Source organism: Hylaeus anthracinus, unplaced genomic scaffold (assembly GCF_026225885.1).
Source record: "Hylaeus anthracinus isolate JK02 unplaced genomic scaffold, UHH_iyHylAnth1.0_haploid 11982, whole genome shotgun sequence".
Taxonomy (NCBI): domain Eukaryota; kingdom Metazoa; phylum Arthropoda; class Insecta; order Hymenoptera; family Colletidae; genus Hylaeus; species Hylaeus anthracinus.
The window spans coordinates 2,670,557-2,738,191 of NW_026534330.1; the positions used below are offsets into that span (position 1 = coordinate 2,670,557).

Below are 67,635 nucleotides of genomic sequence, written 5' to 3' on the forward strand. Positions count from 1 at the left end.
AAGGTGAAATTGGCATCCAGGTATCAAGGTATCGACACAAGGGGATGAACTCGCCATCGAAGGAATGTCAATCGTGTCAGATTTACGCAGATTCCAGTTCCCGAAACTCGCAACGCCGCATCGCGCTGCAAATGGAGCAGAAAGAAACGGAGACACGTTTTCGTGATCCGACGAAATGCCACGAAATTTCCACCAGCGAGGGCTTTCGAGTCAAAGACCAGGTACCAGTACGGCTGGTTCTTTTTCACCTTCGTGAATCCACTTGACCGGGGCGGCAAACCTTCCTCGTCGTCCTATTCGCGGTGCAGACTTTCCCAGCATCGGGAAGCTTAATCTTCCGTAACGTTGCTGACTTGGCCGCCTTCGGAAGTTGCCGAATCTCGAGGGTGCGCTCGCATCCTGTCGCAGGTAGCGAGAGCAACACGCTCCTGAACCATTCTCCGGAGTGCCATTATTCGGAACACCTTGCAAACCTTTTGAATTTTTCTCTGGAATCCGTCGATTGCTCCAAAACGTACAATTTGCGATTGAGAAAAGGTTCTCGTTCATAAAACATCTACCTCAATTAAGTTTATACTTACATCATAAATTACACCCTAACGTTGTAATACGTTAACTACCCAACCCAACCAGACACGACATGTTTTCCCATACCGCATGACTTGGTCCCCTCAACGTGTTCAAACGTTATCCCGCAAATAATTAGTGACGTATAAAAACCACTCTATTCTCGTTACAAAGTGTAACGTTCATTATCAGTTCGTACAATTTCCCAACAAGTTTCGAAACAGCCCTTTGCACATTACGCTACCGCGGTAAACGCGATAAACTGAATGCTGCGCGTTTCGTCGCCAGCGTTCGTTTACGAGCATGGACAGAAAAGTTTCCCGTCCACGTAAACGCTGGAGAGGACAAATTGATACGAGCCAATAAAAGAACCCTGAGCATACATTCGTCCCTCTCCCTCGTTCCAGTCTCGTACGCCGTTCTCTGATATGACGCGTATCCGAGCAGCGTGTTGCAAACGGGAGTCGTGCTGTCGAGAAAACCAACCGAGAAATTAAACAAGAGAACGCTCGCAATAACGGACCAAAGTGTCCTCTTGAAGCGATAGCGTGTTATTGGGGATCGCAGTTGGGTCCAATAGGAACCGAAAGAATGGATCGATCGATGTGTCGGTGTGTACGCATCACCGACGTTTTTGTTTAGAAAAAAAAAGGGCGGAAGGCACCGATACCCCTGCTGAAATTCGTATCCAGATCAATTTTTCTAACGACGGAGAAAAAGAAAAACTAAGTTTCATTTGTTGCTCGTTAAATGTAAATTATAGTTTCGAGTGAAATATTGAGCAAAAATAAGAATTTCGATTCTGAATGAAATTAGAACTATGCTGTAATCCTCCGTATAAATAGTGCTTCCTTTCGCTACAAGTTGGAAAGTAAAAACTGCAAGAAATAAAAGTGCCATGATTCCCGCGAGGACTTCTCCCCAGCTGGTTTTCCCAGCGACGCTATCACGAGCAAAGTCGCCAGCTGGTACGGTTACAAAATTTATAAATTATATTTCCAGCGAAGAAGAAATTCAGACACAAGGGAGGAACGAGGGCGCACGGACGTGCAAATAAGAAAATAAGGGAGAGACGAACGTTCTGCAAGTTTTCGAGTGCTCGTACGTTATCCGGTTTGCGTTGTCCGATTGGCTAGCGTCTGCGCCGCGGGTAGCCACGGTCGACTTTCTTTCAAACGATAACTTCACCGCTTTCGAGGATATCCGCAGTCGAGATCAATGGTATACTCGCTACTCTGCAGGCTACGAGGACGCGATCCGATCGTTTCCACTTTGTATGCGAGCTTCCTTTTATCGCAACAATCTGATTCGCCTCTATCTACTCCGAAGTTACGATTTTTATACCACAAGGAATAAAAACTCTTGACTCTTGACGGCCAGTTTGATGCGTTGCGCGCGCTGCGAATAAAATTCGACGGAAGTAGAATAGGACATCGATGGCCAGACAGGCTCGGAAACTTCCACGAGCAATTATTCTTTGCCTAATCGATCTAGTCCATCAGGGGGTGATTGTAATTGGTCGTACTCTTAGTTGTCTAGCACAAGTCAAAGCTTTTGCTAATGTCAACAAAAATGGAATAATAACGAATGGTTTAGCAAACAGTAAAGTGAATAATGATATTTAGATCACACCTAAGAGGTTGTGTACGCTACTTCATGATTGATAGGATAGAATTAATTTCTGACGCAACACGTCTGACTAAACACCTATCAGTCCATCTCTACTGGCACGTCTGTTCCCTGATATATGAGCCGTTCATTATGAAAGTGGTCTGAGTCCATTTATCTTCCAACGCAGAGATCGCTGATAGTTCCTTATACAAATGAATAATGCGCTGTCAGAAAGCATTATTGTTACTTAACGATAAATCAAAATTAAGGATGTAGGTTAGTTCTGTAAACTCCTCAGTTTAGCGCTCCGCACCGTGTAATTTGATTAACGATCGAATTCGCGCGAATCGAGGATCCTACAATAAGTTCGTGGAATGTAAGTTAATCCAGCATCGTATAATCCAGCGATTACGCGACGGTGAGCACTCGCTGGACGACTGCAGCGAATAGCCAGCTTTCCTGGCTGTTTGCGATCCTCTTACATAATTATAAATCACACCCTGGTCCGATGAAATCAGAAGTTCGTTACGTAAACGCGACTTTGTCCGCGGCAGTTACAGAGACCGAGCGGCGTCACGCGAGCACCGGGGGTAAGAGAGGGCGAGATGGAATAGAATTTTCGAAAGTTTCTTCTCCGTCGACCCACTTTCTACCTCGAAAGTTTCGGGCGGCCGTCTCAGACCATCGTCCCGCGGCAAGCTTCCCGAGCGCGAGGATATTTTTCTTCCCTTGATTCCCGGAGAAATTATTACTGGCTCGCTGGCGGCCTCCCCTATATCTATACATCGGATCCCCCAAAAAGTAATTTATGGATTCGGAACAATAGCGGGGCGTCCGCGGTGAAATATACACGGAGCAGTCCACGCTCCCGTGAAATTCGCTACGTCGTTAAACCCCCTGTCGCTATCTTATCCCGAAAAACAATTCGTTCGACGCGGATTCCTCACGCACCCCCTCCAGCGATTACATCCAATTATACAGGCTTATTCACGAAAAACGGGAGACCTAGGGGAGGCTCCCCCAAACGGGAACCGTAACTCCCAACGGTACAAAGTACCTTGTCCTTATTTCGTAAATTGAAGTGTGTAGGGTATTGCGTGCAAAGCAAGAAAAGAATATACCAGAATTATACCAGAATATTCTCAGAATATACCATCTACGAATCTAAAATAAATCTACAGTAAGTAGTAAGAGCAGTCTCGCATTTGTACATCCTGCTCAGATGATCTTTAACCGCCCAAGTCGTGTCTCCCCATTAGATCGGATAATGGAGATTCTGGCGCAGTTCGTTACGCGCCCGTCTTCACAAATCCTGGCCGGAAGATCTCGCGAATCTCAACAAATCCTCCAGCTAGGAGCTCTCCGAACGACTTCCAGCGGTTGATAACACGAAGGTAGAAAATTAGCCAGGATCGAGCGTATCGCGAGGACACCGTCGTATCGCGTTACCTATCGTATTGAAACGGAACCCACTTAAGAACGCGATTGAATTTCCGCCGCGAATCATCAGGATAGCAAACGGAACTGGTTGTTTCCTCTTCTGTATAGATCCGCCGTCATGCTCGCAACAATCGGAACAGGATACACTCGTTCATCGGTCCGACGCCGCCACCGGCTGCGCTGACTGGAACGAAGCGAGCGGAGAAATAGAGACGACGAGCGTGGGTGGAAAAGAGCACGTCGCAGCTGGTCGTCGCAGTTCTGTCGAAATAATACCAGGCGTCGGATAGAGGTGCTGATTGCGCTCGAAGAAATTGAATTTCGTTCTGGCGCCGTGAAGAGCCACTGCCAGAGCGGACCAATAATGCCGGGCCACGGCTGATCGGACGATCAAACGAGTGTGTATCTTCATGATTTCCCTCGGTGGTAACGATGCACGCCCAGCCTAGGTATCGGGCGCGTCGCAAAGAGAGGAGAAAAAAATGCAACGGGAAATCGGATTTTCCAGCTGCGCCGAGAGACGCGGAATAGAGACCCTACGCGGCGCGAACAGAATGAAATTCGCTGGTAATTAATACTCTCCCTGTCCGGCTGTGCGGGCCAGGCTTCGCTCTCACGCTACCCTCGACAATTTTTAAATAACTCGCAGTAAAAACACTTGTAAAAGTTTCTTCTTTTAAGATGAATTCATTTTTCGCTCGATCGAAATGGATTTTATTCCCTCCTCCCAGAGTACTTTAACGCAATAGTTTTCGATAACACTGGTTAATATGATGGAGATGGACCAGGAGATTAGGTAGTTTCTTATTGTTAAAAGATCTTGTCAGAATTATATGTAGATTATTATTTTTGGCTAACTCGGCTCGCGTTATCCCTGGTGCTTGATTAAATTGTAAGCCGACTGTTTAATCGGAGCTCGCGAGAAACGACGGGTGGAATAGAACTCGCGGTTTAATTAAAGTTGGGTAGAACGCAATCTTTATGCGTGCTCGGTTATTAGTTTGATTACCATGAAAATATCACGGCACACGAGCATAATGGAGAATATTAAGCTTGGAGGAGCGTAGACGCGTGTGCGGATACATCGTGTTGCGGTTTTGCGAAACGGGTCAACCGTTCATTTTTTCAACGACGTCACTAATTACTCTCCCTTCATTATTTAAAAATTCTATTAAACTACACGAGCGCGGAAATTAGGTAAACGTTTTAATTTTTCGCAAAATTGCGAAAGTTATAACAGGTGTGCGTGCATCCCGTTTTTGTGATTCAAATACAGGACGTGGATGTCCAGAAATGTATATCGTATGATATCATGCAAAATTTAATTTCAAGAGCAATATCATACAGTGATACATCTTCAAGACTTCATTCGTTCAAGCGTAACTTCATTTTCCATATCAGACTTTAATTATCATCGAACGAATAACGGTTGCAGAGCTGTTTATCGTTAATTCCTTTGTCAATTTTTATTTCAATAAGCCCTTCTCTGTCTCCGAGGGCGTTATCTTCATCTTCGTGAAAAAAATCCGTGCCCTATCTCTCCGAGAATAGAGGCCGGGGGTATGTGGGTCGCGACACCACTTATATCCCGAGAACCTTTCAGCCCTCGATATTCCCTTTACGCTTTATTGCGGTATAACAGCGTATTATCGCAAAGTTCATTTCCGCCCGAGAGATACGGTCAATTGCCATTCCCCTGGGCGAGTCCGTCGTAAGTCATAAATTTTCAAGCTCGGACAAGACTTCTCTGAAATTCCGTGGAGACGCTTCTGTAACTTAAAAGACGTCGACCCTGGGCGAAAGTTTACGAACAATGTCGTGAGTTGCGGGTAAAAGGGGGTGGGAAAGGGGCGAACGTACACACCTGTGTGTTCCCCGATACTGGGAGGCCATGTAGAATATACGAGGCTTCCAAGAGGGTATCGTTCGTGCAACGAATAGATACGTGCGTCGATATTATGGGACATATTCGTTTTATCGCGACATGGCTCGTCGAGGAACCTGGCGTTTATAGGATTTTTAGAACGTAATTTAGTCGCACTAGATAAAAAATATAGCGTATCCTTCAGTAGCACTTGATCCCTCCTTATTAATATCATCCGAGCAGTAAAGTATTACTATGTCAAACAATTCTACTAGATTTCATAGCTATTATTAATTGTGTTCTATTCAACTCAGATAAATACCCTGATAATCTTATAATTCGAGTGTTAATGCAGTCAGCAAAGGAAATCTTCCAACCAGTCTTCTTATCTCCGAGCCAGTCCGATGGCTAAATATTTAATGTAGGCTTTTCAGCAGCTAAAGGGTCAAGGGGTAACTGTCTTCTCTTAAAGTCGAGTGGCGGTGCAGGAAACAGCCACAGAGGAAATTTTACTCTCTGGTCGTGGTACCGAAATTGTCTCATCCGAAACAGTGCTGGGTCCGTTGCTCCCTTTTCTAGGAAAATTGTCCCAAGCTTGCAACGCGAGCTCGATTCAGCGCGGAGCAACATACTTGCATTACTCACAACATTCACAGAGAACACTTCGACAGAAGCAATCAGGTTTCGCATTAATCTAAAAGCACTCAGTCCTCATATTAGTACCGAAGCAATCAGACTTCACTGATTTAATAGCAATACGCAGTCCTCCAAGCAATTAAACTTCATCGGCTTCAAGGAAAGTCAGAATCATCGATTGTATTAGTCTGTAAATTTTGGTACTCAAAGACCATTGTTGCAACAATGAAACTGTATTCCGTACCTCGGTGGGCTTTGTAGTTAAGTAGTCCGTTAACACCAATCAAAAATAAAGAAAGGAAAGCAATTCACAATTGAATTACAAATTTGGAATTGAAATCGCCCAGTTTCCGATACACCGCGAAATAGGATTGCCACCTTTCCGGATTACCGAGACACCGTAGCGCGCGTGTTCGAAATAGCTCATAAATTATGCCTCAAAACCAATATTCGATCATCGGCCGAAAGTCATGCTCGTCCAATTACGCGATTAACAGGCTGAAAACGGAATTACTCTCGTGAGGCCGAGCGTTCCCGGTGAAATTCGGCGCGTGGGCATGGGTCGGAAATCCATCGAACGTCCCCCATCCGAGTTCCCATCGATATCGTTATCGATAACCATCGTTGGAAAAATCATTCGCTGGATCGGTCGGCGTGAAACGGTAAGCGTGCGAGAGCGGCCGGCTGTCACTGATTACAGTTCTTTGTATGCGCTATAAATCTGCACGGTCGATCTATCGCTGTTTACTCAAATTTCGGTTCTCGATTTAAATTGAGCCTGGGTCACCCGTACAGATGGACGACCGTAAATCGTGGAAATCACGCGCCAGTAAAATAACGCTCGTGGAGATCACATCAAAACAGGGTTACCACTTTTCGAAACCATTCCATTTAAATACTCGTTTAAAGATCGCTACATTTCAAGTGAAAGCATCGGCCGACAGGAAATCAACTAAATTAGAGAAATCAACTAAATTTCTTCCTTCGTCGCAAAATATGCGAACAATGGCGATATATCGAATAGAGCGCGTCGTACACAATGTGTTAAGTCGGTCGCAGGAGCGATGGATCTAGAAATACCTCGGCACCGAGTGAGCTACGGCCCCATAAATCCGAAACCCGTACGATAAAACGCGCTGACACGGTAGCGACTGTAATTGCACCGAGTGCCTCGTAAACTGTGCATTTACATGGGACGCGTGCACACCCTGTAAACAGCATATCCGATGGAATGTTGCCCCATGTTACGCTCGGTGAACAAACTTTTCCGTTAAAGTCGTTGGCACATGCACACTCACCGTCGAACTTCGCTGCTACGCCGATAGCGAGACCCATCCTCTGCCTCGGTGTCCTGTTTACGCGCTGAAGCATCTGCTCTTCGTATAGCCCAGTCTCTGTGTTCTCACTTAAACCATCTCCTCCCTGGAAGCACCTTCTAGGCTTTGGTTTCTGTGGTACACTTTCTCCAACCGCTCTTAGACTTTCGCGAGTGTACTAATAGTTAGACCAACGGATGGCAATTGTGGCCAGTCAGGTTACAGTTGACTGTAAAAGGAGACCAAACTTCTCGACGTACAATAGAGTCTTCAAATTCAAGTGAGAGGAAGAAGGATTAATCGTTGAAGGAATTACGAACACTGAAAATCGATTTTGGACGAGAGCAGCCTTTGTTCGGGATTGATATTTCTTTTTACCGACATCTGATGGCTCTGACAATCCTTCAACGCCATCCAACAATTACGTGGTAGCCAGTCGACTGCTCGAGGATGCATGACAGTGCAGCGAGTCTCGAATCCCAATCGACTGACCGTGCGAATTGCCGACAAGCTGTCAAAACAATGCCATTTCTCACGGCGTTATGCTCGGCCCATTTAAGGGGCCACACCAACGGCGCGCTCGCTGCCTCGCTTCATTTCATCTCCAACGAAGCCTTTATCTCACGCCCAGCGCGATTCGATCAAATAATTCACGCTCGCTCGCCTGCTGCGGATACGCCAAGTTTCTGTTACCGAATTAGCGACGTCGCTCCGCGCCAGGGATCACAGCTCGCTTCTCAGCGCCGATCTCGATGGATCAGCTCGCTCTAGGCTCTTGTTAGAATTGCGGCACGTGTAATTGCTATCAGAAGAGACGTACGAGCATTGCTCCCTCGCACGCTTGAGACACTTCGACGTAGTGTGCTCGTCAGGATAAGCTGAGAAATGTTAACGAACAATGGTTCGTAGGTCTGGTGTTCCAGATTTCAACGCAGCAGATGTCCAACATGTTCTTTGTTTAGTTTCTTCCATTCCTCCATAGAAAGACTATAGAAAATAGTACAACCTTACATTTTCTAACAACAAACAGAGCAATTTTAGCGATTACAAGGTCAGCAATCAAATGTTAAGCTCTTTGCAGGGAACGATTTCCGCGTCGACTCGCATAAAACTAACTTTGGTTATTATAGCTGCGCATGCAGTGCCCGCATTCCTCTCAGAGATGCTTTCAGCGACGTAGATACACACGGATACGGGCAACTACGTCATACTCGCGTTCATTTAGCCTCAGGGTTTGCGTGCTCTCTCGATATTGTCATGTATTTTAAATAACATTTGTATGCCAAAGGGTGTTATTCGCGCGTCAAGACAAAAGCGAATATAGCAAAGATGTAGCCAATACAGTACGAAATTTTGTGAGAACAAACACGGCTATCAAATATTTGTATTCTGATGGGAGTGTACATATAGATAGTATCCCGCAATTTAGCCGTCAAACTGCGACAATATTTTTGTAGCACTCTCGAAATATAAAGAAAATAGCAGATGAATCGCGACAGAGTAAGGTGTTTTATTGGGAGTTTGCAGAGAATATATGGATATATATTTTGATTGGTCTCACGTTCGTCGATGAACGTGCACGCGAAACAAAACTAATACGTCCGATAAATGGTTCAAATTGCAAAAATCGTTCTCGATTCGAGGAGAAGTGAACGTGCCGCTTGATTTCCTTTCGAAATTTTAGCATGCTGAATTTATAATATAATGAACATTTTTTAATTGCATCGTTATTCTGGGAGCGCGAGCGCGCGCTTTAATTAGAAACATCCCAAATACAAAGCATTAATTTACGGCGGAATAATATAATGCTGATGAACCCAAATTTCCCTGTTGCGTCGATGATGATGACGATGACAAAGTGGGACAGGGCGGTTCCCAATGATTGGTAATGCATTTTTGATCGCGATTAAGGATCGTTTCTTCAGGGATGCGATTAGATGAAAATATTATCATTCGAACACATGCAATTTAGTCGTGGGAACAAAATTATCCGCATTAATCGAACGGGGAAATTTCATTAGTCGATAAGCGGATGATTCGTTTTCCTCTCCGCGGCGATGAATTACACTATTATCATTTATACGCGTAGGATTTACCGAAGGGAAGAAAATAATCAAGCGACAGTTTCAACCACTTATACAAATATTTATTCCAGTTTGTATCGATGAAGCCATCGTATATGGAAATTGTATGGTAATACAAGTAATACAATGATAGATTATGCTATGAAAGAATAAATAGAAAAGAGTAATTACTCTTCGTTGAACGCAAGAAATTCGATTGTGGAAGGAAACTGGACTTGCAGAATAGTAGGCTCGGGTCAGGAGAATTCTAGATCCAGATGGATTAGACGCGAGTATAAAGAAACGTGTATGCACAGTACTACGCGCTATGGAAATGGAATCACGCGAGTTGTGCAATGACATGTGCACTGCAGCGGTAATACATGAATGCATGATTCAATTCGTATGGAAATGCGATCTGTGTCAAAAGAACATGCGTGTAATCGAATGATCGGCGAGGTTAACTGAACTACTACATGTCACTGTGAATTGTTTAGAGAGTAAAAGAAACGCTTATTAGTTTCATATTACCTAATTACATAACGCTACCATCTATTAAAACCTAAGCCAAATCATGCAAACAAATACCCCTTCGATACTTCCTATTGACTCCCTCCATTGACCTTATTTCTCTTCGTGTCTCTTCCGTGGTTGAGGGGGATTAGCTGCAGAAATTCCAAGGCTGGAAGTCAATTTCTCACGGTTGATTCGAATCGTTAATTGAGAGCGCTTATCGTAGAGGCGCGTCGTCGAACCGTGTATGCTCGTTCGTGGTAGCGACCCGTGCATGTACAACGTAATCGCGAAGCCATCCCCAGCTCTCGGCCACCTTTCCCCCCTCTGCTATCGTCCGTAGTTAATTACTGTCCGCGTAATTGTCACCTTCTCCGGGAAATGGTTTCGTCGATTAGTCTGAGACCTCTGGCACGCGAAGGGCATCGAAACCACGACGAGTCATAATTTTCTCTCTTGTCTCCAACCCTTTCTAGTTACGATCGAGGATCCGCGAGTCATCGTGATGTAAGCAAAAATAAAATAAACATATGACGTATCAGCAGAGCTAAAGGAAAATAGAATGCGCGAGGGTAAATGAAAGCGGAATTATTATTTCCAGAACCGATAGATTCCACTTTTTCTCCCAGCTAGAAAAATAGCCAATTTCCTTGAGTGAGCTGCGCCATACAACGGTATAACATCATCAGCGTTATTTTTAAAGTGTGCCGCGGTAATATGTAAATTTTGTAAGTGCTTCGATAAAACGAATAATCCATATGTGCTCGGCGCGAGTTGTGCGAACTAGTGGGATCCCAGAGCGTCCGTGGAACTGAATTTTGATCGGAGAACTGTGGCTGTTTACTCTTGTAATTTGTTGGACTTTGGCGGGGCGCCTTTTAGCTAAAGCAGGAAATGCAAATGAAAATTTTAAGACCGAACGGAATTTGTTTCCAGGCGTGGGGAATTCATTATTAATCGTAATTGTGTTCTCGACCTCCTTGTGGACTCGGATGAATTTTTCCGTGCGTTAATGAACAGCAGTGTGCTCCTATGCTTTCTCTCTTCAAATTATTAATAAGATGACTTGGTAATTTCTTAATAAACTTGTCTGGTATAGACGCTAAGTATACGTCCACTACCTAATATTAAATTTGGTAAGTTCTCATATCTGCATCCCTCCTCGGTTTGCTTTCCGGTTCTTCTCGAAGCAATTATTCCGCCGTCTCATGCATCGGCTGCGTAGTTCGTAGCAGAAATTCGTCGAGCATAGCTCCAACTTTTATCGACACCCACGGAAAGTCGGCTCGGGCGCGACAGCATATTAAACGCGAGACTGCTTTCAAATTCGAGCGATACCCTCCGGTCCTTGGCCAGGAAAGTGTGTCCCACCCCTTTTTCCACGGATCGATAGCTCTAAACTTGTCGTCGATATCCTTACGGCTGAACGTATCGGACCTATCAGCTCCTGGAACCAGCCAGATATCTATTTACGCTGCAGCGCATCCGCGCCCCATGAAACCACACTGTGCTTCTAACCAGGATCCAATGAAAAGGTTATTAGATCCTGAGATAGTCTCTCGTTTCCAGGTCTCGTTACCGCCGAGCTTAGATGGGTTTAAGCAACCCGTCCAAACAAAGTTTCAGCATGAACTTGGAGAGACACGGGCGTCCCGTCCGCAGTACGTCATCGGATGCTCTCGAAGCTCGCAGGATAATTGGAGTTTCGAAACGAGCCGATCTCCATCGAAAGGATGATTTATCGAGTTACCAAAACGATCCAGGATGACCGTGTTACCAGCAATAACCGATTCGTCATTAGCGGGATCTTCTCAGACGCGCTTTATCATCGATTAAGACCTGGAACTTGCTCGCTAAGCCCTTCCACGTGATATTTATTGGTACGTACGTTATCCAGATTCCTCGATTAGCTCACCTACGGCTGTATAACTCTACTGATTTACGCTGGATCACCCCCGTTCCGTGGATCGATACCCCTTCTATTGATCAGTGGAGTTGGGAGAGCAGACGAAAGGGCGAAGTAATCAGAGAAGCTCGACACAAAGCAAATGTTCGACAATCGAAGGAAGGTACACAGATGTAAATTTCAAACATACAAACTTATAAAGCAATTTTTAACCCAACATTCGCGATGCGGAATTTCGAGCAATTATCTACGACTTTCCCATTCAGTGCACTCTCCTCGTCAGAGTAATAAAGACGTTACGTTAATAATATTCGAATTGAGCAATCGGAAGTTGCGCGAAACTATTTTCGATTCGCTTAATCGGGCCTGGCGCGCTATCAAAAGGCCGTTGGAAGATATGCACCTCCAGGAATCCCGTAATAGAATACCTGCACTCAGGCTAATACGTTGAAAGTCTCGAGAACCGAAGTTTCTTCGTTAAGAATCTAATGATCGCTGTGCGATCACGCTGTGGCGAATGTGCTGGGCGTACAGCGGCGGTTCCGCTCGATCCAATTTGAATGTAACGCGATAAGGCTCTACACGAGGATACTGCGATCTAGATTTTCCTCGTATCGGCTCCTCCCTCTCGTAATTTATCGAGCTTATTAACTGATACAGAGGAGCTGAGAGAAGATTACCGAACTGCGCGAGCGGCAGAGAGATTAAACTCGACGCTCGTCGAACGAAACTTACAATTATCACGGAAGATTTTCCGATTATCTTGCAAGTCGAACAGCGTTTTCCAGTCTCCTTTCTTCGACAACCGTGATTGTTATATAATCGCCTTCGAAGATCGAAGAATGCAAAAGTTTCAACACGTATTCTTCTAAACGAAGACAAATTGCTGGAGTTACCGGGAGTCATTGTTTACTTTTTTACGGCGACTCATTTCGCGTCGACCTCTGTTCTCTCCACGGCCAGGGATCCTTCTCCTGAAAACGCCCGCGATCTCAGAGTAATTATACACTCTGATTGTTCCACTCGTGGGAGCAACGATCCGATCTACGTTTAAGTACACAATAACTCACAGTTCGAGAGCGAATCGTCAAACTGTCCGTGACCACGTTACTTCTACGGAGCCAGTAAATTCGTCGGTGGAGAGAGAGAGAGTTAATGGAAAAAGGGTATCTGTAACGTGTCTACCACCCTTTCATCCTCAGTACCGTCGGTGTTCTTTTTATTTCCCTACCGCGTTCCGGACCATCTAGCCCAGGCTATAAAACGCTGGTCGCTTCAACCCCATCCTTGCCCTCCCTCTCCGTCTTTCCAACCCTCTTGATCTTCCCCGTTCTTCCCATTCCGCCGTCTATCAGTCAGCCACCATCTTTCTCCCTTAGCCTGCATCCAGCGCAAACGCGCCGTTTTACGTTAGCTCGTCCGTTCCTTTTTCTGCTGGGTGCCCCTCCGCTCCCGTCCACCTCCTGCGCCCTGTTCACGATCCTCTTTGGTGGTTGTTCTTCACCCTTCGTCGCCTCGCACGGGAGCCGTAAAGTCCGTTGCGCAAATAGCGAGATTATTCGAGGGACGTTCGATGGCAGCGATACTGCTGCTGGAAGTCTACGGTTTGGAATTAAAATTGAAAGTTACTCGTGTTTTTCTCCATTTTTCTTGTTGTATTTATGAACTGCGTAAAAACTCTGGTACAACACCATGTGTTCTGTTCCATAATAATGAATATTTTCAGACTTCAATTCAGTCTAATAGTAAATTAATCCATTGGAAAAGTTCAAAGGAGCGTACTTCGTTATTTCAACCACGGACCTCTTATTAACAACATCATTTAATTGGGATGTGGAAAATAACGGCATATAAATGGCTCTGTAATGAAAATTACAAAGTGAATTTTACTTTTATTCACGTGTGCAGCTTAACTGGAAATAATTAAAACACGTAATGAATATTTATCGCGAAATAGAGTTTTCAAGGAAATTTTTATAATAGCAGCAAATCTGTCCCTATGAATATTCGAACAACATTAATTGAATATTAACGAAGGTCGAACTTTCTTTAGGAACTGAAGAAAATTGTTAATTATTTATGAATTCAGTTATGCAATTCATCGGTGGCCCGTTCTCCAAGCACACTCGCTGGGGTTTATTTAATGGTAGACTTAATTTAAAAGTAAAGTGCAAGTGCGTACAGTAAAAATCACCCGCGGTTAGAAAATTATGGTCCGCGCTATTTATCAGCATAATCAAATTAAAATTAACCCGACTTCACCTTTCGCCAATAACGAACCGAACCATCGCACAATCGATTTCATCGATTCCTTTCGGGCGTACAAATTGCTGTACCGAAGGCTCGACGAGACTTCTCGAACGGAGTGCAACGGACCAAGCATTTCGAAAGCTCGATCGATAGTGGGGCGTAATCGAGACGCGGATCTTTTCGTCCGTCAGGGATTGGATGGCACCCTGGTGTTTCGCTCCGAGAAGAAACCCTGAGGAATTTTCCTCCGCGGAAGTGTGCGCAGCTCTAGGAGTGTCCTCTCGTGTTACCACTTACTTTCTGCTTCGGGTAACATCATGGTTCTTAACCTTTTGAAACGCACTCCATAGTTCTACAGAAAATCGTTGCAATTAAACCCGTTGAGCTCGTGGAACGTAACCAGAAATCAATTGTAAATTTCTGACAAAGTATGTATTCGTTCGAAAAAAAAGTTTTGTTTGAAACTTCCGCTAGTTTTAGTATGTACTGTTCTTTGTGTTTTATTGAGTTGGGGCCTGAATGGTGCTGAAAAGTTTGGAAATATTTTAGCATAGAATAAGGTTTTACGTTGGATGTTGGCGGGTTTATATGGAACATTTTGATGCGGATGTAAAATTACTCGTAATGGCCCTTTGCGGGAACATGGACAAAATTTATAAAGGTAAGCGCACTGTACGATGATCGTATAGTAATGCATATAATGCAGGAGAACACATACGATAGATGTAGAAGGTATATTAATATTGCAGAATAGGAAGTAGAAAAGACACATAAGGGAGAGTGATAGAAGGAATTCCCTGATGTGCTTCTCTACTTCGTATTCTGCAATATTAATGTATTTTCCATATTTTTTACGTGTGCTTTCACGCACTACCGCGTTATAATACATAATACCGAGTTACCAAGAACAACGATTACTTGCTAATTCCAAAATACATCTCAAACTTTATAAAATATACTTCAATTAGCGCTAGAAAAAAAATTCTTTCGCGTCCATCTTTAATTCACAGTCAAAAATGTTCTGTTCTAATGAGAATTTTGTTCATTCCAGATTAAAAATCACCGAGTTAGCGTTAAGCTAGGGGTTGCATCCACGGAATGGCCACCCCCAGAGACCTTTCTTTCGCTCGTCGAGCGGTCGTGCAACTCTGTTGGCGGCGGTGGGCCGTGTTAAATCTACCTTGGGAATTCGTTACGTGCCAGCGTGTGGCCCCTTTGCATGTCGACTTCTCGACACGGTCAATGCATGCGCCGCCGCTTGTACTCTGAGCTCGTTCCGGTGACCTCCAGGCCGCCGTTTCGTTTCGCTCCTCTTGGGGGGAAAAAAGATGCGCATTACGAATGTAGAACTCGAGATTGCAGGAACGCGGGTACGGAACGCCTTCGCCACGAGCCGGCAATTAATTTCGCGGATAATTAGAAATTCCGCGGAGAAGGAATTACGTGAACGGCAAAACAATGGCGGTCGTTTTTCAGCGCAGCGCACGTACGACGAGACCGTCCCTCCGAAAACTAGAAATATGTCTGCGCGAATCTACGCGTCTCCATTTTCGGTACGATATGTCTCTGGCTCTTCTTTTTTTTTTTTTTTTCATTTTTACACGTGCTGAGGTTGGAAAGCTTGCTCGTATCGTAACAGGTGAAGTATAAGCTTGTAAGAACTCTTGGAGAAGACGTAAAGGTGTTAAATACAAATAATTTGAATTCAAGATATACTTTTTAAGGAAGCGTCGCGAGCAGATCCTGTAGAATTGCTTGACAGAACTAGTTTTTAAGTTTCCAATCGGGCACATTATGCGATATAGGATTAAAAGAGCCACGGTTCACGAAAGGTATCTGATCGCGTGCATACAATGTTTTTACGCGTACTTGAGGGAACCATTCGCGAAATTGGATGAAACGTTCGCGCTAGCCTGAACAATTCCGTTCGTTTCCCTCGACCAGCGTTAATTTCAACGATTCGTTAGTACTTACCGTTCTTTTGTTCGGCCAGCGGTCTTTGCTCCCCTCGCTTGGCCCGAAAACACACTTTGCCACGGTTTTTCACTCGTCTCGTTTTGGTGAACGGTGCGCCCCGTGAGCGTTAATTTTCAAACTTGGAGAAAAAACTTTGAAAAAGGTGTCCCGTCCGCGGCCAGTTCGCCTTAATTTGAAACTCGGTCAGCTCATGGTTATTAAGAGTCGGTGGACCGTATCGCATCGTTTAAAGTTTCAATTTTCATAATCTTCAGAGGTCGCGAACCTGCGGTATCGAGGTATTCTTGACTACGAAGAAGAATTATTTTTGAAAAAATGAAGCAGTTTTAAACAAATTTGACCGCGAAGAAATGAAAGTGTTTTTCGATCGAATAAACGCAAACCGTCGCGAAGACTCCCCTCTGCCATCTATTACCCGAATAAAATTTTCCTCGTCTCTGAGAGGCCAATACTGTTTCCATATGAGCGTCACGTTTCGGAGCATTGGTCTACATTGGCCTGGAAAAGTGTCTTCTGGAGAAGATATTGTACGAGCGTAATAATCGTTTAATATTTCGAGCGTCGACCTTTTTTGCAATTGGTGGTACACGTATGCGCTTCTCGTGCCCTCCGCGTTAAACCAGACTCGACGTTACATTTTAATCCCTGGAACTTTATGTCTCGTGCAACTTTAGAAGCTGCTTCCAGCCTTCAGAAAAAGTAGAATGTCTAACTTGGATTCATCCCTCATGTTTGAATTACTTTATCGTTACTGGATCGATCTGCAAGGCTTTGTAAGAATCACGTTACTTCACAGCACTCTTAACACCGGTTCCATGCATGCCACTTGACCCACATTTGCTAATCAACAAGAACCAACGAATCGGGGGTTGCCTAAAAAATTGGAAATCGACGGACTCGAGGGAATCTCGGTGAGAAATGACGCGATCCTATCGGGCGCGTAATCAGGGTGATTATAAACGTTACGTACCTTTCCTCTTTGGTATACTCGACTCCTTAATAAAGACGGGTTGTGGAAGTCAGTCACGTAACTGGCGCTGTACGAGCTAATGAAGGTTCAAGTTTTTTTTTCTAGTCGTTACTCCGGTTGTAAAGTTTCCATTAACGAGGCGATCGATGAAGTTCACCGCGGGCTCTCACGGCTTCCGCGTGCAAACCAGCCTCGAAGCACGAGGATTTCCCCGCTCGAGAGTCGCGTTTCCTCGGCGTGGGTGGATTAAGTAATCGTAGAACACGAGGTGTCACGGACGAGGAAAACCGCGAGGACGAAGTTTATCCAGCTCTCTCTCGATGTTTGGCGTTACCGTTCCGATTATGCTTCGTTGGCGACGAGGATGCATCGACGTGGCAATAATGTGGAGCGGAAAGGTGTCACTGGTGTCACACCGTGGCCCTTTGATGCTCGTTAGTTACTTATCAGCGAGCAAAAGGCCGTGTCCGCGTGGAAAAGGTTGCAGACTTGGCAAGGAATAAAGGGTCTTCCAGGCGTCGCGGTCAAAGACAGGAATCGCGACAAAGGAACGCGAAGAGGGTCTTTACTTGTTGTTTGTCTTCCATCTGCAGAGGTTTTAAAGTAATTTAACGATGCTTCGTTCTAAATTTTTCTTAATTTTTCATGCTTGAATCACGATTTATTTGTAGATGATTAGTTGAATGTATAGAATTTTTTGACCATTTTTACTTATTTCAAAAAAGGGAGAAGACCTCTCTTGTAGATGCAGATCTTTGACGTTGAATGTAGGTTACTCTGCTTTATTAAGTTCCGACTCCTCTTTAGAAAATTCTACCTTGAATATCTGATTTTGTATGACGCTGTCTTCAGTGGCAGACAAATAACAAATGGTACCGTTTGTACGCGTTCCATCTGATGATTTTCACGGCTGAATGTGTATCGTAATACACGCAGAGGACCGTGTGTACTCCTTTCAACGTATTTATTTAGTAAACATCGTAATGTTATAGTATGTACAATAATATACCTATCTAGTCTAACGATATCACTGCGATTACAGATTCTGTTCGTGTATCCTTCTCTCTCGCCTTGATTCGTCCGCTTTCGCTTCAGCGCCGTCGATTGAGAGCTACAGGCTGCCGAGTGTGTCCGCGTCGCGACGCCTTCGTGTTCTCATTCTGCGACAGAGGAACGTCGCGCTGTTGGTCACGAGTCGAGTCGAAAGAGAGGCGATAGGGTGAGACGGTGTCCATTTTTTTTACCACAGACATACTCGTACTTCTTCAAAAAAATTCTTTAAAATTTTTTTAAATATTTACATCTATCTTCGAAATCCCTTTGGTTATTTTTAATCGAAAAGTTTCGTTATCAGAATAGTTTTCGTTCTTTTAAATCTTTTTAAATGCACAGAGTATTGCTCGTAAAAAAAAAAACGAAGAATCGAAAACGTTCTGAATAGAATGCTCGATTTGACTAAAAGACCAGTTTTTTTTTTCACTCTTTTTGCAGCCGGTGCGTGTCACCCGCGATATCACTTTTCCTTTCGCGGGAATGAAAATAGGCCGTGCAGCGGAACAAAGTGGCCAACGAGAGGCCAAAGCGATTCGTGCACGGTCAGGGGAGCGGAATCGGAGCCGAAGCGCAGGAGGACAACGACTCCCGAATCGAATTTTATTCGCGGGTTGAATTCAATTTGCGACGAGCCCGGTCAGCCGGAACGAGCCGACGAGAATCCAGAGAGTTTGTTTCGATGCGTTCTACGTTCTTCCTGTGTTCTCTACCCCTCGACGCTCTTTGTCCGTCTAGCTTCCCGTCGACGTGCAGCGTTTACTTCGTTTCGCGATTCATAAACCCTGCAAAGCGCTATATTCCGCTCTCGAAAAACTCGCGGCCTCGCGCTGAAAGCACCTCGCTTTCAAGTATCTCCTGTTTCCTTACAAAAGACAAACCCTAGACTCGTCTTTCGAGGGTCTTCATTTTCATTGCGCGATTACCAATTACTCCTCGCCGTGGCGCGAATGCGAAATTGACTAGCCGAGCGCTTCTCCTTTTCTGAAAATTCGGTGAAACTGCCCCAGAGATGGATCCAATTTTTATTCAACCCGCAATGTACTAGATAATTGAATTTTTCGTTTTAATTGTACGCGCAACGAGTACAAACCGTACCCGAGAATAAGTACTTATGCCTCTTTGCATGATACACCACGCAACGCTGAACCCACGTTATTTTTAAAACGCTTCGCGTGTAAGAAATCGGCTACAATGACGGAGAACTCAATTGCAACCGAGAGGTTACATTTTACGACGTAAAGAGGCGTCACGCTGCTGAGATGTAGCTTCGTTTCGCGTAAATTTCAGTCAAAGCCTTGGAAAAACTACTGGAAAAGCGATATGTCCGCGTTAGAGCCCCGTTAACAGGTTCTTTTTCTAGAGCGCGCAACAAAGACGTTTCTTTTCGGTAGAACACTGTTAATAATGATTTTGTATAATCGTTATTACTTTCACGGGAAAGAGTATTTGCATTTGGGTGAACGAAACGCGTTCCTGGCAGGGAACGAATAATACGATTTTCTAGACGTAATTGCAAGCAGTGTCTCTATTTGAAAAAGTAATGCATGAAAGAAAAATACACAGTTAACGTTGTAGTATCAAAGAAAGTTGCCTGAAAGTGGATTGAATCGAAAATGGCACGGTGAGCAAAGAAGTGAACGTGTGCTTTGTCCCTTACACGCTTTTTAAGGTCGAGAGGGGAGAAATCCCCGAAAGTTTTTCTCCCCCGGCGGTTCACGCGATCATTCTCTCCAATTTACGCGAGCGAGGGCCACGTTTCGTCGACCGCACGTGTATCGACTCCGATTCTATTTCACCCTCGAAAAAACTTCCGAGTACGCCGCCACTTTCCGTCAAACCTTGGAACTAGGCTTTTCTTTCCTTCCGCGTTCCGTTCACTCAGACACTTCAAACGCGCGCTCGTGTAACACGTTTACGCGGCACTTTAAATTAAAATAAATTTTTAGTCGAATCAAAGACCAGCTGAATAATTGATCTCGATTAGTTTCGGGAACATCATCGTCCGTAATTAATTAATTAATTAATTACATGAAAAATTCTACAGAAATGAATACCTGTTTCTGTCTTGAGTTCTTTTTTATTAACGTAAATAACGTTCCCTGTATTGGGGAAAGATGCGATTTATTCTCTTACTGGGCAGTACAATACCGTCGACGAAATGTCGCGACTATCATGTTGTCTTCGTAAATGTGCCTCGGGGGATGTCGCTGAAAATAAAATTAATTGGCGTGACACAGTGACTTTCAGTTTTCAAGACGACTGGATGACGTCCGTTGTTCCATCGCGTACACCTCTTCTTTCGACTCGACGCGATCCAAGTCGGAGAAACAACCGCCATCGTGGTAGGAACACAAAACTGACAAAGGAATTCGATTCGTGTTTCGCGCGGGAACGAACCGCGCATTACTTTCGCGGCGGGTTAGGGCTCGCTCGTGCTGTCGATTTTTTTCACGCGAGAAAGGTTACTCGAAAACGGTAGCAATTATTCCTGTCGTTTATCTAACCGAATAGTTATACTTTTAGTTGTGAAAGACAGTCTCTTGGAACCTGAATGATGCCTTTGGAAAAGAGGGAAAGCTTGCTACTAAAATCTCTAGCAGTTACGTTTCTTCAAAACTTAAAGCTGCCACCTCATTATTTTCTACGGTGAACTCAGAGTAAAGGACTAATTTTCTATTAATGCAACTAAAGTTCATTTTAATCAAATATTATCAAATTTTCTATTAGGTCTATTTAAACTCGCCTTTGTTACTCTTAAAATTACTGCTATAAGAGAGTCCTTTCCATCAAAAATTTTCGCGCGACGGAAAGTCGACAGTCCGAGTTGGCCCTTATCTGCGAGGATATCACATCGAAACACACACAATTAGAGAGTGAAAACTGTCGTGTTGGCGAGTCGCCGCCAGAGTGGTTCCAGGCATCGGTGGTCAGTCAAGCCGTCCGCGGTGGTTTACGATTACGCTTTGTCCCTTTTCGACGTTAGCCCTTTCACGGAGTCACGCGCGCACGGAGTCGACGGGAAGCCTTTGAAAGGAAGGAAACATGTACAAAGTAGTAAAAAGTCCTTCAGGGCTCAGAGGGGGAAATTGTCGTCTAAAAGTTTTGCGGCACTCGATTCGCGGACCACCGATCGGGAGGGGCACAACAGTGATGGCCAAGTTCCATAACACGAATTTCGGAGCGTGATCATCTCTCATTTTCCTGGATCCGAGTTTATCAACTCAACGTTAATCATACGGAAACTGGATACCAGACCTGATCGTTAATTTTCAATTAGCTGGCCGGGCTATCGATCTTCAACCTACTCCGTTTAGCGAAGCTTTTGGTACGAGCATCGATACAATTTACAGGACCCGAAGTTTCTCGGTCAAAAACGAACGTAATTGAAATTTTAATATACAAATTACAAATTGTAAATATACCCTGTACGTTAGTCTCATCCGTTTCTCGTGTGTTTATTTATCTGTAAAGTAAACTTTTCCTCTAAGCTATTTATCTTATGTCGGATGAGTAGCAATTAAAAGAAGGACGACGTACCTAGAAAAGCAGTAGCTATTACTGTGCTAATGAAATTTAAGCAGAAATTCTTGTCAAAGCTCTCTGATATTACGCTCAACTGATCTCGACGAGCCCTCCCGAAGATGCTTCATCTTCGACGTCGAAAGGCGACTCGCCTCGGAACCACTCCGACTGCGATACCCGATTTCCACGCGGTAAACGCGATCGGCTCCGGTTTCAGGTGAGAGAGGGTTCGCGCACGCATTCACGCTCGCGTCGTCGGCGTGTAACTACCATCACCAGGCCCACAATTTATAATACAGACGTTTATGTACAGATTTCGTGTTTGTCCGTCGACGCTAATACCGGATCACCCAGGGTTCCGTCCTCGTTCGGTTATGCCAAGTGCTGTTTGCTCAAACCTAGCCCAGCCATAACCTAGACCCTCTCAGACATCTAGAAAGATCAGTCCCGCGACAAAACGGTGCATCCAAGACCTCTGATATTCTTGCTTTGGTTACAATGAGAACACAAAACGGAATGCATTGTATCACAACAGACCTTGTAAACTTTATACACTTTTAATTTGTTCTATTAGCTATCAGAATCTTTTGGAAATTCCTTACATCAAAGAAATCATTTCCACTCGACGAATTTGATTACCGAGGAGTCTAAAGTCAACAGAGACACCCGGTGAACGGTGTTAAAAATAATTAGGAAAATTCGTGGAAGTATCATCCGGTGCCGCGAATCGATAAGCTCTCGACAAACGAGCGGATGTCTGGAAATTAGAGCGCGACTGTTCCACGAATACCGCGTGCTCAAAACCCGATGATTATTTCGAGCGGTTCGGCAATAATAATATCCCGTAATTGTTTTCAATCGCGTAACGTTTGCAATTCCAACTGTTAATCGGCTGGAACGGATTTGCGCGCGTTTTTCGTCTGACAATGATGCACGCCCGACCGTGGAGGCTTAATGCGTTCACCTCCAATATTAACATTCGCATCGCGCGCGTATCTCTAGCGTGGAATGAATATTTTCTGCCCGAATTTCGGACTATGCATACTTCATCAACGCAGGCAGTCGGTTTAAGCATTGCTATTTGCAACAATACGCGTTTCGACCTATGCTTTTGGTCTTCTTCGACACGCGAAATTATAATCTAGGGCAATCATTATTTGTTTAAGTATATTTATTGAAGCTCGCCAAGAACAGAATATGTATACAACAAAATTGTGATCCTTTGGAGAAAGGCAAATTGTACGAATTGGGGAAAATACAAGCAAAGGAGCTTCTATACCATTTTCTTGATTTGATAAAAAAATGTATAAAGTTTTCAACAGAGCAGCTCGGATACTCACCTCAAAATGTTAAATTCAAGATAAACCATTGTCGAGGCAGTCTAGTTTGGGACCACAATCGACCACAAAGTGTTCAGACTTTCTCAACACGCTCTACCTCCAGCTAATCAATATTTGTACAGATCTGTTCGCGCACCCTGTCATCACCTATTCGAGTACGATGATGCTCGACTTACAGGTCGTCTGCCTCGACTGTGTTACGGATCTCGAGATTCGTCGAGGGGAAAAGTTTTGCTCGCGTTCCACTGTATCGAGTAGTCGAGTCACGTTTTATTTCCCACCTCGAATGCTGTCTCGCGCAACCTGCATCTCGGATTCGACCAGTCGTAAAAGCGCACACCGCGAGACGCTCGTTCCACGCTTTTACGGCACCCTGTAAATCGGTTTCCCTTGATGCGGATTATCGAACCAGATTATGGTCAACCCTTCACCAAACGAAACGAGGCGTCGAGAATAGCCCTGGTCCAATGGCCGCCACATGGCCGATATTAGCGTCGACGTTCCCTTAATAACTAAACGCTCTTCCGACCGAGATACGACTCTCGTCGGAGTTTCGCGACATGCATGCTCGTTAATCTCGATTCTCCAGCAACTGTCGCGGAATGTGAACCTCCCGCGTTCGCGACGAGTTCGCTGGAAACAAGTGAAGCTTTCGGACCTTCCGTGTCGCCAGAGATTGTCGACGAATCGGAATCGGCGCGATGGAGCCAGAGATGGGCAAAATTTTATTCGAATAAAATCAACCGCTAGCGATTCGCAAAGTTCGATTGAGTAGCTAAATGTTCATTTGCTCGTCGAGAAATACTTCGTTCCGTCGTTAAAATTCTAATTTTTATTTAACGGATGAACGTTTACCTTTCATTCGTCGTTCGACATTTTAATCTAGTCGAAAATTGTGTCCATCTCCAGACGGAGATGGCCAGAACGTAGAATTTTGTATCGAATATAGGCGACGTGTAACTCCGCGAAATAATCCCTTTATAGAGACTCCAATCGCAATGATGAAAAAAACAGATGACAATGGAAAACTGCGTACAGCTGCGAGAACGGTTTTATTCGATCATCGTGGAACGCAAACCTATCGCGTAATTCGGATTGCAGTTTTCGTTGGACAAACGACAAGTGATAAATTGATTATCTTTTATTCGTTATTCGAGAATTTCGCCCATTTCTGACGCGTCCAAGGATCGAAGCTGGGCGTCAGTTGCGCGAACAGCTAACTTTCGTTGGCGATACTCGATGCTTCGCGCACGATCACGCTCGACGTACAAGTGGAAAGCGTAGATCGGGCTATCGATTCGCCCCCGATCCTCTCGATCCTGGCAAACAGTGGCGCGCGCACTTAACGTGAACGTACCCCGACGAACTCGAACTCGGTCTAAGCGGCGTTGCAGCGACGCTCGATCGTGTCGTTCGACGTTCGTTTACACCGACGATATGTACAAAATGATCAGAGACACCAAAAGACAGCTCGAGGATAAAATGGGTCCCGCCGTTCCGGTCTGCATCGCCTCTGGTCGTTCGCCTGCAACAAAAGGTCACGCGCTCTTATCCTCGCGTTTCCTTTCAATTAGTATCGTTAACGTAGCACAGTCATCCACATTTTTTTATTAAATTTAATAAACAATGTCTTTTAGAAATGTCAAAGACGAAGTTATTTCTGAGCCTTGGAGTCGATCACTGTTGTAACAATATAGGTAATCGATCAAAATTCATTTAACTTTCCTAACGTCAATGATTCTACCATCCCATGGGGAAAATTCGAAGAAAATAGCACCAAAAATTCATCCAACCGTCGCGTTTCTCTTAGTATCAACGAGCACTTCGTTTCCAGAAGTTTTTCAAGAGGGAAGCGTAACTCCGTCGCCCGACTTTAACGAATCGAGCAGCTGCCAACTCGGAGAAAACAAGTTTCGTCACGGAAGATCTAACGCTTTTCGAGAGAAAAGACCGCGGGATTGTTTACGCTGCGGATGAAAAATATACCTAGCGAGGGGAGTCGTCTATTTCATATTCCCGGCCTCGAGAACCGCGAGGAGTCGTTTCGAGCGTAGTGTTTTCGAAAAGAACATTCGGGGAAACGGAAACGCAACGGGGAAGAACAACTCTCGAAACTTGGAGTCGCTGGAGATACAGTCGAGGTCAAAACTAAGCGAGCCAGCAGTGGAAGTTTTCATTCAAGTTTAATCTAAACAGTACCACCGGTGGATTCTTTGATGTATTTAAAAAGGTACAATTTCTTCTTAGCGATTTATTCACGTGAATGAGGAATTATTTAAAAGTAGTATTCGTGTACCTTCTATATTCCTTTCATACTTTCTTTACGCTATATGTCGTGCTCAAGCATATATTACATTTTAAAGTTCTAAACAGTAGCTTATCTTTCACTCGTTATCTGAAATTCCTGTCTTAATGAGAATTTCGTCCCACTCTGTTTCCAGCATGCCAGCGATATTTCTCAACGACCCTTCGGACAGCAGAGTTTCGACAGCTTCTTTCTTTCGTTAAACGTCGCCCGCGAGCGGTGAAGTATTTTATGCGACGGATCGAAATGCAATTTCCGCTCGATTTCGGTCCGGTCCGTGCAACGTCGTAAGAATTCCACGACCCGTGAACGTCGAAGTCCCCGTAATTTACATGGACAAATTTGTCGTCTTGCGATCGACTCGCCTCGTTGTTCGCCAGGAAACGTCGAGTTACGATTCGAAACGCCGACCAGGCATCGATCCACGACTGGCAAAGTATTTCAACTATTACATAAAAAAAAAAAAAAAAAAGGTAAAGCCGTGAAACTCTTGTCCCCCTATCTGTCCCGTGGAAATATGCGTCGTGCCATGTCGGACATTGCGAAAGTTGGCGTAGAAGAATGCTGATGAAAAATGCCAGGACGCGTTACAGTCGCGAGCGTAATAACGGAAACGACAGGAATTTCGTTTGAAACTGCGTTAACGAGGCTAATTTCCCAACGTGTTCGTATCGGGGAACGACGAAACACGACGACAAATATATTCACCGCGGCAAAGCTCGACTCCCACCGCGGCGCTCGAGACAACGTCGCTGAATAAATATGGCAGAACTTCGAGACTGCATAATTGCCAAGTTCTGATAGGCTGATCGCGTGGTCCCCGGACGCTTGCAAAATCTGGGATAGGGCAAGTGCCAGCGATACTGGTCAGAGATTTTCCATCTGTTGGCAAATCTGTCTAGGATTATTCTCGTTGGGAGGGGAATTCCTCCTGTATTGAATCAATGCGAATTAATTAATTGGTTCCACGTTGGACAATGTATATACTTGAGATATTTTTGCCAGACTCGATATTCATTTGCTCGCGATATTCTGAATTCCTACACAGTTTTCTACCAAGTTTAATTTAAAATCCTAATGACGTCTAACAAAAAGAAGCTCCCAATAAAGATACACCTCAACTCAACGACAACTACTATGTCCACGTCTCGCGATACATCTGCTTGGATTGATTTCCATGAAAATGAATATCGTATCGTTCCGTTATAGAAACAACGCCGTATCCAATGGTCACGATCGTCCAACTGTAACGTCACGTTGCCGCGCGTGTAAACACTCACCATTCAGGACATGGACTTTGATGGACGCCGTATTGGCATTGCTAGGTTTGCAGCTGTACTCCCCGGAGTCCGAGGGTTGCGCCGTCTGGATAAGGAGCCAAGAGGTGGTGATGTCGCCACCCTTTTCGGTTATCACCGAGACGCCGCCTCTGGGACTGTCGTAGCTCAAGACGTTCTCGTTGTAGTACCAAAAGATGTACGCTGGTGGCTCCGAACTGAAGTGTATGGCGCACGTCAAGTTTATCGTGCTCCCAGCTCCCACGTACAGATCTGGACCCCCCAGTATCGTCGCTGTCGGCACTACGATCAAGAACCAATTCCTTTTTTTCACCCTTTTCGACTGATAACAATTCATTCATTTTAGCTTTACAATGGCGAAACCTTCGCGAGGAGCAAGCAATATACTTGGTTTGCGGTAAAAAAAAGTATTATGGCGTTTCGTTCTGGATCACCATAACCATTTTTTATATACGACTTAGCCACTAATGTTAACGTTTTACTTACTTCACGTTACTTTTAATTCCCTAAGAAGCTTAATACGCCTCCAAAGAGGGGGACCACGCGACTTCCTCTCGTCCCGACAAACCAAGAATATTACTCCACGTTGTACTTCACATCTCGCAGCACTCTCGACTCGATCTCTAAATCAATGTATAGCGAAAGCTGTTCACGCGCGAGCGAACTCCAAGAAACGATACTCGACGAAGAGAAAAGACTCGGAGGATGCTTGGACGGATTCGTGGCGATTAACGAGCCGAAGCTTGTTACCGAGGCTCAAGATCATTGTAATTGAAATAATGAGGACGTCATCAACGACATCGCGCTCCCTGCAATTACGTACGGAAGCTCCCTCTTCGGGCGTCGTTAATGGACAAGTCGATACGTCGTCGAGCGGTCGCGCTGGATATGTCTAGATCGCTGTTGCGCAAAATGATTCGAGAGCAATCGAGAATCGGGAAACCGTAGGTACGTGCTTCGACGAATCCCTTCAAGGGGGAAGTGATATCGATATCAATCGCACTCATGGCGTGATTAGACGGTCTGTTCGGTGAACAACGTTTGTCGCGTGTAAATGGAAACACACCGAATCTGAGTAGCAAGAGTCTCCCATAATTAACCCTGTGTGGCACGAATATTGCCTTACCTTTAAAGAAATTAATTAGAGTAGCACTAGAACTAGACGACAGGTGAAAATAAATTCGATACGCTGTCTTACTGTCTTGACAAATCAACCAAGCCAATTTTCGGCAATAATTATGCAACGGAGGGTTAACTAGCGAGAGATTTCGTATTATTGGAAAGGTTATTTTTTGTCTACCGTTCCGCTTTGTTCAATGAAACGAAAAGATTTTAATTAAAGCGTGGTCTTTATAAGCCTAATTAGCAAAAGTCTTTGAAGGATTAGCGAGGGTCTAAGGCAGAGGTCGGTAAGCTTTTAAAGTCCCAGTAAAAATGTCAAGCTTTACAAGCCAAGGGTTACATTTAAAAATAACATTTTTATCTTGCATTTGATGGCTATCCAAAGTTCTTTATTCCCGAGATTCCCGGAACGGCGTTGTATTTAATTAAAAATCGTTCTCAACTTGCCGACCTCTGATCTAGTCCCTCGAGAATCGTTGAATGGAACTTACCGACGACATTTAAGCGAAACTCATGCGACTTGACGGGGATAGTGGAGATTTGACATTCGTAGAGTCCTTGGTCTCTCTCCTGCGCCCACTTTATGCAAAGAGTCCATTCAGACCACTCGCTATTTTGGCCTTTATTTTGTCCGTGGAGCGCTTGGAATCGTTGGTCGCTCGTGTAGGTATACGCCCCTGCTGTTAAAATGTGAATGTCCCTGTGCCTGACCCAGGAAACCTTTGCAAACGGAATTTCAAAGTGGAATCAATGATGGTTATCGATGGACGCTGAACAGAGTGCATTCAATAGCCGCGACTGATCGCTAAGTGAATTCGCTGACAACGAGATACGTTTGCGTTTGAACTTAAAACGGTATACTTGCTTTCAACTCTATCCGTTTGAAAACGGAATAGTTTTGATACTCTCCACATTTTAACTTTCAACGGGTCTCGTCATTTTTCATAAACTTTCTGAACTTTCCGCGTGTTTGTTTCTGTTTTTTGACCTCGCGTTCATAGTCGCTATTCTCTCTCGCGTACACAAAAGATGTGACTGTTTGTAACGATAAATGAATGCGATAGAGATTGCAACGCAGAGATAGCTTCCGTTTCGGAAATCAAATAAATTCTCTCTTTTCATTGGTATACGTATTTTGTTTGATAACATCGTTCAGCACGCGTTGTGGCTGTTACAGGAATGTAGTATTTTCAATCTATCGTCGAACACAACGCAACGCAAAAAGCACGCAACCATGTATGCAAAACTGTGAGAAAAAGCGTCAGACAATAGGTGAGAAAGCCTCGCTAAAGAGGACCACGCGAAAACAAAAGAAATAGTACCACAAATGTAAATGTAAAACAAATACATACGAATCGATCGTTTACTAGGTGTCGGAATATTTTTGATTAATATCGTAAAAGTATCGAAAATTATTTAACGCAACGAATATAGAGAATAAGTGGAAATAGATGTCTGTGTAACGGAACTAAATGTAAAATTAATTTACAATTATGCAAATGAACGTGGCGATATATATAATGGCGAAAACGTGAAACGTGCTATGAACGTTTAATCGAAAATTGCCGGCTCATAAACTTACTTTCACATTCGCTGTGTCGCCGTTTTACCTGATCTTTTGTTATTTGTTCATTGAAATTATACAGCACTGACAATTTTCGATTAAACGTCAACGCCGTGTCTCGTTTCCATTGTACACACGTTTATTTGAATAACTGCAAGTTAATTTTACATTTTATTTTATCGTGTATCGGCCTCTTCTGTGGCGAGGCAATACCACCTTGAATTCCTTTTTAAAAATGACACGGAACCAATTCTGTTCATTTCATAAATAATAAAGTTCGTCGGCTACGTGCAGTGAAACTGTAGGAATAATTGATAAATCACGAGAATGCATCACAGGGCGCAGCACGACCAACCGACCGAGTTCAAGTTTCAAAACAGACGACCTGTCGGGTTAATATTAATTTTGGACCAACTTCCGAGAGTCTGCGAGCAGAACAGTTCTCGGAGGACGAATGGTCGTCGACACCGAATCAATAGCGCAGAACCATCGTGTCGTTTCTCAGCGTTAAATATTTCTCAGAGGTGAGGTGCGAGGTCAGAAGTTCCGGCACGAGCGAGCTTCCGTCATCCGCAGAGGCCTCCTACGCCCGTCCGTGTAATACATAATTCGTTTCGACGAAGGAGACATTTAAACTTCGGCCCTGGTGAACTTCGACGTCTACGGGGACGACGGTAATTTCATCAGCGCGTGTGTATACGTGCACACGATTCTGGGGCTTTTACCAGCAACAGGAAAGTAATCTAGTAAACTACTTGGGAAGTCTGCGTTGGGAAACTAGCTGCCTTCCCAGCGACAGCGAGTTTACCCCGGATACCGAAACGGAAACACCGCAGGATTCGTCTATTTCTCCGTTTATGGCGAGTCGAAAGCTTGGGTCCGTGGGGTTCGTTGCTGGATAAAGTCGAGGAACGAACCGTTGAACATTCCCCCAAGATCATTCGAGATCCCATCGTCAGGGGGAGGAGAGGAGTTTTCACACCAACCGCCGTGCTGATAAGTACCAGTGCAATCTTCCAGGATCCACGGAGGATACACAGGAACGTTTCAGGAATCCGACAAATTCGGTTTGGCTCGAATTCGTTCTCGTTTTGTCAGAAATAATATCTGGACTGTGGGAAAACGCGCATTTTTCACGTTGCGTATGCTTTACATATTTTACACGAACGACAGATGAATAAACATGTCACGTATTTTGAACGGGTTTTGTATATTCCTCTCGCGATATCGGTTCTGTTTGCAGATATATATGAATCGTGAATTTCAATTCTCAATATTTCCACTTTAGGCGAGTATTCTCTTTCGTTGTATCGCTTCGAAAGAAGGAGAAAATTCATTGAAAGAAATAACCGAAGAATCACCAATCCAAACGTCTATATATTTTTCTGTTTCATCGTGGTATCCGCAAAGTCCTCCGCAGACGTCAGAGCTCCGCGGCGAAGAAATCATTTCGTTGCCTATTGGTGCGGGAAATTGACTTTTCCGTGGGAGAGCCATTAGCGGCGCCGATGAAAGAAGGTTTAAGTCGGATGATTGGTTCGTTCAGTTCCATAATCTAAATTGTTCGAGGCATGCAGCGCGAGATGTGCAACGTCGTTATTCGCGTTTAATCGGACATCAAATAAAGACTCCTCCGGATCTTCCGTTTACGAACCACTCTCGCATCTTGGCTCGCGAGGCGAAGCACTTTTAATTAGGCTCTGAACAGGGCCAGGAGGCGGCCGCTTAGAAATCACGACAAAGAGGCATCTAACTTTTTATTCGTTCGTGGAACGAAGTTCAAACTCTCTCCCATGGCGCGGGTGTTGAAGTTTTGTATTAACTTTGAACGTCTTTGACCCTGCCGGGGCTCCTTTTTTTAATATGACTTTGTCAGTTGCTGAAAGGCCGATCTCTGCAGAGAAACTTGGCTCGTAACACTGGGCGATATGGGCAAACGCGTAAACAATGAGAGAACAATGTTCGAAAATGGCCCTTATAAAACTCGATGGAAAAGACAAATTTTTTAACGCGTGTTCAAGAAGTCAGGAAAGGATTATTTTAATCTGTATCGGTATCTATACAAAGTTTGCGAAAGGTATCGTCGATAGTGTTTGAAAAAAAATTCTCAAAGTGGTACACCTTTCCAATATTCTAAATTAAACGCTTCCCCTCGGCAATCAAAAATGACCAATTCCAGAGGCCGTCTTTCGTTCTTTTACGGACTTGACGCGTACCAGAGAGCCAAACGAACGAGTTTGCATTAATAACCGATGGCGGAAGTTTGCAAATGACGCATGCCAGTCGCGCGGAGCACGCCCTAGCGAGCTTACGAGGCCTTTACGGTCGCTCGCCGATGCATCCGCCATAATTCATCCCTCGATGGAAACCGGAAAAGGCAGCTGTCTACCGATTACTTCGTAGTTGTGTATGTGTGCGCACGCCGTGTTGGCACCACTTAGCGTATTTACTCTTCCAAGTTTACGTCTCGTAACGTCTGGCCAGCCGTTGCTTCTACCGCTGCGACGGGAATACGGAGTAGTTTAACGCTCTCGAACTTGCCCATCGAGACGGCGAGGCTCCGAGACACGAGGGATGGAATGAAACTACGGAAGACGTCCAAAATGATGAATACCGAACGTTAAGCAAAACTGGTACAAGCGTAACTGCAAATAGACCATCGCGCATTGTCTGCCGCGCGAACTCGCCAACGTCCTTTTCTTTTTGCGCGAAACTTCGCAGCGCTGGCTATAATCATCCAATACTACTACGTTTGAGCGCAGCGTTCCAAATCGAAGGATCTACAGGCGTATAAACGTTAATTTGTACTTATTAATGTTCAATATATTTTAATAAAATGTTCTATTCCTCACGAAATGAATCTCCCATGCTCAAGTATAATCCTGGCGACTTTTTAAATGGCTCGTCAAGTATATTTAAGCAGATCTCTCGTCGAGTTCGCGGAACACGTTCGCAACTAGTGTCAATAATTCCGTTCGTAGGAAAATGAAACGCCGAAAGTGTCGTGGTACGATGCAAAGTGGCGAGAATCACGTATCGAGGAAATCCATGTGACCTGGCAATTCGGACGTCGAGCAAATGGAATTCCACGGCTGACGCGGGACAACGAATGAAATTAAGGGCACGTCTGCCCCCGACTGTATAATGAATTTACTTAATACGGTTTACACACTCCGAAATGCCGAAATTGAACGGCCTCGTTTCCACGTTCTACGCCCGTGTCTACAGTCGGTGCGATCCCGTGCATTTTCGCCGTGATCTCTGTCGCGCTCCTTCTTTAGCTGTAATCCTGTTTACCTGCGAGCTTTTCGCAACCGCGGAACTCGGCTGGGAGGCTGCCGGAATATTTAATGAGGAAAGAGTGCCACGATCGAAAAAAGTCGATGAACTGGGTGGGTTCTTTATCCCTGGCACAACTCGAAAGCAGGGTATCCCTTTCAAAGAATACGTTTTTGTCTCCGATACGCTTCGATAATACGGGAATAAAGTTATGAAAACTGTGCTCTACTTTTCGACTTCCTCGTCGATGAAGAATCACCCCCATTCTCGGTTGTACCGCCAATAACGGACCAGCGTGTAATCGAGGTCAACTTCATTTCGAGGTTTTCCCGGCATTTTAACCACAGTTACGAGAAATTCCAATCTCCGGACGATTACCGCGCAACGACAATGTCTTCTCCGCTCTCTATCCTGTAATTACGAACTTCAGAAGAAGTTCCAGCTCCGAGGCGTCCCAATAAGAAAAGTAGTCGCAGGTCCTCTCGAAGGTAAAGTTTCACCTATTTTTCTGAATATCGATCCGTAGGTTCGCGTTTCGATGGAATAGCGGGAATAATTCGATAGAAACGTTCTGGATGGCGTATGCTTTCGGAAACAATTGAATATTTTGGAACCTCCGAGAATTCTTCGAGCGAATTACCGCGTATTAGTGACGCAATAATCCGAGGCTGTGATCGCAAAGTCATAATTTGAGTAGCACCAGTACTCGGCTTGGCCGATTACTCTCGATCGACCGATACTTGTAACGGTGGTTCCACGAGCTGCGATAAAATTGAGTTTCCAGTTGCCTTGAAGGTCGATTAACGTCCAATCGAGCCCGGGTAACTCGATTATTTTCTGTAAATCGCTTTTCCTAAGGTCTTTACGGAGACTGGGTTTCCTCTCTTGGCAAAAGTATACCGCCCCCTTCGACGTAATTATCTTACCGCCACAAATTTGTCGAAACCCCGTACAATAACGTGGAGAAATCGCGGGAGCATTTTTCTGAAACATTCACCTGTCACCAGCAATTTTTCGCGATACACGCCGTCGTCGAGTTTGCTCGAATAGCTCGCAAACGGGGGTAAAAAGATTGGGAGGGAAACTCCTCGCGATGAAAAGCTACAAATTCGTTCTGAGTTCGATGAACGATACGTGACACATAATCTTAAGGTCTCGTCAAACAGGATAAAAGTTCTTCTCGATCGGAGCTGTGACGTTGGCGAGCGAACAGAACTTGAGGAAAAGATACACCGAAAAGTATACTAAAGTAAGTATACTTTCTATTAACTTGGAATAGAATCAATCTTTAACCCTTCGATCTTATTATAAGTTTTGATTCATTTGGCATAGTTTTGCGCATAGTAGTACCCCCGTATCATTTAGAACTGTCAGAAACAGTGTCTCACGTTTACCGGAAAGCTACAAATTCGTGTGGCGTTCGATCGACGATACGTAACGTAATAATCTTACGGTTTTGTCGCCGAGATTGCGGACCCGACACGTGAGATAAGCGGTCTTCCCTATCAGGGCTGTGACGTTGGTGTTCTGCGAGGAGTCGAACGTAGGCTCGGCATTCGACTTCACCGCAGAATCCACCAGCAGCTGATTTCGTGGTCTGTTCTGACTCGAGTGTCGATCCATGTTATCTATCGTGCGATCGCCTAAGCTGAGAGTATCTGCAACAGAGAAGAAGGAAGGTTCGGTTAAGATGGATTTCGACTAAACCATGTTTTCTCCATCGTCGACAAATAAAAGCACCCACTGTGAACAGGGTATCGATTCCACGGACGCTGTGTCCCATTGTGGGCGTAAATACACAACGTGTCCTTCCACTTTTCGTAAACATCCGAGTCGCTTTGACTTTGTTCCACCTAGGTATAAATACCGATGCTCGGTGGAATCCAGGACAGTCGGAGCCTCGCGGCGACCTTGCATATATCGAATCCTTATTTGTGTCACAGCTTCAATGACTACAAAGTTGGGGAACGTTCCGTTTGTCGTGTTCCAAGTTTGATACATTCAAAGCGATTCGAAGTGTCTCGAGCCTTCGATATGAACTCGATACATTTCGTTTGTATTTTTCCGATATATTATTCCGTAGTGCCACGAGACAATAGCTCGTTGTTATCGAACTTCCTTTAGCACCACATCGTTATACATCACCGGAATAGATTCGCGATTAGCTGTGTTTGCAACCCTAACGAAGAATACTACCGGTCAATCAACCACGAAATAATTTTAATCGTCGCGTATCGATACTTCCACGAACGTCTCAAATCGATTTAGTATAAAATGACACTATAATGAATAAAATGATCTAGCTGTACTAGTACTCGTACAATACCAATATTCGGTAATAATTACAACAAAACGAGACAAGTCCTTTACACCTATTGTATTAATTTCAACCAGCACTTGCGATAATATTTTATCGCGAGAACAGCGGTACATTACCATCCGTTCACGACATCGAGTCTATCGATTTCGATGTACCTATCTGTCCGTTAATTTCCCTCGTACTTTCCCTTTCGCTCGACTTATCGCACCCCCGATCTGCCTTGCTCCATTTGTTCTCCCCCGCCATCTTCTTTTACCGACTCATCCCATCATCTGCTGGTCATTCTTTCTTCCAATTGCACGCGCGTTTTACTGCTTAGAGAGAACGAGACGCATCGAAAAACAATTTCCAATGCAAGGTACAACTCCGATTTACAATGAATAAATAATAAATAAATGATCAAATTTGAGGGTTACGTTAACGCGTACATTATCTGTTCAAAAAGAACGACGAAACGGGAGGAGCTGTTGAAAGAAAGGTAATCCCAGGGACCCCTGTTAAGTGGCAAACCAATTTATCGTGTCACCTGAATACCCAATTACACGCGAAGTGTCCATAAAAGCGTTTCTCTTTGACGTCTCCGGGGCGTAGCGTCGCATCGTTGCACTTCGGCGAAGCTGAAGCGCAGAGAGAAGGAAGGATTCTTTAACGAGACACAACATAGCGAGAGGAAGAAGGGCCCTTGAGCGTATCTAGTTAAATAAGTTGTTAGGAGAGCACTGGAGGGAAGAATGGGAGGCGTTCTGAATAGGAAAGCGCGTACAGGGTTGCCTATAGCTCACCACTCGGGGAACCATAATAGCCGCAGGATGTAGCCATAGCCGGAAGGAGATTGGATGGAATTAGATTAGATCAGAGCTCATTACACTTCGGCTTAAGAGTGAATTAGGTAGAGAATGGCTCGGTTGAGAGCGTCGGAGAAAACCCTCGAGAGTCCTGAGGGCCTGTATCGTCCTCAGTTGTTTTTCTCCTAATCCATCACGAGGGAAAGAAAGTCTGATACACGCCTCGGTGGCTTGAAACGCGTATGCAGTCGCGTGAGTCATAAATATACATGAACGCGACCCTTGACTCGATGTTCCAGCTATGGTAATTTCTCTAACTTGCTTTCTCGATCGCGTCGCGCGCCAGGAGAACGAGCCCCGAAAACTGCTTCGCTCTCGAGCGAAGCGAACACCTTCTTTATTTATTTATTACTAATACAACGTACCGCTTTGTACACCGTGCTCCAAACTTGTGCAAAATGATGTGCAATATGATAAAAGTACGATAAATTGAACGCGAACGCTTATTCGTATTAACTTTTACATTTTTCATTTCGCTGTACGATGGACAAAGAGCGCGTAAAACATTGAGGTGGAACTGCGACAATGAACAATGAAAAATTCAGGAAAAATGAAACAAAGAAAACATATTAATAGAATTACTTCCCGAAATGGAATTGTGGACAACTACTTTCATTTGCATGTTTTTATAATGGCGACGAGGAATCGAAAATGTAGAAAAGCTTGCGTTCCATGGTCGTTCGGAACAAAACGAATAGCAAATATAACACTTGTTACGGTATACAACAATCAAATGTCCTTCGTTCGTTAGATCCACGACGTAGACGTTAATTTCGCTCTTAATTTGCATCCGTACGAATTCGGGAAACCTGTACAAGGAAACTGGGATTATTAAGAGGAAAAACTTTGCACCGTTAATTGGCTCTGCTTCTCCATCTCTTTCTGTTTCCGCTAGCGAGGCTCTTATTTAAACGTACGTAGCGATCAGGAGAATAGCAATATAATAAATCCGTCGCGGGCCTAGCAAGGGGACATTTCGAGGTATTTTATGCGCTTTACCGCGCGCGCGCGCGCTTTAATTAATTCTGGAGCAGCAACTAAGCTCCAAGAGCTTATAACGAGCTTTTCCGTGCACTCTGGGGACCGCTCTTTGGCTTTCCGCGAACTCTTGCGCCAGCATGCTCTTCGTTCGCTCATCGACTTTTCAGCAACGCGTCGGTAATATATTGCGCCGCTCGAGATTGCCCACGTCCAAACTATCCTCGTCGAATCCTTGGTCTAAACAAGGCAAATTAATCTTGTAGGTCTGGGTTTTGGGTAGGTCTGCGATTTTATTTTACGCGATGCAACGGTATCTATGGCGAACCTCGACGAAAAACGCTACGAGAAAAGACCTCTATTCGGCTATTAAAATGTATGTGGACAACAAAAGTGAAAGATTGATAAAATATAAGGAAAAGTCGCAGAGAATATCCATGGGTCGAGGAAGAAGAGAAGAAATCTGTTGATTCGCGAAGCGCGATCCTCTGGATCACGTTTCAGGGAATCGAGGTCGCGGTAAAGAGCGTGGACTTTCCTCGAGGCACGTATAATTTACCTACAATATTTCCATTTATCTCGGGTGGTCGTGTAGTGGCAAACTTTACTTTAGAAGCTCATCAATATTTATGGACACACGATAGCTATGTAACGTTATGGGCTGTGTCTAAGCGCGGTAGCTTATAAAGTCGAGCCATAACCGGAACAAATATTCTTTGGCTTTATGGAACGGAATCGTATATAGATGAGCGAGGACGAAGCTCGACGCAAGAGCGTAATCGATGGACGCTGTCCTCTCGATACCAAGCGATCGCGAATCCCGGAAACGATAGTCGTTGAATTATTATTGCTCGGTTCGAAGAGCGACGCTGATCTCGTGGAATTGTTTCGAAACGTTTTCGAGGAACCGCGAACACGCCGTAAGGCACAGGAAATCTCTCTGCCAACGCTATCGCGGCACGAGTGGATATTCGTTTATTCAAATGGCTAGTGTTTGCGATACGCCCGAGCTTGAATATCTGAATAGCGAGCGAGTCGTTGCACGCGCACGAACACACGAGCGGAAACTCCGAGCGTATTTCGTCGACGTTGAAAAACGTAGAAACGAGGTTTCTTATCGGATATGCGTGGGACGGATTCGTTAGAACTCGACGTCCAGACGTAGGTACAACTCGCAGTTGTTGCAGCCCGACGGTGAGCAGATTCAATTAAACGTACAGAGCAACTGATTCGCTAATACACAATTGCCTACACTAAGGGTTAAGAGATTTCTGTTCTTGTACAAATGATTCAACGTCGTCAACTTCTTGTCTAAAGTACAATTTTCGCACAGACTTCCTTCACAATCGTTCGAACAGCAACAGCAGAAAATCCGACCTTAAGTAAAACTCCGTCGCGGCTCAACGCTGAAAGAGGGGGTAGGGCCATAATTGCCAGAATGATTGAACGTGGTTAGCGTTCCTTATCATCGGGTAAATCGCGCTTAATGGAAAATAACGACGAATCTCGTCGGAAGCTCCGCGGGCAAACGGAAATAAAATTACTCTCGCGGGCCGTCGTGATAAATTGCAATGACAATTTTCGATGACTTATGGCCGGGCGGTCGTCCGCGACAAATTGCGCGCCCATTCGTTTTCAACCAGGTGAGAAAAAGCTTGGATTCGTCGGGTGTTCCTCCAAGTCCTTTCTTTTACGCCGACTTCTGGTAATTGGTGTCGCCGTCGTTCGAGTACCGTTTGACATGGACGGTGACTCTGCTCGAGTTACGACGGTGTAGTTGAGCGGGTCGACGGTTACGAGCTATACTCGAGCAATCGCGCTTGCTGCGCTATTGCAGAGAACAACCGTTGCAAAAACACACGCGGGTTTCTCGTGCTTTGCGTCGAGCCCCAGCGAGTTCCAGCGCTTTAATTGGGGGAAAAAGTCACGCGGACTGGCCTGCAGTCACCATGAAGAACGAAGGAAGAGACGCTATTCGTCACGAGGGAAGAAACTGTTGTCGTGGTGCCTCGAGTAATGTTCCAAGATTCGAAGCGTCGATTCTCGGTATGGGAGAGTAGAGAATACTGTTTCAGCTTTCCATATTTCGAACAAAACTTTAATCCTGAAGTCCAGAATCTTTCCTCCCTTCGTCTGGAAAAGAACCACTGACATCGGATTATGCATCCCTCGAAACCAAGCAAGATTTGTTCGGAGCATTCTTGGCGACAGACAAGAGTAAATGAATAATTCAGGTAGCCTGTCCTAAGTGCTTCACCCTAAAAAGAAGCCTCTAGCAAATCGAAAACTTTCAGAGTAGGGATCGACTTCATAATCCTCCGACCAAGATAGAAAGAATTCATGTCTAGACAAGAATATATCTCGACCGAATAGCAACACGCTCGAAGAGAGGTTGTGGTTCGATAACTTGGCTAGCCCAACTAAGACCTTGCGTCTTCCTTCGGAAAATTACTACGTCCACGGTACAGATTTTCCACATTAACGCTGTACGCTACGAGCGACTTTATGGCAGCGGAAAAGAGAGTGGCGTTGCGGAGAACAGTCGCCCGCGAAAGCTTGGATAGATATTGCAACAGCTGGTGGTTGTTGCAGTATCATAAAGCGTGCGACGATAGAGAGGGTACATAACGGTGTTCCGTGAGCGGATACCGAGGTTCCGAAGATGGTATAGATAGAGCCTATCTCTCGATATGCCTTCCTTTCCATTGCGACAGCTTAAAGTCGTAGAAGTAACCGAGGAAACGATGCGACGAGATAACGACGTGGAATATGGAACGTCATATATTTTCTTAAAACCTCTATTACATAATGCGCTCAATCGACGACACAATGCACGAAATCTCTGAAAAGTTAACCGAGGTAGTTTTTCCCAGATTTACCCATTACATTTTCGTACCGGAATATTTAATGGCCCTACGGATTGATGTACAGGTAAATTGAATAAAATTAATAGATCTCGAGGCATTCCCGCATAATCCATAATCCCGAGTTAAAGCTTGCAATATCCTATGTCCATTTTCCACCCTTCTCGGTGTACAGGTAGATCCCTTCGTTTAACGAGGAATTATGTTCATGAGATATGTTGCCTGTCCGTTACCACTATTTTTTAATAAAATTCAACGCAACGAAAGGGTCTGCAAAATATAAAACAAGACATAAATTTCCATTCTCAATCCCAAGCTTAATAATCCCACGCTGCTACGTCCCTCGGTACCTGAGTATATTATTCTCTAATAGTGTACATGTCTCGGTTAGGTATAGAATTACATTCTAAGGCTGGTTTCCTAATTAGATGAATAACCCATACCACGATACGGATACTCGTAACACAGGTGCAACGTATGGAGGCTGTTTCACAGGTCCGCGTCACGTCGCGTTTGTGAGTGACATGTGAGAAACTCAGGGTCCCCAGGGTGGCCGCCGAGTGATTAAACGTAAGTTTGCAGAATTAACTTTGCAAGACCGCGGTCTGTTCCGAGATTCGAGCGTGTCCCGTTTGCGAGTAAAACGTTGATAAGTAAATACACGCTTAGCGATGGTTAACCATTTCCCGTGTATTCAAACGCATCCTTTGTGAAACCTAAATGCGTTCCGTCCCTATGCCTTGCACGATGCGAGAGTGCAAACGCGTCAAATGGGTCGTGCAAGGATGCGTGACGCGGAACAGGGAAGCTTGATCGATAGGATTCGGTGGATGTATCAGTTTGCTTTCTCGCTTTGGAATCGTGGAAACATGCTCCATTAATGACTTTGGTATCATTGGACAATGGAGATGCAACGTTGGTCTGTGCATTGGAATCCTAGCTGATTCGAATAATTATGGTTTTTTACCTAATTACACGTAAAATACTGTCACGAATAATACCAAAGCTTCCCGTCGAACGCGATACATCTCGAAAGGAAACAGATACTATCGATAGTCGATAGCTTATTCACCGGACAGGGACTCGATGCTCGTCCTCGCAAATCCAACGACCAACGGCGCTTTGAAGATAATCTTCGAGAGATGGGTGTCGCCATGCCTGCCAACGCGTGTCGAAGATCGAAATTACTTTCTCGTGGAATCCCCGATCCGACGAGGTTACTGCCGCCCCTTGGCCCAAAGGATTTGCACGCGAATCGCATTGGCGTTTCGAGATTAAGGTATTTAAGGGAGCCAGCCTGCGCCAACGAACCCGTCCCGTCCAGTCCGCATTTCCCCGCAATTTCTAGGCACCGCCAACCCGAACTGGGTAGCGGAGTGGCGGAGAGAAGGGATTCCCGGTTTCGTCGCTGGTGATCTGAATATTTAGATCGCTCTGGGACCTCCCAGGGAGAACGACCTTTAGCGGAGCGCGGAAAGATCGTTTTCCTGAGAGTTATGATCTTATTTCGAGCTCCCGCGGCTTGTACTTTCCGGTTGCGTCGCAGGCTACCTCCGGAACGAATTAAATGGAGTGTTCGAGATATATATGGGGGTGAATTAAGAGTGATGCAGACGTTCGATCCTGTTCTTTCCGCTCGTGCACGAGGTATCTCGAGGTTCTTTCTTTGATTCTCGAACGAGCGTGTTGGAATATATACATTGGCGTTTGTCAAGGGTCTGTTTCAATGGTCGGTGGTGTCTGATGAAAGTGACAACGGAGAAGTGTACAGCGTCTATCGTGACGCGTTTAACCAAGTTTGGTAAAATCACGAGAACGTTAACGCTGGGAGAAACTATTACGAGCTGTTCTTTTTAGGGCGCAGTTAATTATTGCCGGCGCTCACGTGCGTATTTAATGTAAATCAGGGAATTAAATGGGTCTAGATGAAGCAGCGAGCAGGCACATCGGTTTTGTAAGGTGGTTTCGAGCAAAGCCCTTCCCAGGGCCGATAAATAACTTCGATAAGGCGTTGCTTATCTTTTAAATAGGCAATGTAATTTAATCACGCGGGGGTGGTCGCGTGACCGCGTCACAGATTTGTCTCTCCCTGTTGCGTTGAACGAAGCTATGCGCTCGAGTAATTTTTTCTCGTCGTCGCAGATTGCGGGGAAATAAATAGCACGGTGCGCACGTACGTGGTCTGCCAGCATAACTTCAACGTCCTGCCACAGGGATGATTTGTAGATGGGACCAAGACGCGAGAGGAACGATGAGAATATTGATATACGCGCCGCGATAAGTTCACGGTTCGCTTGTTTCAATTTTCAAACAAGACTCGTGCGCGACTATCGCGACCTTTGATGGAATCTGTTGTAGGCAGAGCTTTACGTTCCTTGATCTTCGGCTGTACTTTCAGGTAGAACCTTGTACTACCTGCTTCGATATAACCGCCTGCTCACGTTCGAAGAACGTTACGTGCACTGGTGTGGCAAAATGCATGCGACATTTCCATTTTCATAGTTTATATATTTTATTTGTACGTTGCAGCAGGATGTCAGCTTACGCGCTCTCCCCTTTCGGTCATGGTTCTACTTTTCACCTCTCTCTTCCTTATCTTAATTTTATTCTACCTTTATACGTTTATCTTTTTAAGAAAAACAAATTCCCGTATTGTATCAAGAATACACGATACGCTCCGTGTCTTTGGCGATTTTGTGAAATTCGAGATGCCCGTAGAAACGAAATTATAATAATTACGACCGAGCCAGAAACAAAGAAAACATCTTACCTCGAACAGCGGAAACGCAGAGCAAGGAAAACACGTTTTTCGACTACTGAAAACAAAACCATGTTATTCGTAGTTATCGTAACTGGGCCGTTTCCGTTGCGAAACTCGTTATGCATTCGATGAAAGTCGACGGGGTATACGTTCACATTGAATGGATGTTCGACGGAACGTAAGGTGGATACGCAACTGGGAAATTTTCGACGAACACACAAGCCCCCGCTTCCATTCCATCGAACAAGCCACCAGAGAATCGCGGAACAACTGCACACTGGAATGAAACGCGTAGAAAGTAAAGTAATTCGATTATAATTAACGGGGGATCGAGGAAACGGACGGTTTTCAATGATGTTTTCATGGCGGGGTTGCTATTCGGGAAAAGGCTAGGCAAATATCGAATTGGGGGAACAACGTGGAAATATAGTTTCGCGAAATGGAATCATAAACCCTTTCGGCGGGCACGGATTACATTTACACAATAATAAAAACGCGGACACCCCCTCAGAAGAGGTGAATTAAATCCGTCCGTTTTGCCGCTGAAAAGGCAAAAATGAAGTGGAAAATTTAAATAACAACACAGGGCCGGTTTTGTAATTTATTTGGACGAACAATCGCTGCAGGAGGTGTGTCCTAGTAGCGTTATTTGTTTCGTTGGCGTTTTGAAGTTCCGCTCGCTGGGCCAATTATGGGAGCAACAAATAAATAACTACCGTGCGCAAAAGTTGGGCTATCGACATTCACATTTTCGAACAAACGTCAATTTCAATTTTCGTTCAGTTATTTAGAAACAGCAAACAAACGTTTATTATTTTCGGTGGAAGCTGAGTTGCACGAATTTTTACTGTGAATTCTCATACTACAGGTTTGCGAAAAATGTCAAAGAAACTTTCGTGAAGTAACACGTGGCCTTTCAATTGAGGAAAGTTCACTACCCCCGTCTAAATTCAAGAGGAAATCATTATCGAGAACACGGGGTAATAGGGTAATGGGAAAAGTCTCGTAACGACTAGAGCGGTTCGCAGTGATTCACAGTCAGGTGACTAATATGCACCATGTGAAAAATGTCTTCGGAAAAGCCCTTCCAACGATAAATTGCCCATCGTCGTCGAGGCAGCTCGAAACGTCAGAGAGCATCCCGACAATTTATCGACGCATAAGCTGCGCGGTATCGGCCCTATTAGACCCGTTAACAATCTCGGATCAGATTTCATTGCTCCTTTCCTTGGAGGCTCCATCCTCTTTGCTCCGAAATAAAGAGCAAAAAAAAGCAGCGAGCAGAGGAACGCCAGGGCGAAGAAGAAAGAAAAAGGGAAGACGAGAGTTAACGGAGAGAGCGAGAGAGTAGCTGGAGATAAAAGCAATTAATTAAGGCTCGAAGCATCCCTCCATCTTTCTTTCCCCGACGTTCATCCTACTTTTTCACCCCCGGTGCCGCCAGTGTCTCTTTTATTCCTCTCTCGCGTAAATCCTACGCGTAAAGGTCGATCCTCCCGTCTGCTCCGAAAACGAGCCGACGACACTTTTGTATCCATTACGTGGGATAAGTGGGCCACGTCGCGAAATAATGGAACGGCCATGATTTTGTGAGTTTATCGTCACCCTGTCATGTGACACGGAAATGCAGCAAGGCGACTGGCGCAGGCCCTCCCCGCGTTTAAACGGGTCGAGGGTGCTCGCGCTTAGGCTCGTAATTAAAACACGCTGGGACTTAATGTTTCCTACTCTAAGAGGGCTTCCAAGTAACGAACCTCCGGTGTATTTTGTTGCAAACGCCACGGAAATTTAGGGAAATCCGGTCGATTTGTCCAGCCGTTGGCGTCTAGTCGGTTAGCTTTGTATCCGGTGCATCACGGTCGCGTCTCGAACAGGTCCTTTCCCTTTTACCTCGACTCAAAAACAGATCCGGATAAGTGCTTCATCCTCTTTGAATTTTTCTTTGCAACTTTTGCGTCAAAGAATCATGTTTCATGCTCCAAAGTACTGCATCCTGAATTCACTCCTGACCTCGCTACTTCGAAATCTTCAAAGATTCAAGCTACTTCAACATAAGCGAACCACCGAAGGTTACCCCAGTTCAGTTGTAAGTAGACATTTCGCCGCTGTATCTGTGCCAGTTCATTTCTAATTCGGCATTAAACAGTCGTACATCTTCGCTACTCGGCTTCCAAGCTTTCTTACATCGAGCACTTGTCTCTCTATGCTCACCATTGAATATCTGCCAGTTCGTTTTGATATTGACGTCCTGCGTCATTCGATAACTCAATAATTCTTACGTTTCTCTTGCATTCTGAAAAATCCTAAAGCATTGTCCATTTTATGGAACTAAAAGTTTACTAAACATCGTTATAGTAATGCAAGATAACGCGTCAATTTATTCATCAAGCATCCCGTAGCATCGATCAATGAAGTAACCCGAAGCCAGGCGAGATGCAGTCTACAACACAAACAGTCGGCCAAAGTCGGTCAGAAACAAACAGTCAAACATTCAGGAACACACTAGAGTCAGACACTACTAAGCTATTACACACGCAAATTGACACAGTCGCATTATAGTTGTTATGCAGTCAGTTGCCGTTAAATATACACAGTTTGTTGCCACAAAGTTCACGCGTGTATAGCAACATTCTTCGGCAACAGCCATTGTTCATCCATTCTGCAAGCAAATCCATTTAGCTTCAAGAGTATAAATAGACACTCTACTGTTGCTAAGAGAGTGAACAGTTAAGGGATGGTAATTTTGGTAAAAACACAACTGTGTTTAGTTTAGAACGCGACAAGGATTCGAATGGTAGGTATTTTTTCTAAGACGTGATCCAAGTTTTGAAAAACTGACGCGAAAGAGTGACGTACTAGTTTATTTTCTGGATCGATGGATATGCAATATACTGTCGAACATTATCATGGGACAGCATTACGCCTTATCGATTGAATAATGCAGCCTGCTCGATGCATAATTTAAATTTCATGACAATGTGTCTACAGTTACGGTTTCACTCTACCTCGGGGAAACGTAATGAACAACACTTGAATCCCGTTTCAGTATAAATTATTCAATATTCTATTTTTCATTCCTCTTATTAGTGTTCCACTAATTCCATTAGTGTTCCATTCCATTAGTGTTCCATTATTATTGTGGAAATTCTCTTATACATCAACATGATTAGCATTTCGCAATTTTAACCACTCGTAATCTCTAGAAACAACCTCGGAAAATTGCCTCGTAGCTGCTAATCGTTCTCTTTGAAAAACGCTCCAAACGCAAAGGAATAAGACCGCGAGATTCGTCTGCTTTATTATATCCGCAAGCTCTGCCACCGACCGAATAATTACCAGCCACTTTATTCTCATTGGTCGACTGCGTTTGCTTCGTAGGAATGTAGGAAAGGCCGAAAGGAGATCCAGGCCAGTAACGAGCTGCGCCCCAGGCAACGAGTTACAGTTAAGGATGAGCTCCCAGCAAGGAAGTAGCGTTTTATTATTGCGAAAAGTTATTTCAAGGTTTGCCATACTTTCTCCGTTGGGCGAGATAAAACGATTCCCGTGAAACGAACTTTCTGCTCGCTTCTGTCTGAACTTTCCAAATCGACGGAGCATTTGACAGCTGGCCACATAAGTTTATTTTGAAACAGCACAGTGGTCCGTACGACAATTCCAATGGAAATCTGAGCAGCGAGCACGAAATTAGCGTCGATTACGAAAAGAGTAGCCATAAAACATTGCAAAGTTATTTAGGTCGTTTCGTTACATTAACCGCAGATACGCAGGATACTACTTTTTTGTTTTACCAGTTATCGAAACTAGTTATCGATCTCAAAGAATTATTTTTTGAATCGTGAAAACTGAAATGCCAGCAAATCGAGAACGTTATACAAGTATTTCAAATAAAACGCTTGAGACAACTATGAAACGCACAAGTGCAATCAATCCTTTTCGGGATGCATGATTGAGATTCCAAGCGGCCTATAAAAAAAATTTGAAAATATCGATTTTCCAGTTCTGTCAGAGTGGAACATCCTATTCAAAGCGGACACTGTTTTTCGCAGCTTTGACTTTGTCGTCCAATCGTTGCTGTATCGAAGATGAAACGCCGTTGGCATACGGAAGGCACGAAAAGCCGGGTAATACATATAATTCAGAGGGATTCGGCGGGAACGGGTCGCGTCGTTTTTGTCCATCGGGTCTGGAAAGTGAAACGAAATCCTCGCAGTTTCCATTTCGCTAATCCTCGTAATGACCTTTTTTCCACTCGACTCCGCGCCGAGGCGAACGAATGAAAATCGTTCTTCACCGTAGATTTACCTCTTCCGTGGACAATGCACCGAGTGCGCTCAGCAAAACCAAACCATCGCTATTTTGAAACCACATCTTGCCAAGTTACAATTCGCGTCACACAACCAGCATCGTATAACCACGTTTGGACTCGCGATTATTCCATCTAGACAAGTATGTCGCACGAAAATTATAGCATTTCAAAATAGCATCACTCTTGTTCGCGTTTCGAGTCAAATTTATATCGGAATAAGTAACTAGATATTTTTCGCGTACATCCAACAAAAGTGATATTTCTCTGGGTTTTAATTTATAGTAATCCATTTTGATGCGGTGAAAATGTCGCGATCGTTTCCCTCGACCCGGAGTCGACGTACACGGAGGTTAGCGCAATTTATCATCCAGATAAAGGAATCGCAATGGTTCCGTCCGGTCGACCGAGTTCGATAGCGTGCATCGAAATCTGCGAAACTCGCCGACGATGGAGCTAGGCAATAAGATAAGATTTTGAAAAGTTCTGCGTTTCCCTGGAACGTCCGCGATGGAATGAGACTGCAACTGAAGAAATCGCTACGGAGGCGCCGAGGGCAAACAATGGCGATGGCACTTCTTCAGCTTCTCATTCGGGGCACTATGATGAGTGTTGTGTAAATTTAAATATGTTCTACGTATTTAACCCAAACTAGGCACCTGTGCAATTTCGTTCTGCACGTTTCAAATTTGTTTCGGTTACCTAAAACTAATACCTCGACGAACATAGTATTGAAAGTAAAAGAAGAGTAAAAGCTCAAACTGCGCAATAATTTCACACAGATTCCGTCAAGGTACGAGATCATGGAGTAATTCAATTTTTTATTTCCTTTTTACTTGCAACGATTACGACTCTCAGCCCGCCATACGACACTGAATACCAAGAACGAGAGCTTCCTCGACAGTGAGTCGCGTAAGGAGATAGGACGGTAATTTTTCATCTCGATTCAGTCTCAAGATATAAAAATTTGCATGACACCGCCGGTTCTCCGCCGTTCCCATAATTTCTTAGTTTGCTTCGTCATCTTAAACCTCGCTACGAGGATTTTTGCGACGCGTGCAGTTATCTTTCTCGCCGAAAGAATTTCGCTCGTATTGTTTAGAATCATTTACCCGCGGCGAGCGTAAAGGTAACGGTGAGCATAAAATGCGCGAGATTTTATAGCGACTATTAGCATAAACTTTATTGCTGCGCCGTCGTTGCAACATTGTATCGCGCATTGTACGATCCTACGAAGTGACCCCCAGCCCTGCTATCGTTGCCAACTTCGCGGAAACTCATCCGGTGTCAGTCGTTGGCGAATATAAACGAGACAGGCGTCCGTAATTAACGCGAAAACCTGGTGAAATAATATTTTCTAATTGATTATAGTTAGCGTCAAAATGTTCTGTAAACGTCTCTATAAAAGAGGATGATTCAATCACCTAGAGTTGTCTTAGGATTGAATTGTAGTAGAACCGATTACAACGCTACAACAGAAACTTTTCCACTGGTTTAAAGGTTCGGTTTTACACCCAAATTAATACCACGACGAAGTCGAGCAAGTTTTCTCTCACTTAAATTCCCCGCGGTGTCACGGTGACAAAGAAAATCGTTCATCGACTTTCCGCTCGTTCCTTGAGTCGCAGGGGAGCATTCGTCGCGATCTTCGAGCGTGTTCGTTGGAACTTTCGCGGAGCAACGTCGAGCTACCCAGAGACAAGCGTTTAATTTACCGGAGCAAATTCGAATCGCGAGCGGAGACCACCCGCGGAGGTGTGTACCGCGTCGAACGAAATTGCCAAAGTTGTTCATCTAGAACGACAATGGCGTAAACGAGGTGTAAAGCGAGGGTGCTAGGCGTCGTCTCGCGGGCGTCGAGTAGGCGCGTTTGATTTTCGAGGTGTTCGCCCGTTCGCGATCCCTCGCGTGGTTCGGTAATTAGTTTACCGAGATCGATATTAATGAGCATCGTGTAAACGACGGCCGTCGTGTCGCGTTTCACGCCGGAAAGAAAAACGCTTTCCCTGACCGTGTATCACTCCCGAGGCAGAGCCGCAGCCGACTGACTTATGAATAATGCATACGATAAATTCGCGTCGCACGCACGCATGCACGCCGCTAATTCCATTAGCTATACCATTTTGACGCTCGATACCCACGACGTATTCCATCGAGCACTCCTCCCGATTGTTGTTCTCCACAACCAACCCCTTGTTTGCTATTATTCTCCCCCGGTTACAGAGCAGAACTGTTGGAATTTTCTGAAGATCCTTAGAATAGTATATTCGTTGGGTGTTCCAGTGGATCGACGAGTAGATGAAATAGAATGGTAACACCAAAACGATCACGAGACGGTCAAAGAACCGTTAACCTCAGAACTTTTGCTGTTTCTCGTGTAATATTTATAAAACACTGCTCCAATGTATTCTATTGTTAATCCACCGAAGGCCTATGCGTCTCTTGTCAGGATTCCGACACTGTCTGCTGGATCAACATGTTCCGAGAAGGATTATTACGCGTGACTGTACACGGGGTTCGTTCCAATACGGCCATTCAATCTATTTGTCAATCGCGCGTAATCGCCATATTGTGGAGAAATGGAAAGATTGATCTTTGAAGGAGTAATACTGAATCAGACGGATCAATTTGAGGCTGCGACCGACCAGGGAGCATCGCTCTGACGCTGATTTCGCAGGGAGATTCATGCAAACTTCGTTATGATATATCTGACAGTTCGTAACTTCTTTCGTAACACCGTCGACATGCCACTTATCTCAAGATTAATCTTTCTCTCTCCCTACACTAAGAGTCGGATTAAGGCATGAGCTTTAGCGGGACAATCCAAGGGTCTCCGCCAACTAGATGGCCTCCAGAGATTAATTTAAGACAATTTTATGAAGTTAGGCATAATCATGAAACACTGCATGCCTCTGGTACGCCTCTACCCTCGTGTTAAACAATGGATTAACTTTTTTGCACTCTAATACTGAAATATTCTATGGATTTACTGGTAATTAACCATGACTAATGTAACTGGAGATGATCTTTCCTAGGATGAAACGTAAGGAGACAGGATCAACGTGGAATAAATACTTTACGAAAAGGCATAACGCTACACTAGTAAGAAATATCCTCGAGTCACACCGACCGCATCAATGGTCGCCTAGCGCAATAATATGCTGGTATTTTAGTCCAGAAAACTCTTTTTCCCACAGCTGATGTCCATATAAAACGCATCCGATTTCTTCCATCCTAGTCATTTTATCGAAAGGACATGCTCAAGACTGATAATTACCTTCCGTACACATGAAGAGAATGGCAGCAATGGACAGCCTCGCTTGCCACCTCAAAGCCATGTCCGCAAATGTTTGATGGGGCGTTCACTTTGGTACTGAAGCGATTCACATCCTCTTCACTGGATGACAACGCACCGTCCACTCACTGACATGTACTAACACAAACGCGGGAAATCCTTATCGGTGACGCGTTGTCATCGCGCGGAGATCGGAAACCACTGTCCACTGACGACCACGAGACCCGACGACCCGAGGCTCGGCCGCGATTAGTCGAATCACAGTTCGTCAATCGCCTCGAACGCGTCCTCTGGCCGTCTATTGTTGTCTCCTGGATCTTCCATAGGCCGCCGCTACTCCTATCCACGCGCAGTCGAGGCTACAAGGCTCCCACGCTCACGGAACTCGACGACGATCCCGAAGTTTCGACGATGCCCAGCTTGCTCGGACAGATGAAACACGAAGGAAACTTTTCCCTGTAAACGTGTGTCAGGGGAAATCGACTGTCGCTGCGGTGGAGTCGCTCCCAGCTAGAATCGTTGAACTCTTCGACGCGACCTCCGCGGAACGTTGATCCGACGTAACGCGACACCTGACAGATTTCGATCGCTCCTTTGGATGATATCGATCGTCCAAACTGTCGAGGCGACAACTTCGAAGACACTCGTCGACGATTAATAACGTCTCTGAGCAAAGATAATTCCGTTTTGTCACTTCCAAGGAAGAATTACCCTGAAACGAACACAACGTCCGACGCACTGTCTAGGACCTGACGGAATGTCGCTAACTATCGACGCTTTGTCATATTCTTTCGAATATAAACAGATCGGTTTTAGAAGCAAGGGAGAAGCTTCTTCTCGAGGAAGCTTCCTCTTGGGTCCGATCCAGGGCCCGAAGCAGCCCTCTTAGCAAGAGGATTTCACGTGTCCGCGAAATCTCGTTCAACCGAAACTCGTTTCCGCACGTTTCACACTGATCACACTCTCCAGGTCTGTAGGAACGTTCCGTGGACGGTCGTCTCGCGGATTCCCGTCATTTTCAGACTGCTAAGGACTCGCGTTAAATTTTTTTTTTCAACGGGAACCCCCCGTCTGTGTACGCGACATCGTATATAGGACGACGGGACACGCACCACGTCTCGATTCGGTGGTAGATTTACCCTGACTGGGGAGATTCTCGGCCGTGAGAGCATGCGCGCTTCCGATCCACCTCCTGGTGATGGTGGAAACGCGCAGAGGGTCCACGAACAGGGTTCGCGCACACGTAAGGTCCAACCCACACAACGAGGCACGGGTACACCGACTTGGCCACCGACGCCAGCAGGGCTCACCTACACGTAGGCGTAGTCCTAAGGGTGGCCCGCGACGTACCGTGTGTCACGGACAGAAAGTGTGGCAAGCCGTGCGAGGAGCACGGGATCGAGGTATGAAATCCACGGATACTCTTTAGAGCGCCCCTCGCGATGCCCCGACAGAGATTCAGCCGCGTGTTCATTTCACGCGTCACCATGATCGCTGGATTTACCGGTGATGGGCTGTAGATCGCACGATAGCCCTCGCTGCGTGGTGATTTCAGGTCGAGCACGTTACCCAAAACGTCACGGATGTACAGGATGTCTTGTTGCTGATGAACGTAACTTTAGATGTGGCTTGATCGTTATATAAAGCTTGTTTTAGACGAAGAGGAGTTTCTTGCGTGGGTTTTTGTCGACTGGTGAGCTGGCCAGACTGTGTATTCTCATGTATGCTTTTCTTGTGGAATGTCTTTTGTGTACTTGAAGCATGTTTCATCAAAGTACTCGAAATCCGTCTTAAAGGAATCACGCGTCTCTATAAAACTACACGGTAATCCTTAGGAATCCTTCAAATCGTATTTGTTTGTTACTCAAACATCCATTCGAACGGGTGGTAACAGCCTGGAATGGTGGAGTTGAAACCTATGTATCACGTAATCGGATTTCAGAAAAATCCATTCATTTAAGTAACAGTATTAAAAATTTGTTATAACATATTCCAACGTATGAATTCCAAAATACGGTGGAATACATTCACCTGTGTTACTTTTCATTGTATTATTTAAACAAACAACTTTTTGTGAAACGTGCTCGCGCAGCTGAATTGGTTGTTCAATTACGCACGTAGGTGTATAACATGTACGTACTTTATACTCACTTTTGATCCGTCGGCTGTAACAATGTTACTCGTTGACCGAAAAGTCGGTCAAATACGATCATGTTTGGTATCATTTTCACCGTGGATACTCCATTCAGCCAATTCGATTGATTTCACAGAGGTACAATAAATGTACAGAAAAAATAATTAAATAAAAAAACAAGTTAATTCGGAAATTATTTTTGGTGATTTACTTGGAATTATGACAAGCTGAGGAACATGATATCAAAATGTAATCATACGTTAAGTTAGACTAAAAATTCGCCTTCTTCGATTATCGAGAACAAGAATCTTTCTTTCGTGTTTCATGCACATTTTATTTTGAGTAGTGGCTATACAAAAATGATGTTTACTAAGTACTGAGGAAATACCCTGAATATGCGTGGCACGCTGCTACTGGCGTACAGTGTATGCTAATGCGCTTTGTATACGATAATGCCGCAATAATACGTGAACCTTCGTAATTGCTGGGTCGTTATCAAGATAGTAGGACGACAAGTGCAAGTTTCGTGCGCTTGTTTCGTGCTTGTTTTCTTCATTTCGTGTCAAGAAACGTGCGTGACAGAGATATTGAAGAGCCGGTCAGATTCTTGAAGGTTTGCCCCGTCGCCTGATCTTTTGAGCGGCGGTTGCGCAGAACGAAACGCTTTGAAGACCTCGTTGCGAGGTATTCAACACCAAGTCGCATTACGCTTCACGCCTTTTGTCTTTAAACGTACATCGTTTATGAATAGTCTCCGAGACACTGCTAGGTACATTTGAAAAACGTCGTCTTTCTGTAAGTTTTTAATTTTGTGTTCTAAATAACGACACCTCGCGCACTCCAACAGAACGATTCGTGAAAAATCTCACCGTTCCGTTCCCTTCACCTCTGTCCCTCGCGTATTCAGACACTTTCAGAGACGGGCGGGTAATTAACATGTTAAGAAAGCGCGAAAAACCGTCCCCTATCCACCGGTTTTCAATGCTGCGCGGGAACTGTGCCGCTTTTATTTTAGCTCGCATAAATCTGACGGGATGATCGCCCAGCACGCTATTAATGCTGTTAGATGGTCCAGATGAAAGTGGACACGCGAGTCTACAACGCTGGCCGTTACGCGTGATCACTAGCTCGAATGCGATCATTTATCTGCGTGTGAAAGTAATTCCAGGGGATTGGGTTACGCAAGCATTATACTTTGTTTTCATCGCTTGTAGGGATATATCATAGGTATCATAGGTTGAAAAATCTTTCCTAAAATTAGTTGAATAAATGGCTGAAAGATTTCTGTCGCAGAGGGTGTCTCGAGGAGGATCGGAGGTCCCACAAGAACGCGATGGGATTCGAAATGGAAGCGGTGTTTGGAGAGAAGAATGGTTCTGTAATACGACAAATGAAACGCGAAGGATCATTATGCGCGACAGGTTGAAAAATTCGCTCGTAATTTTAATTCTCGTCGCGCGTCACGTGCGATCAGATACCATTAGACCCGGCTCATGGCATCACGGAGCGTTAGCGTATGCGCCACCCGAGACAGATGCGCATGCAAAATATGTAAAGAAGGTATAATATTTTGACGACACCCGGGAAATAAATGACGTTGGCAGCGGTCGTATTACGTGTGCCTCATGCTTAACAACTATCTGGGAAAGTTTGATGAAATCTACTTTATAACCCCTCGCTTTGTGAAATATTTGCAGGAGAAATTTCGCGCACGTGTGACTCTGATGTAATAACTTCTGCTTCTGGTGCAATGAATACACGTTACTCGTTCGCGCACACTCATGCTGTATCGAGTGCGAGAATTACGAGCCAATGTCGATACAATTCGTTGGAAACTGTGGCGAGCTTGGAAATATTTTTTCCTAGCGATGATCTCGACACCGAAAAGCGATACCGCTAGGGTTAAGGGTTATTTACACATGTCCGTAACGTGTCAGTTCCGTATCCGTACCATATCAGTAACGTCACGGAGCGGTGTCGGACGTGTGTGAACATGCCCATTCAAAAACAACAGAAGAATATTTAAAATCACTGACACTGATGGAACATTACGGAACTGACACGTTACGGATATGTGTAAATAGACCTTTAATCGAGAGACTGAGAATCATGGTGGTATACGCTTGACGAAACATATTTCGAGAGACACATTTTATTGCTCCACTGTATCTACTTTGTTTCGTTTAGGTCTTTTATATCCTTCCCGCCGTGTATTGTCAAACGATTCTAAACTCATACATTCTCGATCCTTGGTGGTCTGCCTGTTTGATTATCGTACCGTGGTTTATAGCCCCTGTCTTTCTTCTCGGCCATCCTCTTTTGTTCAGCGTATCCAAAATTCGTGTCTTCGTTATTCATACTGTGCTCGTAAACTCTACCACATTACTCCTGTGCTCCAAGTGTTCTGGTTGGCTGACTGTCCGACAGAGATGGATCCTTCGCCTCTGCTGTTTACAAAGTCCTCGCCTGTCCTTACATTCCAATAATTCTTCGATCTTGCTACCAAATTTCATGCTTTCTTTTCCAACCGTGTTTGTTTACCCTTATAGCTCTGCCTTTCTGAGAGGTTATTTTTTTTTTTACCCACGCCATGAATTTTGGTGGACTCATCGCTTTTCCAAAGCTCGAGGGACTGAACAAATATAAACAAACCCGGAGACGACTCCCCATGGCGGATTCGAGAAACAAATGTTATCGATACGCGAGACATGGCCGTGTATTGAACGATACGAAGTCCATGGAACCGATCGTGTTCAATTCGCAACGGCGTGTCACGGTGTTCATTCAAAAAACCGTTCTGGCCGATGTACAAGCTCCCAAGCCAACGTTATAAATAACGTTTCGCGTGACGGGTGTGCCTTTGCAGACGCGGGACCATTCATCAGCAACGCCTCGCACGTGAACCCACCGATAACGACGCTCTACCGGGGGACTCGATCGCTCGTTGAAAGGTGTGCTGTCGAACGAACCGCGACGCGTCTCGGTTATAGCGACTTTCTACAGTTGGAACAAAATCAATCGAACTCTTTCACGACCTCGTTGGTCACAGAGTACTTATATCTTGCGAAAAAAATAGATCCTGGAGCAGTCGCACAGCGACAAAGGCAAATCAACGTGGCTTTGGTAAGTCTAAATAATAGTTTAATAAATTTTCCATGTAAACTTTCCTAGCTTCGTATAATAGCTTCTTCGGACCAGAAACGAGTAAACGTATGGAAAGAAACGCGAAAAGAAATTTTCGCGGGGTTCTCCGTCAACAGGTCAGCCCGCATGGTTCGAGCAGAAGCGAATTGTTTCGTTGGAATGATTGTTCAGTAGTACAGTGACGCAACTTTCGCGTGACCTGTTTCCTTTCTTGTCTGTAGCCCATTTTCGAGACCGTAGCGGAGGATCGCAAATTAACATGACGATAAAACCTCGCATAAAGTTCGCTGAAAAGCGCTAACCTCGTCGAGAACCAGCGCGGAAATTCCTTGCGCGAGAAGTCCGTAATTCTTACGTGAAAATGATTCTGCCAACGTGGTCGTCGCTCTTTGGTGTACGCTTGTGCGCGACTCATTCGTAACAGGACGGCAGCTACCAATTTTGTGAGCGCGTTGGCGTACAGGCCAGCCGACAATTAGAGTTCGTAAAATACACTATGCAAGGCCTCGGGGAATATAACTTTCCACTGTGGCGATAAAGCCAACGATAGCGGTGTCGGCATGTGTGCACACGAAATCCAGAGGAAGTAGGTGGTAGGTTGTGGGCGTCGAACAACCCTAGCAGCCAGGTAAACGTTTGTCTCCACGCAAAAGGCGTCGAACTCGTTTTTCCCAGTACCGACTAGAACACGACTGCGACACGCTAAGATTTTCGATATTTCTAAATTGATGACGATAACGAGCATTGCGCTACCCCTCGCCGTCTACCGTTCTTGTTTCCCTGTTGTTTTATCGGCGCCACGCACGAACATTTCCGCACGAAATTGAAAAACGCCCTCGCCAGGAGAACGAACACGTCAGCCGTGAATTCTTGCAAGCTCAGGAGCGTCTCGCTCCCGTTTCTTTCAGCGAAATTCCAAATTGAAATTCGACTCGCGTCGCTACGTAACTCGTAGCTCTCGAAATATAAACGAACATCACGCACTTTGTTAATCCCACAATATACAGAGTTCCGAAAACAAAGAGTGCCTTTTTCGCGCTGAAACAAAACTTTGCCAGTCATCATCGTTATTTCTACGTTATGGTTAAATATCTCGCTGCACGCGAAATTTTGTATCCTGGCTAGGATCCAGGCGCATTTTTGCAGGAGCCTGATGCATTTGTTTCGTAGGAAAGCGCATTCATTCTACAATCTTCATCAATACCCATTACAGTCCGCGTATGACTGCTGCGAGTAAATAATTCTGTTGTTTACTCGCTGTAGAAACGTGGCTGGGAGTTCGAGCTTAAAAATAATTATAATTCCACGTTATACATTGCGCAGTTATATCGACGACGAAAAGATAAACCGAATTAGTTGAATACTGTATATAGAATGGGAGGATAGAGTTTGGTTACGTATCATGATCGAAAAAAGAAAGAGAATTGTTTGATACGATTACGTGTACTCGAAACAAACAATTTACATGGAAACAGTTGTTTCCTTCGCTAGAGACAATCCACGGTTCGCGACGCAGAGCATCCAATCGAGCACGGAAGCGTGTGTGTGACCTGACAAACCAGTTTCTTGTTGCGCACGGCGACTAGACGGGATGAAATTGGCCGTAGCGAGCTCGGTTGATATCGAAGTTACGTAGCGATAGATTTGTTCGTTGCATGTCGATCTGTTAGCACGACCGAAAACGTAACTTCTACGGTGTCTCTCTGTCAAAGGACCAGCAATATCGGAGAAGTTGAATCCGGCGAGTTTCAGAGTTTCGATTCTCCAGTCTGGCTCTCGCTTCCTCCCTTGACCGGATGACGGTTCGAAACGTTACGCGGGTATTCAGCTTGTTAACCAATCAACGAACTCTGCTGAGTAGTTTGCCCTGCTTTCTGCGTAGATTCGGCTCTTTAGGCTATCGATTTCCCAACCTTCGTCATCCGCCTTTATTAACCAGCGTTACATTGCCGTTTCGCACGCAGCCATTGCCCCCTCCTTCTTTCGAGGATTATTGTCGGTCGCTTCGTCGTATACGAGTGATTTTTCTAGGAAGCTTACTGCTAAATTTATGTTCCATTATTAAACTCGCAAGCTCTGTTACCACTGTTCTAAGGCGATACGTATGGCCAGAAGAAAAAGGAGCAAAGTCTCCAGCGTCTACAGAGTCAAAGAGTAAATTGAAGTTAGGTAGACAGGCAGAGGTCTCTCCGTTGTTCCGATTGCACCATCCTTTGCACGGAATACTGTACATTACAGCTACTCCGAGACGTGGATGGGGTCTTGGGATGTACACCTCAAGGTACGTTCGTTCGCGGTTTGGAAATTATCCAAGTAATGCCGCCATATTGAATTAATCTGGCTCCCGGTCCCGCTAATCCGGAAAGTTTATTTGTCCGTTACTCCTCGTACACCTAACTCGCTGTTTGCCTTGAGTATAGGAATTCTATTAAGCGCGCCGCCCGCACGACCAACTTTTAAGTATCGAAACTTCGGTGGGCTCCGAGAGGTTCGAGCCTCTGCCTCGAAGAATTTCGTCTGGAGTCGACGGAAAACGGAAAACGTTTCGATACCGAACTTATCGACTTTGAAAAACTCGTGGCAGTGCTCTTCGCCAAGGGAATCGCGAATGAAGCACACCGCTTCCTCTCGAGTTCATAACGCGACTGCGTCGCGAGCTTCGAGGAGTTTCGATTAGGGAGAACTCGAATTATCGAGACACAGTGTCGTTGGCGGTAATGAAAATTGTAACAGGGTTCCGCAGAGCCTCCGTCCGCAACGCCACGGCCTCGAGAGTTATCATTTTTGATATTCATGCTCCCCGTAAAAGATAATGCACTTAGCTTCCGGGGCTGGCGTAAGCTACGAGTTAACAACCTTAGCTGTTGTTCCGGGACGATGGTACTTGGCCCTGGGAGGGGCTCGTTCGCAAAGCATCTCGGCGCCGCAAGCTGTAAGCTAACTGAAAATTAACGTGCCAGTCGAAACCATTAAAACCGACGAGAATTTACGCCGCGTCGTTGAGCGTACACTTCGATCATTTTCTATCCCATTGGTTGGCAGGTTAAGTAGCGAGTCATTCTTTGTAAATGGCAACGAGAAAGTTCTCTACTATCGTACTTTTTGAAATGTAATGCTCGATGTGTTTAACACCTAGGTTTGGCTGTCTAAAATAAATTATTACTATCGTAACGTTTCGAAAGGAGTATCTATCACGATTTCACCGCGAGCCCGCAATTCTGAATCGCGATATTTCTTTCATGGAATTCCATTCGCAATTCTTGCCAGCGTACAACTTGTTGGGAGCCTCTCGGCCCGCCTACAGGATAAATATCTCGAGGCTCGTTTTACGAGCACCCTCGGTTGAATAATTGACAAGCGGAAAGTGTGTAGTGTTGACTCAAACCTCGACGCGATACTCTCGAGCGAGCAACTTTCTCTCATGTAAAAATAAGTTCCTCCTTTGACAAATTTTATAAAGAAAGTACACCCTTCTTTTTTGCATCACTGAGGTGTGCAAGCAGGCAAATGGGTTACTAAAGAGATGTTTCCCACCATTTATGAGAAATTGTGAGAAATCATTTTTTTTATAATTGACTTTTCGTTTAAAGTGGCCAGAACCTCGATTTAACGAATTATCGTCGCACCTGTTGGTTCAAGAGTTGAAACTCGAATCGACTCGAACTCGAGCAAGGATTGTTTCGGCTATCGAGTTGGCGAAACAATTTCAGCCGGATTCGCGATACGCGCGTGCCGAGATAAAGTTTGCCTCAAGTTTGCTCGTGGATCGTTCATCCCGCGAGAGCTTATCGTTTCGTTGGAGACGCAATGAGGTTTAGAATTCAGGCGAATCACTGGCGATGTTTCGCGTGTGTGCATACGAATAGGGCGCGGGACGGCTCGACAAGCAGAATGGAAATAAAAACCTACGTCGCGTCGAGAAGACGTGAAAATATTTCTCCGCGGGAGAACGGTTTCGAGAGCGATGCGAACGACGGTTGTGAAAGCACGTCGAGCTCTACGTCGCGCTCCTCGTATGAATTTTTCCTAATTTACACGAATCGTGTACCTGGGAGAATTCTTCTACTGGGATCGACTAGGGTTGCTCGATTCGCGCGAATAGTCGTCTTGGTTGAGCCTCGACTGGGTAACCCTAAATAATCGATGCTGAACAAATCTGGAGTAAATAACACAATTATCGACATGGAATGTGTAATGGTTGATAAGTCAGGTCGATTTCAATTTGCGAGATGGATAAAAGGTATGGTAGCGATTCACAGAGCTATGTAGATTGCCTATCATTGTATTAGTTGAATGGCTCATAATTTTGTTCGAAGCACGTTCTGATAGTAGTTTAAATTATTCTAGACACTTGCGCAACATAGTGGATATCACTCGTCGTGAAATGCAGCGTTCGGCGAGGATCATTAATCGCAAAGTTGTCACGCGTCCCATATTGTTTCAAATGTCAATGTAGCTCTCGAGATTAATAAACTCCCGCCTGGTGTAGTCCATGGACCGTTCAATATCAGGAATAAATATTTGTTTCCGATGAAACTGCATTGCAAACTAACAAGTTTCATGAATCAGATCAAAATGACATGTAGAAAGGATAATTGATTCATACTGACTGTCGTCGAAGAAGTTTGCCTGTGCCATAGTAGCAGATCCAACTAATTCAATTCTCAGATGAACCTTGCAACCTTCTTCCAGTCAAGTGTTTCGTTCCCCAACGTTCCTCGCACCTAACGTCGAAGAAATTTTTATTTTCCCTTCGCAGAATAAACTCGCCCAGCTCGATCTCCCATAGACACTTCGTTTGCCGACCAGCAAATCGAATCAGGACTAGATACCAGTCGGGGCTGCCGAGTGTATTTGATTTTACGAGGAAATCGAGCTTCGGTCAAGATCGACCATCGGGTACCCGAGGTTTCGTTTCACCGCGAATTTACAGTGGCCCTTATTTCGTTCCACTAACGCTATCACGTCAAGAATTTCTAAAATGATCCATTCTAATCGAATTCGAAATCGAAATTAAGAATCCTTTACTCGAATTTCATTACTCGAGTCCGAATTATTTCATTTCTCTGTCCAGCTCGCAACTGTTCGTTCGTCTCGTTTCCCAGCCTCTTGCCGGAGTGTTTATCGCAGGTCAAGTGGCTCTGGCGACTGCTCTCCTTTGTTTTCGATGTTATCCTTCGAGTCGAAATCCTTATCGTGTCTCGAACACGCTTTGTCTCGACCCCTCTTGCAGGGGACGATTTAATAAACGAAACGAAATCTACGAGAAAGAATCGCGGTCCTCCGTGAGGTTCGGAACTTTGTCCTCGGTTGGTGGACCAAGCCATCGCGAAACAATGCGGAAGAATCTCTTTAGAATGATCGACACCGAATAAACAGTGCATTCAGAATTCGTTTTCCCAAGTAACGGTCAGGCTATTTTCCTCGTGAACGGAAACGTTTTCTTATCTCCAGATGAAAAATCTCCACTCGTAACTGTACAAGAATCCTTTGTTCCTTTGCCCAAAGTGGAGCATCCTTTGATTACTTTTCTACAGGCATCCGAATCCACTGGAACACGACAGACACGTGTATATATCCACTCGTTCTCGTAGACCCGCGCCCGTATTTTTCTTTCGGTCGTCTTTGCCCACTTCCGGGCTCCTCTTCTCAGCCACTCAGCTCCCTCGCGAATTTATCATTTAGCGAATTCGTCCCACTCGTTCCCGTTTTAATCTCGTACTCTTATTTTGCCACGAGGACCACTCCGGAGCACGAATAATCGCGCGAACATTCGCCCCGAGTTTCGAGCGCACTCGATATTTTTTACATGAAAGGTGTGTGTTATGCCTCTCAAAGTTTAACAGGTACGACTTTTGATCGTTGAAATTAGGTGCCATTAAATAATTATTGTCTCGGTGGAGTCGTCACAAGTTCGACTAAAAGAGTTGCCTCTGCTTTGAAACAAATGTAACATCAGTTCTATCGAAACAACGTATCAAGCTTTCTGTCGTTTTCTACCGATGCAGAGGTTTTCACAGTGAGACACTATATAAATGTAAACAAGACTAAGAACGTTAGTAATGCAGTCGTAAACATGTCGTAAAGCATGTCGCCGATCCGCAAACTGCCGGGACAGAATATTATTTATCGAGTCTGACCCATAGTGAAAAAACGTTGTCGAGCGGAGCTACACGCTCTCGTTGCTCATTTTGGAACGTCCTCCGCGTGCCTGGAGCGAAAAGCTCGTGGCGCACATCGGGTTCCCTGCTGATTGCCACATCCCTCGGAGTTTTCAGACGCCATTACCCGGCCGTGTTTCCACGGACGACAAATTTATTTATCGATCTGTCTCCCCACTGCCATGCTAGTCTTTCACCGCTCTCTCCAACCACTTGTCCAGGCTGTGTTTCGTCGAGAGCTATTTATTGCGATCCTACACCGCGATTGCCTTCCAGTCCTCCGCTCGCTCGACTTCCGCCTCGACGTTTCCTCGGATTTTTTCCCCGATAGATTCTCCCTTCTTACCTTCCCCCTCAGCGGCCTAGTCTCTTAGTTCCCGACGAGGAGCTACGTTCGTGCTCAAATTGTTTTCCAATTCGACAATCGTAAGAACATACGACCCGAGAGCCACCCGAATTCGTCTTCCTTCGCGTGTTCCTCCGAGTATCGCTTCCATTGCCTCGCGAAGGCCCCCAGGGTGAAAAATTTCGTGCAACGAATAAAAGATGAACGGCTTCTGATGAGATTTTCGGAATACTGTAAAGTATTTATTCGGAATGCCAGTGAGTATGTTTTATGTATAATAATGCCTCAGTCTTGTATTTGTTCATTCCGTAAATGCATTTAATTCTTGCTTTACATTGTTTTGCATTTACATTTGCTTAGATACCTCTCTTTATAATTCTCCCATTAAGGATTCCAGTAATCCATTGGGACCCACTCGTCCCCCTATAGCTCGGATACTTCGGGATCGCTGAACCTCTACTATAGCTATAATAAAACATAGATATAGCCCTTGAGGACCACTGCAGAAACTATCTAAAAAACGGTTGTAAAAAAATTACGTCGCACTGTATTCGGATCTCAACTCGAGACTTTGAAAATTGCATAATTTTCGAATAAATGTTAATGCCGTCGGAAAAATGTTCCTCGGAGCGTCCTTTAAATAGGACAGTGGTACTTAATGGATTAATGGAAAGTAAAATCAAATTCCTTTTTTCCTATGCGGACTGTTTCACGTAAATGTTCCCGGGCAAGTTTCGAGGCTTCCTCCGTAAATTTACGGAAAATTGTTTCGGATAAAAGTTTAACCATCTTTCGTCCAACGTAATTCTCGAGGAGGTGAACTTTTTCAAGTATTTTTTCTCTTAACGAGTTGCGAAGGTTACTTCGATTTATTTGAACGGAAGCGTAACACTTTTTGTAGATTCTTTTTATCGTTATTCGAAGTGAGTCCGTAAAGTATGTCACGATGAAACATCCGCGCAAATAGATATTACGGAGGGCATTAAAATAATTAAAGTAAAGAATGAACAAAGGAAGATGGAAGGGTTGATATTTTCGTTGGAATTTGCAACGGTTGGGTAGGTTTCGATTGATTTTTCTTCCTGTTACGAGGCGTTGATACGCAAAATCTTTTAATCGCGCTCATTAATATACGAGGATCATTTATTCATTCACGTAGACGCATTTATGCATTCCCGTCCATTCACTTAATTAACGAAAATTGGCCGCGAGGCTAGTAATATTAGGATGCGTAGCGAGCTGGTGAAATGACTAATTGAATCGATCGATTTACCGATTAATCGCTCGATTTGGGATAATTGATCAAAAGTAACAAGCGCGAAATTAATAGCGGCGCGTATGACGTGTCACGTCTCGACGCGTGCAGTAATTATTTTATAGCCGTTCATAAATCCCGATACATCTGTTCTTAGTACAGCAAAATCGTTCTGACCGATCTATCGAACACCAGTCGACAACAAATCTTCACTTCAATTTTTCATCGCATTAATGAAATTCCTGTTCACTCGCGAGCATTGTCGCTATTCACACCAAAACTTTACGAATAGATTGTCAATTAAACGAACGTTCCGAAAATGCAGATAAAAATTGGCCATCTATCCGATCCAGTAAGCGATTACTGCCCTCAAAATTCGAAGAGGATGGATTCATACCTGCTTTACGTACGTTACGTACGCGCATTCGATATGTACATACATTCGAAAAATCCAATAAAAATGAAATTGATTTTTTATACGCGCCTAATGGAAATCCTCTTTCGTAAGAGCAAGCGTCGCACGGTTCAATTCACCGATTTCTTTTTCCGGAAAAAAACTTGCGCTGGTTGAAAAACGTTTTATTTTGAAGTCTGCCAGCGGCAGTGAGCTTTGAAATTTATTATGCACTCGGGGCGCAAGCGCGTTTAGGGAAAGACTGACAGTAACAGATCCGCGGGATTCACGCCACGCGAGAGGTCTTCATCCCGCAGGACAGCTGAACTGTAAAATTTATTTTAATCTCCGAGAACGTGTTCCACCTGAATCCCTGTATGTCTTAGCAACGACAGCACGTACGATTTTCGCACTTATTTTAATGGTTAGGTTTTTTAACATTTATTTACTTTAAAGAATGAAAAATAGGACAAAAAAGTGGGTCAATTTTTCACATTCTACATTCTAGCCCCGTCTGCCAGGAATCAGAGAATTCTAGAGCACAAACCGAAGTGCAAAGCGTTCCGATATTAATATTCCCGATCGTTTAAGGTCGAAGGCGAGAACAGAAAGTGTTTGGGATCCGTAATTCGCGCAGAGAGGAAGCTGGACCTTATCCGAGCCGCGAGAAGAACGATGTAAACAGGGAGGACGAAGGAATATCGGTGTCGAGAATCGAGCAGGGTGGAGCGTGTGCAGAGAACCGTGCCTTGTGCCAGAAATCCATCCCCGTACCCGCGGTCCCGAGGCGGGGTTCGGGGAAGCCCCTGGTGGTCGATACGTGGGTCAGCAGCATGCTTCACTGACAGCGCCAATGGGGCGGTTTGCGAAATCCTCGAGCAGTACAATTCGAGTACGAAGTAACGCAGGTGTCGGCCAGTCCCAGAATCCTACAGATGCCGCGACGAAGACCGCGACAATGACCACAATTAATAACGGTTATCAAAGCAGACCCTGGAGGGAGACGGCTAATCCCTCCCGCGGGATACCCTGAATCGCGCTGCCGTGAATTCTGAATTTGCGGGGGCGGAATCTGACGCGGAAACGGACCGATGATCCGTGCGATGGATGCTCTGCGGCTCGAAAACGTCGAGACGTCCCCGTGAAATACGATCTACCGATTTCGCGTTATCAGATAACGCCTTCTCTCGTCGGTTCGCGCTAATTACATTGTCTCTCACTAGATCGCCGCTTCTTAACCTTTTTACGCTTACGGCAGAGTTTAGAAGAAGATTGTTAATCTTTACGGGCTCAGGGCGCAGCACAGAAGAAGATTCTTAATCTTTTCGAGCTCACGGCACGGTTTAGAAAAAGACTCTTAATCTTTACGGCCTTACAGTTTAGGGTTCTGTTCTTCAGAATAGGAAGACTCCTCGTGATGAGTCATACAATTTAACGAGGGTGAGAAAAATTTTTTTTAACGTGGATTACTCCACGATCCTCTTTCTAGTCGATGCATTGGGCGCTAAAATTTTAATTAATCTAGCATGTAAAAGTTTTTAAATAGAACCCTTTATACGACCGCCAAGTAGAATTGATTAGTTTCAAGAACGACGAATGAAGTTTGTCAGTATGCACGTAAAATGCAAAAAGAGTACAAATACCAAGCTAGCTTGTCCAGCTAATCGAACTTTTTGTTCGAGTAGTGCTGTTAAATTGATCGTCGAAAAAATATGGAAATCCATGCGTGAATATCGAGCGTCAAGTTTAGCGGAAATTATTAATTGTAGAGGTTCGCTCAGGCGTCGATAACCTTGGAGCACGCGAAGCTCATTTCGGTTATGCGGTATTCCTGAGTCCTCGTGCTTCTTGAATTCAAAGGCGATATCGTGCACAGTCGCGCGATACTCTTGACTGTAACTTGATCTTGGATTAATCCGACCAGAGCGCTCGGGCGACATCGATCCATTGAAGCCATCGCGGGATGAAGCGTGGTGCTGCTTGTCACTATTAATATCTACCCTTCTCTCCTATTATTGGTGACATAATCGTGATTCACGCAAGTGCTGCCTGTCGCTCTTAATAGTCATACGCGTCGCCACTGGATCTCTCATCCGTGACAACAGTCCATCACGGTGAAATTTCTTAGTTTGCTCGATCTTTCCACTCGTTTCATTAGAAATCAAATTTAAAATTAAATCTTCCAAGATTGTTCCTGGTGTTCCTATCCGAAGATATAAAAATAAAGAACTCCACCTCCGATGCACAAGTTGTTTCTCCCAGCAAAGTTCTAAATCTCAAAGATAACAACAACAGTTACTTCCCAAGAATCACAAGACGCAATGACAGTGCATTTTCGAAGGAATCTTGATTTTGCAGTCTCCAAGGGCCAACGCGAGTCAAAATTGCTACCTAGGCAAGTTCGAAACCCCGCAGAAAATTGACACGGCACCGTTCGAGTTGGTTTGGTTCGATCCAGCAGGTGCTCCGTCGGTTTTCTTAACCCCGAAGTCACCTCGTCCATTTTCTACTTTGCGAATCGCCTTCCTATCCGCCGCGTGCTCCTGTTCTTTTCTGCGACGCTATCCTCGCGGCGGCCTTTCTTCCCTCCAGCCATTTCCTTCCACTCCGATGTCCGTTCTGGTTTCCTCGATCTGATCAATGTTGAATGCATGCTCTGGCAAGAGGATCTCGACCCCAAGCGACGTTCGTGCGCGTCAAGTCGAAGCGCCCTTTCGATGGTGAATCGATTTTCAACTCGATTCGCCGGGATAAATGGCCGCTCAGCTCTGTCGTTTATTTAATTAGTCGCCGTAGTCGACAGGAATCGCGTTGCATCGATTCCGCGACTGGATTTCCTTCAAAACAAATATTTCTTGGCACATTCGCGGAGAGCCAAGCTCCAGTGTTTTTCATATTCCAACGTCCCGCAGCCCTTCGTAAAGATTTTTGGCGAACTCTCGGAGGAAAATTGAATTGTTATTTCGAAGAGAATATTTTAAAATAGGTTCCTTAAAAAATGCTAATTGCTTTAACTTGAGCTTTTCATATATTATTTATTCGACTTTCGAACAAACTAATTTTACCGCAGACGACGAATCCGCTAAAATTTGGAATTTTTCCATTTCATTCAAATTCGAAGCGGCCGCAAAGTTGGCCAAACTCGTTTACTTTTAATACGCAACGCAGCAATGCAAACAACGGGTTAAAACGCGAGGAAATGGTTCGCATAACCGTGGCGTGTCATTAGCGAGATTAAAGATCCGCCTTCTTCCGGAAACTTTAAATATTTACGTCAATCGGTTCCCCCGGTTAGCTCGAAGCTCGCGCGCGTTCATTTTGTCCTCTCTGTGACTTGGTATAGCTCGCCTGTCCCGGGTAACTTTTTGCGTTCCATTTTATTTGCAATACACTCGACGCGTTTGGTCCTTGTTGGAGCTGCAACGTGGTCTCGTTAATTTAAAGGATTGCGACGAGGGAACTCGGGATCATTGTCGAGCGCGCTGCGAAACGATACGACTCGTTTCGCGAATCGATAAAACAAATTTGTCCCGCGAACCAAACTTCTCCCGCGATTCTTGAAGGGTTACGTTTATCCACTACTTCTCAACGCAAATTTCAAAATATATAAAGCGAACGCATTCGTTAATTTCAATCTGAACTTTGAAACTAGCCTATTTTCAAAGGAGGCAAGATACTCGTACGACCCATCAGAGAACGTTCCTTCGTTCCTCGAGAAATCGTTCCTTCTCGTCAACCAGAATCTCCTGTAGACCGCGACAACAGTTTGCACGGTGCGATAATTGCTATGCAAGTTAGCCCTTAATCCATTAGAAAAATTGAAACTCGTGTTACCGGTGAAAGGTTTCCCGGAGATCCACTTTTGTTGGATCCTTTAACCGCAAAGTCGCTTCGTCCATTTTCCACTTTGCGAGTCGACAAAGCTTCCACTATCCTCTACGTGCCCCGCGTTCCTTTTTCTTCGTTCGTCCCGCCATCTTATCTGGTTCGTCTTGAACCTACGGGCAAGCCTTCTTCAAATCGAAGTGGAGCCCCGAGTAGATGAAAGAAATCCCGGCCACGCAATCGAGTCTTTCGATACATGAAATTGCAATGGATTGCCGCAACTTTGTACAGATTATCGATATTTTCGACAAACAAGTAGCCAGGCGCTTCGAACTCCCCTGATGTTGGGAAGAAAGGGGATTAATGCCGATTAAGGAAGGAAATCTTTTAAATAATTATATAATAATATAA

General features: G+C 44.8%; 1 protein-coding gene across 1 annotated transcript; it reads right to left on the bottom strand.

Annotated features, from left to right (window-relative positions):
• Positions 1-22,163: 22,163 nt before the first annotated feature.
• Positions 22,164-51,436, bottom strand: LOC128886324 (cell adhesion molecule 2-like). The gene is made up of 5 exons (XM_054141064.1): positions 49,948-51,436; positions 34,049-34,254; positions 28,245-28,473; positions 26,614-26,913; positions 22,164-24,553 (listed from the first exon to the last, which is right to left on the bottom strand). Exons 1-5 carry the CDS (start codon positions 50,006-50,008, stop codon positions 24,453-24,455), a joined length of 897 nt encoding a protein of 298 aa, XP_053997039.1. The 5' UTR covers positions 50,009-51,436; the 3' UTR covers positions 22,164-24,452.
• Between the last annotated feature and the right edge of the window lie 16,199 nt (positions 51,437-67,635).

Bases quoted from the DNA above. Each gene is read 5' to 3' on its own strand.
- LOC128886324 (XM_054141064.1), bottom strand. From the start codon at position 50,008: ATGGCTTTGAGGTGGCAAGCGAGGCTGTCCATTGCTGCCATTCTCTTC. The intron at 34,255-49,947 runs GTAATTATCAGT...TCTCTGTTGCAG, and splicing joins TCTCTTCATGTGTACGGAAG to ATACTCTCAGCTTAGGCGAT. The intron at 26,914-28,244 runs GTAAGTTCCATT...TCTTGATCGTAG, and splicing joins GTTTCGCTTAAATGTCGTCG to TGCCGACAGCGACGATACTG.